Source organism: Nyctereutes procyonoides, unplaced genomic scaffold (genome assembly GCF_905146905.1).
Source record: "Nyctereutes procyonoides isolate TBG_1078 unplaced genomic scaffold, NYPRO_anot_genome, whole genome shotgun sequence".
In the NCBI taxonomy this organism is placed as follows: domain Eukaryota; kingdom Metazoa; phylum Chordata; class Mammalia; order Carnivora; family Canidae; genus Nyctereutes; species Nyctereutes procyonoides.
The window spans coordinates 6,125,970-6,198,058 of NW_026575035.1; the positions used below are offsets into that span (position 1 = coordinate 6,125,970).

At 35.7% G+C, this 72,089-nt stretch overlaps 1 protein-coding gene across 2 annotated transcripts; it reads right to left on the minus strand.

The window, feature by feature from the left end:
• Window positions 1-10,118: 10,118 nt before the first annotated feature.
• On the minus strand, window positions 10,119-42,400 carry PI15 (peptidase inhibitor 15). Of its 2 annotated transcripts, none has more exons than XM_055318417.1 (6): window positions 42,230-42,400; window positions 41,352-41,664; window positions 21,589-21,707; window positions 20,480-20,612; window positions 20,244-20,359; window positions 10,119-16,017 (listed from the first exon to the last, which is right to left on the minus strand). In XM_055318417.1, exons 2-6 carry the CDS (start codon window positions 41,622-41,624, stop codon window positions 15,882-15,884), a joined length of 777 nt encoding a protein of 258 aa, XP_055174392.1. In that variant the 5' UTR covers window positions 41,625-41,664; window positions 42,230-42,400; the 3' UTR covers window positions 10,119-15,881. The 2 variants fall into 2 exon arrangements, with proteins under 2 accessions (XP_055174392.1, XP_055174393.1); XM_055318418.1 differs by having other exon boundaries at window positions 41,352-41,692.
• Window positions 42,401-72,089: the final 29,689 nt, after the last annotated feature.

The following is a 72,089-nucleotide window of genomic DNA, read 5'->3' on the forward strand; positions in this document are numbered from 1 at the left end:
TAAACCCCACTCTATCATTGTTGAATTGTCTACTTTTTATCTTAATTCTATCATCTCTTGATATTGAAGCTATGTCATTTGGTACGTAAAATTTATAATTCTTATATATTCCTGTAGAATCAAGGAATACTGAGTCTTTAATGTGATTACAGACTGATATAGCTGGATTTTAAACTAACTGCCAGCTATTTATCTCACATTTGTCCACCTCTTCTCTGTTTCTTAAATCTTCCTTTCTTGACTTATTTCAATTAATAAATTCCTTTTCATTTTCCTGTTCTATTAGACTCTTTTTCCTACATGTTTTATCATTCCTTAAATGACTGCTCTGGAGATTAAAATATGATTTCTTTCTTTTTTTAAAAAAAAAGATTTATTTGTTTATTTATTTATTTATTTATTTGAGAGAGTGAGCATGCAAGGTGGGGAGAGGGACAAAAGGCGAGGGAGAAACTTCAGCTTACTCCAGACTCCACACTGAGTGCAGAGCCCAATGTGGGCTCAATCTCAGGACCCTAAGATCAGGATCTGAGCTGAAACCTGAAACCAAGGATTGAACACTTAACCACCTGAGCCATCCAAGCATACTAAGGTATGATTTCTTAAATCGTTAAATTAATACTGCTACTATTCCTCATCAATGTAAGAAACTTATAACAGTTTAATTCCATTTATCCCTGAAAGAGAGGAAGATATGCCATATCCAAGTATATTGGCATATTGATTATTTTGAATTAAAGTTACTTGAGAAAAATCCAGGGCAAGAAGGACACTATGACCCTCCTTTTTCTTCCTGAAAGCGGTAAGTAAATCTCCCATGTAAAATGTATCTTCCCTCTACCAAGAGGAAGAGAGACACCCTTATAATTAGGGTAGGGAATTTAGGGCTAAGAAGGCTTTATAAACAAACCTTGTTACTTCTTCATTAACTTATTACCTAAATTTCTTTGTCTTGTCAATTCTTCACAAATTTATTGCTTGTCCGAAAGGTGTAAAAGCTGCCTGCTTTGGTCACTTTTTTGAGTTCCATATTTTTTTGGACTCCCATATGTACAAAGTGAAATTTGTTTTTCTCTTGTCAATCTGTCTTATGTCAATCAAAGAACCTAGAATGAAAGAAAGGAAAACTTTTCCTTCCCTGGACTATTTGCATTATTGCATTATTGTTGCAGTATTTTTGCATGTGTATTATTGGATATTTTATAAACTGTAAGAAACATCATTATTATTGTTAAATAGCTAATATTCATTTATATTTAATCATATGTTCACCTTTCTGATGCTTTTCATTTCTTTCTATAGTTTTATTTTTCCAGCTAGGATCACTTTCTTGATCTGAAGATATCCTATTAATATTAATTAATCCCATTAATATTTCTGACAACGTAGGTACTTAGCAATAATTCTCTCAACTTTGTTTTCTTTTAATCTGCAGTTATGTTGATATCGTCTTCATTTTTGTTTTAAATCTTATTTATTTATTCATGAGAGACATAGAGAGGCAGAGACAGAGGCAGAGATAGGAGAAGCAGGCTACATGCAAGGAGCCCAATGTGGGTCTTGATCCCGGAACTCTGGGATCATACCTTGAGCCCAAGGCAGACGCTCAACCACTGAGCCACCCAGGCGTTCCTCATCTTTATTTTTGAAAGACTGTTTCTATTGGTATGGACTTCTAGGTTGGAGGTTTTCTACCTCTAATACAATACTTTAAAGACGTTATTCCTTTGCATTCCATCGTCTAGAATTTCTATTGAAAAGTCACCCATCAGTCATTGTTTTATTACTGACGATGGGCTTTTAGTTCCTATTGCTTTTAAGATCTTTCTTTGACTTTTAGCAATTTGACTATGATGTACTTAGGGTAGTTTATTATATATATATATATATATATATATATATATATATATATATATATGATAATTGGGGTTATAGAGCTTTTTAAATCCTTGGCAAATGTCTCACAACACTTGGAGGAAAATTTCAGTAAATCAGAGGAATGTAAAACTCGCACTATCATTATGGATCACGAAAAAGTGGCAAAGGGAGAGAGGACTTAGTTCAGATGGTAGATCCTTCAGAAAGTTTTTGAAGAGCCCATACCTACACACAGACCCTAGGTTTCTCCTAGGGTCCTCTCCTAGAACATTGCATTATAGCACATTTAATGATATACTATAGCTGTTTATCTTTTTCACTAGTGGAATGAGTAGACCGCAAATAATATGGACCCTTTGTTCCCAATATGTGCAGATGTGTATATATGTGAAACATATGAAAAATAATTTTCATTAATTGTATGATCATATTAATAAAAATGACTTTATTATGCTATTATATATTTTTATTTTGTTTGTGTATTTTGCTCATTTAAAAATTAAGAAACTAGACAATTGAATAAGTGCTTTAAAATTCTCTGAGGGATCCCTGGGTGGCGCAGCGGTTTGGCGCCTGCCTTTGGCCCAGGGCGCGATCCTGGAGACCCGGGATCAAATCCCACGTCAGGCTCCCGGTGCATGGAGCCTGCTTCTCCCTCTGCCTGTGTCTCTGCCTCTCTCTCTCTGTGTGTGACTATCATAAATAAATAAAAAAATTAAAAAAAAATTAAAAAATTCTCTGAATAGTATTTGCTTCTTGCAGTCAATTAAGAATTAGTTATTTGAATTATAAAGTTATATTTTCTCCCAAATCAATAGATTTACTGAATAAAGGGATCAGCTCTTACATTGTAATTGATTCCTAAATTTTTATTAAATATAAAATACCTATATTAGATTAACCTTTGAAAATGCTTTTAATTAAGCATAAAGTATAACACTAAACAATTATTTAATATTTACAACCCTATATAAATTACTCAAACTCTTAATTAGTCAATTTTTCTCTTCAACCACATTCTCAGATATCTTCAAGAAAATCACATCCACCTGCCTGTCTAACTAAAGGATGAATTACATTATTTTGTCAAAGGTTGGGGAACTTAAAATTATTTGCATATTCTTGACATAGATTTTGTTAACATGTATTGGTTATTGCTTCTATATTTAACATAAATAATGCAAAAGAAATACTAAATGTTCCTATGATGAGATTGTTTTAATAAGTTCCTATGAGTTTTTTTTTAGCAGAAGCATGCTACTACAGATAGTTACAAGAGTGGCATCTGTTGGTCACTCATGTATCTGCGAATATGTGAACATAGCACAAATAATGTGGCAGCTTGACCACATAGAAGCAATTATTTCAGTGGTGAAAGGCTATTCTGTGCTAATACTTTGTAATACAAAGATGACTCTGGCATAGACCTTGCAGCATAATGAAATAAGATTTTTGGAATATTTTTGAATATGCAATAAGGGAGGCTAAGAGGTAAATGCAATAATTTAGACAGTGTTATTGGTGCTTAAAGAAAAGCTTAAAGAACAAGCTTGAAGCCAAAGATTGCCAGAGGAGGTAAAATAAAGCTATGTGAAAAAGATGTACATTGAGGAGGACACACACATATGCATACACACATGTAAGCATCTGGACAATGTAAACTACACAGGAAGAGATAGAGATGTTGGGAAGTTTAGGTTAGTTCCTCTGCAGAAAATGTGTGTGAGGCATAGCCAGAAAAAGCTATCAACAAAACCTCTTACCTCAGCATAGGGGAGGCTTAAATGTAAGGAAATGTTATTTGCTCTTATTCTGTGCAGACAAGAAGCAAAGGAAAGTATTTGAATAGGGAAGATACATGTCAGGGTTGGCCTCACAAAGACTGAATCAGGAGTGCCTTGGTGGCTCAGTTGGTCATGATCCTGGGGTCCTGGAATTGAGCCCCTTGGTCTGGCTCCATGCTCAGCAGGGAGTCTGCTTCTCTCTCTCTCTCTCTCTCTCTCTCTCTCTCTGCCTCTTTCCAGGCTTGTGTGCACTCTATCTCAAATAAATAAATAAAATATTTTTAAAAAGAGACTAATTTAACAATTGGGTATACCATAAATAAAGTTTCACAATCATATTTAAGAACCAACTTGAACCACTGAAATGTCCCAGAGATAATAGACCTCAAGGAGAGTATAGAACCCAAAGAGAAGAATTAAAAACAAATGAACAAACAAAGCAGAATGAAGACTGCCTTGAAAGCAACAGAAAGACTGAAGAAAATAAGAAGTGCTACTAGTTTTCAGTAAATAGATCACAGAAATGCTCCCAGGCTGTTTCATTTGATGAAGAACAAACATCATTCTAGTATTTGCTCAAATTTCACCTCCTCAGTGAACCCCTTTTTGACTACCACCATCGAAAGTACCCTTTATCCACTATCTCCTTTCCCTGCTTTATTTTTATAACAATTACTTCCCCTGGACATTTTATTAGGTATTTATTTGTTTATTTCCTCCCTCTCCAGTGCAATGTAAGCTTCTGATAAGCAGTTACTTTGTCTGATTTTTATCTTGAATACTAGCTGATATGTAAATATGCTCAATGAATACTTATAGAATAAATGAATGAATTGAAAAGCATCAAAGACAAAAGGGGTAACCAGGATCTGAAATCAGTGAGTACAGATGGTATGAGTCGATAAACAGTAGGGAATTGAAAAGTGGATAAGCCAGTGTATAGACTCGGTTCAAGGGCTATTGGTTCTTAAAAAGGAAAGAGAACAAGCTGAGTAATGAGAGATTGAAAAGCAGATAAGACAGTGACTTTTGTGCTATTCTGGGCTTGGAGGAAGAGTAAAAATATAAGAGAAAGAAAAAGTGATTGACAGAACAAAGTCATAATAAAGATAGCCTCTAGACAAACCGTAAGAGACTCTTAATCATAGGAAACAAACTGAGGGTCTCTGGAGAAAAGGGAGGTTGGGGACAGGGAAAAAAATTAAATGTCTGCATTTCTTTAAAAAAAAAAATTCCAACTGATTAAAATAGAAAAAAAAAAAAGCCTCCCTGACTCTATAGAGAGTAGATGGCCAGAGAGATCCTTCTAATGTGTCAGATTATGATGCTTTTCTGCTCAAAACTCTCAATGATTTTCCATTTCACTTAGAATAAAAGCCAAACCCCTTAAATACTCTATGGGATATACAACCTGGTCTGGAATCTCTGCGACTTCATTCTACCATTGTTTTCTTCCCTCATTTTGCTGCAAGTCTGTGACGCAGCCATCCTCTGCCTAGAAACTTCTTCCCCAGAGATCCACATTGTATGTACCTTGGTATATTGTCCACATAGCTGTCTCTTTCAAATTTTTCATATCTTTGCTGATATGTTACTCTAGTTAGGCCTTTTCCCAACCCTTCATGTAAAATTGAGTACACTTCCTTCTTGTACTTCCCACTCTTCATCTACTTTATTTTTATTCCATCACATTTGTGACTCTGTGACATAATCCATGTCTTGCTTTCTTGCTTTGTTTATTGTCAATGTCCCCACCTCCAGAATGTAAATTCCATGGAAGCATGGATTTTTATGGTTTGTTCACTGCAGAGCTCCCAAACCTAGAATAGAATCTGACACATAGTTGGGACTCAAAAAATATGAGAAAAATGAGGGCTTATGTGCATAATTACAATGAAATATGGGAATGAGCACCCCAAAGAGGAATTTAAGGCATTCATCAGAATAATTTGGTTTTGATATGCTTACTCATGAATGCCTCTATCATGACTCTAAATCAAGGATATTATGCACCCTTCCCCCTCTAAGGGCACTTAAAAATGTATACAGGTAATTTTGGTTGTCATCATTCTGTAGAAACTGAAGACATTTCTATAGGCATTTAGCATTCAGAGGAGCCAGGGATGATAAATGCCTTTCAGGCCATGGCTGGTCCCCGGCAATAAAATATTTTCCTATCTCAAATGTCAACAACATTCTTATTGAGAAACCCTACTAAAAAATAGTCCTTCCTTATCTGTAAAAACACAGAATGGCTACCTATAATGAGTCTGTTTATTAATAAACAGGAAAGTATTAAAAAGAAATGGACATTATTTTTTACTTCAGGAAAATTTTTTAATTTTTTGAAAACTTATTAATTATAATTTTAGATAGTTGTTCTATTATATAGTATGATTTATCATTTTATTTTCTATCTCTAAAAAGGTATTTCATGTTCTTAGACTTTGTTTTTTTTTTTCCTACTTGAATATGTTCCCCTTCACTTTGGTTTGATGGTTTCAGTTCATGAATCCAGTCAAAATAGATTTCTCATCGTCTCAGTGTTCTGTGTACAAGAACTCACTAGATGCTATAGGGAAAGACCCAGGTTGTACACATGATAATTAATTATGTTATTTCCAGTTTGTCCTATTTGATTCACAAGGAATTACTGAGCAAATGCAAACCTTGACATACTTCGTTTTACTTATTTCTTCTTTCTTTGTGGCCTACTCTCATTTTTAAGTACAAATAGTGCAGGAAAAAGCTGAAGAATTTGGTGCTGTTCTCTCAGAACTAGCATTCTTTTCTTCATTCTTTCCCATATAAGGGTGAAATCAGGGGTCAATATAAAAATGTCTCTCTAGGCAATCTCTATCATAAGCTGACCATTCAGATTACATGGACCTGTTCCCAAGAGGATATTAATTAAATTCTGATTTCAGCTACAGATTAAAAAATAAAAGTAACTTAGATGAGAGATATTGGTTTTCTGGAAAAACAGGCTTGGTTAACTGCTTCTGTGGCAAATTGATTCTGTTACCAGAAACTCTCTAAGGCCTAGTTATTTTTTCAGAACATCATGAAAAAATAATAGTGATTGTAAAAATATTTTTATTTATTCCTTACTAATTGCTGTATGCAAGGAATTCTTTACATCATTACTCATTTAATCTTTGCATCTCCATTCATTTATTGATCTACCTCACAAATATTTACTGGGCACCTACAAAGTTCTAAGTATATTCTGGGGCCCTGGAAATACGGTAATAAATAAGATAAAGTGCCTGCCTTTATGAGGCTTACATTCTACTGGGAGAGATAGAGATTAGACCAATACATGTAATGCAATTAGCAGCATGCACACAAGCAGGTCTTAGCTCAGTTATCATAGTGGTAGCTCTATGGAAGCAAAAAATGCAAAGAGAGATAGAGAGTGATAAGGGCGGGAAAACTATCTATGGGGTCGGGGGCAGATTGAAGGGAGAGAGAGAGAGAGAGAGAGAGAGGTCACGTGACTGTCTAGGAGGAGGATATGCCAGTCAGAAGGAAGAACAAGTGCAAAAGCCCAAATACAGGGTGAATTTGGCAGAAAGCAAGCAAGAGCGGTCTGCGGGAGAGGAGAGTAGGATGGAAAATGAAGCAGAAGCTAGCCCAATAGAAGTTACATATTAAGTAATGATAGTGCACTGGATGCACTGAGTGCATTGGATGACGTTGGAAGATTTTGTGCAGAAAGTTATTGAATGTAGTTGACTTTCAAAAAGATCAATACAGAAACTGTGTAGTGGTGGACTATCAAAGAGCGAAAGTGGAAACAGAAATCCATAGCAAACAGTCACATGAGAAGCTGCCTTGGACAGTCCACCAATCCTTCAGGACACCCCACTTGCCTCTGGAGACATGCAGCCTCACATATGTGGATCTGGGAGGGGGAGGGGGTCAACCTTTTAACCTATAGAAAATCTTGGTAACCTTTTTTCTTTTTTTTTCCTTAGATAAAATTAAGTAGAAGTAGGAGTTCTTGTGTTTTTTAAGCACTTTTCTTAATGGTTCTTCTTGTGCATTCTGTGGGAGCACAAACGCCACATTGGACATCATTAATCTGTGAGGAACAATGGCGGCTTGGATTAGGCTGTTGGCAGCTGAGGTGAGTGATGTCAAGCATTACTTTGAGTGGTGAATGTTGTCAGAGATACAATCTGGGCAATAAATGTACTTATGGTTATTGGACTGCCACAGACCCTGGGGCTCTTTACCATTCAAAGCTAAAAATATTAATTTTCAAAAAGAAGATCTCTTGAGGTAATAATTCATATTTAATATTTGAGGTTCATTTTAATATTTTAGTGTTACTTACCTTTTTTGGAAATTATGTTTCTTTTTTTCTTACATCAAAAACTTTGATTCCTAAAAAGAGTACCCTAATTACCGAGTTGCAGTATTTTCCCTCCTCCTTTCTCTACTCATACTACTACAGAGAGCCAGTAAAGTGTTTCTTTGTAGCTCTGTCTTTACAATATATTCCACTAAGGATATATACTCATTATATTTCAAAGTTATTTGAGATATTGTTGTCTCCATCCTATTCTCTTCTTACTCTCATAGGTAATCATATTTATGCTTTCAAATTTATGATTCTACTTTTTGCAAATAAAAACAAACATATATTATAACTGCATGTGTGTATATGTGTATTATTTCCACGAATATTTACCAGGAGAACATTCTAGTTATATACTTGTGTATCATGCTTTTTCATTTAGTATGATATGCTGGGACACTACTCTCTACCAGGGTATAGAGGTTTTTCTCATTCTGTTTTCCATTTGCATAGTATTTCCTTATGTGGACATACCATTCAGCCAATCCACTTTGTAACCTTCCAGACATGTGGATAGGAAACTAGAGGCTTGAAAGATGAGGGAGTGACATGAAAAGAGAACTAGCAGGAGAAAGAGAAGCAATTAACAGAGAGACACGGGGCTCCGGGGGAGACCCTCTGAAAAGACTCAGGTTAGTAAGGTTTTCTTATCTTGGGTGAAATATAGTAAATTGGTTGTGGTAGCAATTCCAGTGTGTGTGTGTGTGTGTGTGTGTGTGTGTGTGTGTGTGTGTGTGAGGGGGTAGGGGACTTCCCACACAGCAAGCAATTCTTAGACACTGGCAGGATGTTCAGGAATTCAACTCAATTCTGACACTATCTACTTAGAGCTAGCATCAGATCTCACAAGTCAAGGTCCAGTCCTACAACACTGCTCCCCACCTCAGATGCCAGCCACATGCCCAGGTATTACTGATGCTTCCAAGCTACCAGCTATAGATTGGGGTTCATGTGACTCTTTCCTTAGAGTTCAGATGCAAGTCTAGGTTTTACCTGTACTTCTGACCAACTGGCTATAAATCAGAGGTTCCCAGCACTTCTTTCTTGGGCTCAAGTAATTTGTCAGAGTCGCTCAAAGAACTCAGAAAAACATTTTACTTACTAGATTACCAGTTTATTATAGAAGGAACAGACAGATGAGTTTATTATAACTCAGGAACAGACAGATGGAAGAGGTGCATAAAGCAAGGTATGTGGGAAGGGCAAGAACTTCCATGCCCTCTTCTGGTGCATCATTATCCTGCACCTCCAAGTGTTCACCAACCCAAAAGCTCTCAGAACCCTGTGGTTTTTGTGTTTTTATAGAGGCTGGCAATAGATAGGGTTGATTGATTATATCACTGACCACTGGCTGTTGATTCAACCTCTAGCCCATCTCGTCTATGAGATCAGGAGGTAGGATTGAAAATTCCAAGCCTCTGTTTACATGGTTGCCTCCCTTGCCAACCAGTGGCCATTCTTAAGTACTTTCCAAAAGTCACCTCATTAACACAACAAAACACACCTTTCTAACTCTCTGTCAAAACTTAGAAATTCCAAGTGTTTGGGGAGCTGTGAGCCAGAAACCAGAGGAGGGCCAAATATGTATTTCTTATAATAAATCACGGTATCACATATGGTAAGGAGAAATTTTAAGTCCTAGATTCAGATCCTTGACTTAATCCTTTCTCCTTGGCCAGTTAGTGGCCTGAGGTGTGCCTCTCCCCCAGGAACATCAATGGTTTCTCTTTAGGCTCTCTATGTAGGGAAGCATAAAAACATTAATGTTCAAATGGCTGCAATTTTCCTCAGCCAGCACTTCTTGATGCATTGATCTTTTTCTCTTCCTCCATAGAAATTCCTTTTATATTTGCACAACATATTTATTGGAATTGAGTAGAAAAAGAAGGGAAGAAGGAAAGAATGAGGCAAAGAAGGGAAGAAAAAAGGGGAAAAAAGGAAAATAGAAGATTTTTGGTGTGTTTCAGTGATGCATTAAAGATAGAATCATTGTTGTTTTGGAAAAGTAGTTCATCATAGCTTATCAAAATTATCATGCCTTCTAGTTCTATTTTAAAACTCTATCAAAAAGAAAACAGACATACTTTTAAAACAAAACAATTATAATATTTTATTGAAAGAAAGAAAATACAGCAGAGCTCAAAAAGCTACACTTGCTATGCTTTATAAGGAGAGGTTTACACAGGTTTTATGTATATACACATTCATGACATTATATCACAACATCAAAGCACCTTTTACTGCCACAGTGTTAGGTAATGAATAAAACTTATCCAAATTAATCTTTAAAAAAATCTAAAATGATATAGTGTATTTTAGGATTATGTACATATTTGAAATATTTAGATACTGTAAAAATGCATTATTTTCATATGTGCACCACAATGATCTCCAATTCTCAAACTACTATGGTACCAAAATTCTGTTTGTCAAATAACAAAACACAGGATCCTGCAATCTATCTCCAAGCACCAGTTAAAGTCAGTATTTAATACTTCATCAAACCTGAAGCTTCTAAACATATGTAAAGTGAAGTGGGTATTGAAATGATTCAGTGTCTCATTTTTTTCTTGCTTTAATTACCTGATTTTAGAGAAAAATTGGGGGAATTAGATGTTTTAGATCAATGTTTTTCTGCTTGATAGAATCCTATGGCTCTCAGATGAAACTTCCCAGGCACTGGGGAAGGTTTGGGTTAGAACCAGATCCATTTTGTGTGTAGTATACGTTAGAGCTTTTATATATAATTGAGATCATAAAAAGTGTTCTCTTGCTTTAAAATAAGTTTGAAAATACTAATGTGGAAAACTGCTTCAAAATATATTTCATTTGGTTATGCTAACATAGCTTAAGAAACATTTCTGTTAAAACAGATTATCACAATTATGTGATACATACACATAATGTCAATAACATACCTCAACTGGAAGTTTACCTAAAAATTTTGTTTTCATTAACTATATCCGGTGATATAATTCTAAGTTTGTATGTACATTTGTTAGGGTAGAAGGACTTTGAATGGAATATGATTTTATCATTAGCTAAATAGTATGAGCAAAGAATATTATCAAATTTTAGACCAATGGATAATCCCTTTTTATGAAATTCATTTTTTTGACATATCTCCTCTTAATCTTATGTATTATATTAAATAAAAATAATCACTTCTGAAAATGAGACACACTTATAATTCTGTTTGCTAATTTTAACTCTAATTATATTTATGATTTAAACCAAATGAGAATATACTTTAGCAATATCTAGTTCAAAAAAACCCACTTCAATAAGCACCTTAGAACTAAAATATCATAAAAAAATTATTATTTAGGAAAGTGGATGCCAAGATAAATTCTTATTCTCTTCAAAACTTATGTCAATAGTGCCAAGCATCTTCAAATGTTGTCAGATTTAAAGAGTATTCAAGAATTCCAATACTGAAAATCTTAAATTTTTTTGAACCAAAGAAATGGCCTTTTTTGCAGGCCAAGCAGCTATCAAAAATGTATCTTCACAATCACCAGAGGGCGCCAGTGCCTGCAGCATGGTTGGTGTAGGTGCACTCTACCCTTCAGGTGATACTTGAATTTGGACATTGCCAAGCAAAAAATGCCTTAAAAAAGAAAATGGATGACTTCTAAAGAAGCATATTTACATTCTGTAACATCTAAATAATGTTGGGCAGTTAGACATAAAGAGAGTTCACTGGCCTCTTTCTGGGTAAGATTAATTTAACAGGATTTTATTAATATTTCTGAATCAGAAATTGAATGGATACCACTTTTAACAATGAATAAAAAGAGCATCACTAAAGCTATTAATGCTAACGATTCATTTAGCACCACGTGTTTAGCACCAGAATCAATAATGATAGTTCACACTTAATAAAAACCTTAACTGAAAAGAAACCTCAAAATCGTAGCAAAGATATGGTCGTTGTAACGCATTTTCAGCACCATTAATGAGTGAATTGTTAAACTTTCTAAGTTTTTGATTGACCTCTCATAATTCAAAATTATATCATGGCATAAATCTTAAAAATAATTTTGCATGTGTTTAAATATGCTTTCCCCCACACATATAATGACAATGAAAGTCATGTGTGTGTGTGTGTGTGTGTGTGTGTGTGTTTATGGCAGAAATCTAACTTCACTCTCCATAAACACTTCAGTAGGTAAAAGCTTCCATTTATGTCAAAATTTGCATCCTGTGATACTGAGGAACAAGGGAATGTTGTACGAGAGGTGAACATTGACCATAGGCTGAGTTCCTGGATGCATTCAAATGATCTGTTTAGCTTATATACTCATTTAATAAGCAGGGTATGAACACAAAACACTTCAGCTGGTCTAAATGTATCAACTCTGCTTCCATCGATGTTATAAGTTGATTTAACGCAAGCACGTATTAATGAGAAAAATGCGTGCTGCTTCAATTTAAATAGTCTGAATGAATTGTATCAGGTGAACTTGCCTCAGTGTTTGGTCAGCCCTGTGCTGAAGCAGCACAGAGCTTTCAAATGCATGTTTCCACAAAGGTTTCAAGTGTACATGATGGTGCTGCCAAATGAAGCTGGTAGGGAAACCCTGACAGACCGCAGAAATCACACTGCTTAGGCTATCAAACAGCGGCAACAATGATCATCACAGAAATCATATCCATTACATTTTAAAAGCAAGCTTATCTGCCATAATCAGTAACATCAACACTGTGCCTCCACAACACCAGTACAATTCTATAAAGAAACCCATCAGTTTCACAGCTAAGATTGTAATTTTTCCAGTCTTCTGATGACACAGAAGCCAAAAAGAAAAACCATATTGTGATAGAAGTTTTCTTACTCTTTTTCTGAATCAGAGGGTGATTTGAAAAATCCATGCCATAGAGAGGATCAGTGCTGTAGAATGTAGAATATGTAAAATGCTCTTTTTTTTTTTTTTGAGTGATAGGTTTTGAAATGAAAGCCTCAACATTGACTATTGGAAGCAGCTCTTAAGAAATATCTGATGCCCACTCTTTCTGCCCCTGGAAATTACAGTGAGAAGTAGCTATCCTAGCACCATGGTTGAATACTGTGAAAAACAGGACACACTGTTGACACCAGCAAATTTTCATTTGCCTTAGCCCGGAAAATAAAACATTTCACATGCCCACTTTATATTACTAACTTTAAGAAGTACACATAGCATAACAAAAATACCCGTTATATTTTCAGCTGAGTTGTTAAATTATAAATAAATCTATAGCTCTCGTTGTGATTTGGAAAGGGCTATGGTATAAGTCATACACACCTTGACCCTAGTCTTAATCTGGTATGTTTGATGATTTATCTGGATTTTTTATGTGTTCAGAGCTTTATAGTTAAGAATTTTTTGTCTTAATAAAATATAGAAAGGTGGGACTCCTCTGAATTGTTGCAATTCTAGACTTTTTAGTTAATTCTAAACATATACCCATAGACACATCTATTAGATACTTATTACATTACAGCCAGTATATAAGAAACTGGGATGAATACAAAGAATCAGACAGAGTTTCTGCCAAAGAGAAGCTCATAAACTTAATTTATCCCAAATAAGTTTCACACTCATGATGCTTTTAATATTCATAAATTACTACTAATAGCATAACTTTAGCCTCAGGGGAACCTCTGTGAAATATGTAGCAAATATCATTATCCTTTTTCAGAAGTGAGAAATCAAGCCACACAAGCAATCCAGCAACAGGACTGGAACTGAGAATAGTCATCTTTGTTTAATAGCACTTTTGCTCCTTCTGTAGAACAAGTATAGGAAAATGAAAGCTGAAAATACTTTCTAGATAAATCAAGTAAACATCCCACTAACTAGCCTCCTCTCCAATTGCCCATAGTTAGATAAAAGTTAGACTGGGGCCTGAATCTTACAACTATTCCTCTTCTCCATTCAGTCTCCAAAAATATTTGTTTTTAATAAAGTCTATATATGTGCCCACAAAAGCAGAGTAGTATAATATCAAAATATTTGGTCACCACATTCAATTTGTAAAAGAAATCCGGCCAATTGTTTGTCATCATGTAAACCTAAACTCCAGATGGTGGATTTTTCCCTCATTGACTGGATTTAATTAACTGCCATTTTTCAGTGCATCCGCCCTAAGAAATTGCAAATGTGTAGAGAATTTTAAACAAGTAGCTTCCTTCTGTTATTTGCACTCTGGAACTAACTTGTTTGCTTATCTGTAATTCTACAAAAGCTTTACATAACTTGAATCTCTCTCACACAATTCTCCCTTTCTTTCATTCTCTCTCTCACACACACAACTCCCCCCCACACACACACACACTCCACATAATGTAAGTGTCTTGACCCAGATGTTAAATTTTCTTCTCTAATAGTACATTGCAGTTCCAAAATCACATGAGTGAAAATTTTATTGTGACTTTGATTTAACTTCCACAATCAAACTCAGTGGGGAACTGAAAATTATTCTTCGACATAGACATGGAAATAAGATTTGCTAATTAGTCCTTAACAAATCCTCTGAAGAAGGCCACTTTGCCCATCCATAACTGCGGTGTGCCTGCAGGATCTTTAATGTGATATCCAGAGGCTCGTGGTTATTGGACTGATGCTGGCCAGGTAATGACACGAAAAGATGGAGATGTCCTTGGCCTCTAACATGTTTCTGGCACCCTTTACCCTATGCTGACAGGCCTCAAGATATCTTGGACTCAGGAAAGACCCTTCTGAAGGTCTCGTCTATAATGAGTAACCCTACTTCTGTGACTTTTCATACCTATCTCCTAAATCTTAATTGTCCTGGGCCATGTCAGATTTTTTAGTGTGTCCTTCCAAACTCACAACTATTTATTCTAATACAGTAATCCCTGGGCAATTAATTCTTCTCTGCCTCTCTTAGTTCCAAGTGGTGTAGCTACATTTTCATGCTAACCAAAAGCTGTACAGATTACACAGTGAGCCTCATCACCTAACCCATCTAGAGGTGACCATTGTGGCATCTACTTCCTCAAACATACACTAAAATCAATTTGTCAAAAAAAATGTAATTTTGCAGCAAAATCTTAAACTGCATTATTTCCTGAATATTTTTGTGAGCTTCTTGAAGGCAGGAACCATATCTCACTCTCTTTACATTACCAGAAAATAACTAGCAGAGTGCCTTGCACTCAACACATGATTACTAATTCAGTAAAAGAGATTAAGCAAAAGGCATGACTTGAAACATATAAGTTGAGCATATCCTTTGGTGAACCAAAATAAGACAAAATACCTCCAGAATGAAATCCTTGGTGGCTCAATTAAATTATTTTGTCCAGAAAGCACAGAGTGTTATTTTGCAAATAACCCGTTATAAAATGGGTGCTGAAGATGTCCCACCACCTCATATATATTTCAGAATTGTATGTTTTTAAATTCACCATAATTTAAAATTTTAAATTTCCCATTGTTGCCTATGTTACATCATCTATTATATGTTTGTGCATGTATATATACACACACACATATGTGTACATGTATCTACATACACACATATAAACTACAGGTCAAATATATTTTTTTTCCTCACAAATCTAACATAATTCCTTCAGAAAGCAATTTTTAGAATTGGATGTATTGACAGTGTCAATACTACATATACAACATTTTAACTTGGTTTGAGAGGTCAGAAGATAGAAATGGATGTTTTGATTACCTCATAGATGAAACAAACATACTAGACAAACACTAATTTATACAATGAATAATAAAAGGGAAAAAGATTATTATAAAATATGTATAATATGTGCAAAACTCAATATATATATATGCCTATGATTCTCAGAAACCATTCTATTTCCTGGAGGAAATACAAGCTTACTTAAACCAGTATAGGTAGTTTGACGTTACTCCTGGAAAACAAAGATTGTCAGTACAAGAGCCTCCATAACTTGGAGGGCAAGCTGAACATGGTACCCCTACTTTATATGGTGCTTCTCCAATCCAATTTCCCCTAGAAAGAAGAAAAGAAAGTACAAAGATAACATTAGTGCCCATTAAAAAACATATGATTGTCCTTATGCACATGACCATGTGGCTTGATATGTAATGATCTTTTTGAGACATTTGTCAGTTTAGAAAGGCAATGAGAATTATATCCACTTCTTAAAAAAAAGAAAAGATTTTATTTATTTATTTGAGAGAGAGTGTGTGTATGCATGAGAGAGCACGAACTAGTGAGTGGGGAGGTAGAGGCAGAGGGAGAAGCAGAGTCCCCATGGAGCAGAGACCAGGGAACCTAGGTTCGATCCCAGGACCGGGATCCTAGAACCCTGGGACAATGACCTGAGCCAAAGGCAGACACTTAACGCACCCAGGCGTGCCTCCATTTCTTATTTATACAGTAACTTATTATTCTAGATATCTTACTTTTTAAATATTTCTCTCTGGAACACCTAATATTATCTTAATTTGGAGATAAGAAGAGAAGCACTACAATGAATGGCGACATAATTAGTTGTCTGATGCCAGGCTCAAGGCTTATTCAGTCACCGGATCTGTCTCTACCTTAAAACTGCCATCTAGAGCACATTGGCAAGACATATTCCCATATTTATTTATTTATTTATTTATTTATTTATTTATTTATTTATTTTTCATATTCCCATTTTTAAAACTCCTGCTAATGCTAAGGATGTTAATATATACATACACTTAGTATTTTCTGGGAGGCTTAGAAATGATGAAATGAGCAAGTTGTCATAAGTTGTCATTGATAAGAGACTAAGGGCTCAGGGATGCAATTAAAGGTTATTTCAAAACCTTTACACATGTGTAAACTCACAGTTTTTGTTTTTAGTGATACTATTTGTTTTTTGATAATGCTAAACACATGAAACTTAATTATTTTGTGTAGTCAGTATTGTTACCTGTATTTATGGCCCTGATCACATTCATCATTTATGATAGTTGGAAACAGCCACAATGCCTAACTGGTCAATTATGAAGGAAAAAGTAATAAATGTATTTTCAATGGCATGGTGATTAGTACCTGGAGTACTGAGAAATAGCAACAGCCAGCAATTTGAAGGCAACTGAATGGTCAGGAGGAGATTTCATAGTCAGTAGTAAAAATTCAGAGTTGAAGATAAAACCATATCTGAGGGCATCACAATGCCAGATTTCAGGTTGTACTACAAAGCTGTGTTCATCAAGACAGTGTGGTACTGGCACAAAAACAGACATATAGATCAATGGAACAGAACAGAGAACCCAGAAGTGGACCCTGAACTTTATGCTCAACTAATATACAATAAAGGAGGAAAGACGATCCACTGGAAGAAAGACAGTCTCTTCAATAAATGGTGCTGGGAAAATTGGACATCCACATGCAGAAGAATGAAACTGGACCACTCTCTTGCACCATACACAAAGATAAACTCAAAATAGATGAAAGATCTAAATGTGAGACAAGATTCCATCAAAATCCCAGATGAGAACTCGGGCAACACCCTTTTTGAACTTGGCCACAGTAACCGGAGAAGGACAAACAGTGTATGTCCTCATTCATTTGGGGAATATGAATAATAGTGAAAGGGAATATAAGGGAAGGGAGAAGAAATGTGTGAGAAATATCAGAAAGGGAGACAGAACATAAAGACTTCTAACTCTGGGAAATGAACTAGGGGTGGTGGAGGGGGAGGAGGGCGGGGGGTGGGGGTGAATGGGTGAGGGGCACTGAGGGGTACACTTGACGGGATGAGCACTGGGTGTTATTCTGTATGTGGGCAAATTGAACACCAATAAAAATTAATTTATAAAAAAAAAAAGACAACAGTAGGTAAGAGGCTAAAATAAGAAGCAAGTGGTTCTCATCTTCTTTAAGATCTGAGGAAACTCAAGTAGTGACTCTTAAAGTGTATCTACATAAAATATCTGCTTAAATCAGCCAGTTAAAAATTGAGCCATTTAAAAAATCTATAAAATATTTATAGAGAAAAATTTATCTATCTATAAAAATAGTAAACATGCTGATTGGCGTTTCATATTTCAAGAGCATCCATCTCTAGCTAGTTTATTCTATACTCTGCCCTCTGAATAAGCTTCCTTGAGCATAATTTGGATAATGATGCCTGCTTACTCCAAAACATTCAGGGAGGCCCATTCTCTTATGAGTGTAGCTCACTCCTTTAACCTAATCTCTTCTATTTTATATTCACAATATTATTTCTCTCTGTATCTTTACCCAAAACTATAAGTGTATATGGGCCCAGCCAATGCTATTTTAATATTTTTCTATTTATTCTACACAACTTTCTGAAATTATATAGCACATATTTTTGGTAACATAAACTTAGAAATACAATTTTATTATACATAAAAAGTATTACATATTACATTACAAACTCTTACATAAATCACAGATTTTTACTCAATAGAGGATAATTATATTCAAAACTAAATCAGTCAACTAATAAACATGTTATTCATCCTTCTATTTTTTTGTCCTATTCCATCTAAATTTTCCTTCTGTATTTCCTTCTCTCTCTCCACCTCTCTCTTTATTCCCCCTAAAAAACAGGCTTGAGATAACTTTATACTGGCATTGGAAAATTCATACTCAAATATCAGGCAGGATTTTAAAACTTCTTTCATTGCCTAGGTTTCAAAATAATGGTTCTTTTTACAACAAATAAAGCATATTAAAACAGTATCTTAATCTCCTGTACTTATAAAAGAATCAAATATCTCATCAATAATATTAGAAAATTTGAATCAGGGTTTAAAAACAGAATAACTAAAGAAATGAAATAAAAATCTCTTTCACTATTTGAGTCCTACTTGGCCTATTTATGTCAGGAAGAAGGGTAAAGACTTAATAGGAAAATATAAAGTGTGAAACTGAAAATATCAAACAAATGCGCAATTTTAATGCTTTTTGTAATGCAGACACATTCTACTTTCCAAATCTTATTATTCTAATAATTGTGAAGGGGGACCATGGGGAAAATTGCTATTTTTCTAACTTTGCAAAAACACTGCCACTGGCATACTACCATATAAATGAGTAATGTGGTTATTTGTGAAACGTTTTCTCATTCCCTCCCCATATTGGCAAAGCTGGAGAAAATCTTTGCTTGGGACTTACTTTGGAAGACACCGAGAGTGTCATAAATCCTTTGCACATTTTGCTATTTACTCCAAATGGGAACAGACTCATGTATAAATACTGGAACATTTTATCATCTGAAGAGTCATTGTTATCAAGAAGGCATTTTATCAAATGTTAACCAATGCTTATTTATCTTTATCTTATAAAGAATATTTATAAATATGGCTATATTTTATAATCTTTGATCAATTTTCACAATACATTTTTATGTATACCATAAAATGGAACTAATGAAAAATTTAATGTTTTGTTTTTATTTTTTTAAGATTTATTTATTTGAGAGAGAGATAGAGCGTGCACACATGCATGCACACTTGAGGGGGTGGGGCACAGGTAGAGGCACACAGCTAATTTCAAGCAGACTCCCTGCTGAGCGGAGCCCCACCCTGAGATCATGAAATCAAGAGTGGGACTCAATCATTTGAGCTATGCAGGCTCCCCTAATGAAAAATTTTTAAATTTTCAATACTGAAATTTAAATCATGGCAAAGCTTTAATTTAAAAAGAAGTCATAAAAAAATTAAAAAAATAAAATAAAGAAATAAAATAAAAAGAAGTCATAGCATTTTAATTTTCCTTTCTGGCAATGAATGACTCCTTAGCTGTAAAATTAGTAAACTATAACTTTAAGCTTTACTCTTAAAAGCAAGAAGAAAGGACCGTTTTGCTTTTCCAGTGAAAAAAGTATGCCAACATTCCAGTACTGATAGAAGAAAATATTGTCAGTGTTGATAAATTCCTACAAGATTCTTTTCTGATAACTTTCATAGAACTATCAAAAGCCTGAGAGTACAGTGTTTGTTTTACAATGATCATGACTAAAATAAGTTAGTGAAGAGAATTTAGTGAATCTCTGTATCTCAAATTGTTTTGCCTACAATTTTTGCCTCAAATCCCTGTCTCTGTGAAAAATAACTGCTCATCTCATTATTTTTATTGGGATGATGGGAGAATTGAGAATTGGAGGCTATTGTAATTAAATCTTATTCACATTAAAATAACTACCAGACTGGAGATATTTAATATCATAAAAGGTTCCAGGAAGTAGAATCCAGCCCTGTACTTACTTTGGGGCATAGTTGCATACCAGGTAAACTGCACGTCGCCACACAGCTCCCCAGACATTCATGTTTTGGCAAGTATGAATTGCACAACCTATCCGATTGGAGGTGGCCCAAACCATCTGCAAAAATAAACCAATACATCATAATTGAAGTAAAAGCTAAGTAAATGCATGTTCCCCAAAATAGTAAGAGCATTTTTAAAACTATGAATCAAAAATTAACAAGACAATTGAAATAACCTGCGTATAATGTGTGCACATAGGACCGAAACATCTCATAGGACATCTGGGATTGCAATCCTGAGGATATGGAAAAGCATAATCTTTCACTTCATCATACCATGGCTTGACCAACTGGAGAATAGAGCGATATCTAGATACCAAGAAAAACAATGAGAACTTAGAGTGTAGCAGGGGTAATTTATAGTGGACTCAAGTTAAATTGTAAGTTAATAGTTCTTTTTTGCAGATTATTCATGATGAATCAAGAGCAAATCCAAGCCTCACAATTACCATCATCACCTATTCTTCCAAGTAGGGCCAAGCATGAAAATGCTCGGGACTAACATAAGTGAGCCTACATTTGTTTAAGTACATGTCTGGTTGTTTCAAAAAGAGAAATACAAATATTTCAGGAATCTTCATATTTTTCTTGTTTTATCAATGTCAAAATCTCTCCCACCAGAATCATATATGCAATTAAAAATTAGATATATAAAAGTAGTTGTGATACTAGAACTCAGTGTGTTTTTTCCTTAAACTTGAATCACTTTAATTTTAACAATAGCATACCTGATTTTTCTCCTGTATATGGAAGAGAATAGGTTTTTGGAATGTTGGATGATGACATTCCACAGTGGTGGAAAAATTATCCTATTACTGGGTATGGCCTTTCTCATAGTTGCACATACTTGCCTATACATGTGTGTGTGTGTGTGTAAGTGTGTGTATTCATATATATGTAAATATATAACACACACAGACATACAGATAGATGTAACCACGGGAAAGCTGAATAAACACAAGAATGGCTTCTGCTACATTCAAAATTTTTTCCTGAGGTGGGAAAATCAGGGTTCAAGATATAGCATACGCTTGATCTTTTCAAAGATTCTGGGAGGACATGGACTAAGAAAAGGTGTTCCAAAAGTGAAAGGGGAGATTGGTCTTTTTAGGCCTTTTTAACAAATTAAATACTCCTTGAAACAGTCACAGGCCAAGTATCATTGCCTGACACAGAGTGAGCACTCACTATCTGCTGATATTACTTGAAAGTGGTGTCACTCCCCCTTGGGATCCATAAGTAACAAAGTGTGTGAATGAACAGTATCAATGAAACTGATCCCTACCTTCCAGTTCGTACAGATAGATTTTGGCCCAAAAATCTCAGTAAGTAAGAAGGTCCATGATCCCAAATGCAAGTAGCTGCCCAAGCCTCTGCAGATTTTGCAAGATTTTCATCCCAAACCTGTGAAGGGGAAAAAAAAAAAACCTTCAGCTTTACAAGTTTTGCTAGTAACTGACAAAAAGATAGAAGAAATGGTATTACTATTTCCTAAAGTTATTTCACTTCTGGTTCCTTACACTATTTTCATTAAAGAAATCAAGTTCAGACCATTGATATAAAAAATTCTATAATATGATTGTATCACAGAAAACATTATTTTTACAGTGTCTGAAGTCCAAACATCAGTTTTATAAAGGATAGGATAACAAAAATACGACATCTAGATGTAGCCAGGGGAACACCTCATAATGACCACTGAATTTTTAATCCACTAAAGTCCATTGATGTTCCTAGAGGTCATCTTCATAGCAGTGAGGAGGCATGCTATTAACATATCTTAAAAATTAATATCATCAAATTATTTATTCAAATCAATTTACCAAAATTAATAATGCTTAATATTATACTGCAATTTTTCAAGGTCAAACTATATTGTAGTATAATAATTCCCAAGGAGCCTTCATATTTTATACCATTTGAATCTTTAGTAATAATAATAATAATAATTAAATTTTAGTTGGTATGAGTTAGAAAAAATTATAATAAAAAATTTGTGCTACATAAGACTGCTATGAAAATGTAGCATATTACAGTTCAATTATTTTTTTAAGATTTTATTTACTTATTCATGAGAGACAAAGAGAGAGACAGACACACAGGCAGAGGGAGAAGCAGGCTCCATGCAGGGAGCCCGATGTGGGACTCGATCCTGGGTATCCAGGATCACGCCCTGGGCCATAGGCAGGCGCTAAACCACTGAGCCACCCAGGCATCCCTGCAGTTCAATTAAATAATGAAAAATAGTAATTGTTCTAAAAAAAAAAGAAGGTGTTTAAATTGATTGTCCATATAAAAAGATACATCACTTAAGGAGCTATAGAAAGACATGCTTGCCTTAGTTATCCAGAATATCATCTGCCAACTCTGAGGATTAAATTTTTAAAAGATTTTATTTATTTAGTCATGAGAAACACACAGAGAGAGGCAGAGACATAGAAGGAGAAGCAGGATCCTGGTGGGCAGCCTGATATGGGACTCAATCCCAGGACCCTGATATCACGACCTCAGTCAAAGGCAGACTCTTAACCACTGAGCCACCGAGGTGCCCCGAGGATTAAATTAAATATACAAAACATTACACAATGCCTTTTTAATCAGTAAGTAATCAATGTTAAATATAGTATCAAAAATGGAAAATACTCTATCATAGTAGATTTTGTAATATGGCTTTCTCAGTTGCTTAGGTCAGACATAAATTTTATGAATTATTGCTTCATACTTGTCCTTTGTTTTATCTATAAAAATCTAGGCAAAGTGTATCAAACAGTACAAAATAAGTTTATAATGAAAGGCATAGTATCCTAGGATTGGAATTAACTTTTAAAAGCATTCGGGTGCCTGGGTAGCTCAGTCAGTTGAGCATGGGACTCTAGATTTCAGCTCAGATCATGATCTCAGGGTCCTGAGATCAAGCCCTAAATCAGGTTCTGCACTCAGTGAGGAGTTTGCTTGTCCCTCTCCCTCCCCCTCTACCCCTCCCTCTCTCATAAATAAATAAATAAATAAACAAATAAATAAAATCTTTTTTAAAAAAAGTTTGTTTGGCTGATAATAGATTTATCTGATATTTACTCTTTTTACATTTTTAATGAAATATGGATTTATGAAATATGGGTTACAGTTCATTGAGGGACAAAATAGCTCCATTGATTCACAAAGGAATTCCAGATGGAATGGCATCAAAAGTTATGTCCACTGATGGGTTCCAAATTAATTGTGATCACTTGGGGGAAAAATGCATCTAAGTATTATTTAAATATTGAACTACAATATACACTCAGATCGATAACTGCTAAAAACACTTCATTATAGTCTTTCCTAAAATATCAGCACAGCATGGCACAGATAACATTGACCTGAAAATAAAAATTTTGTGTTCTAACCCTAGTTCTACTGCTGAGATTGTCTATAATTCAAGACATGTCAATTATTCTTTCTCCCATTTAACTTATCTGTAAAATAAGATTGGATGAGGTCATTTCTAGGGTATCTTTCATCTTCACTTCTCATGATTTAATATACCTGAGCAGCACCAGCATCCAAGCCAGTGCAATGTATGTAATATTGGCCTACAACTTGCTCAATTCTAGCCCTTTCCATTCCATCAAGAGAATAAAACTAGATTCTTTTCAAAATAATAATATTTAAAGCTGTTAAGAATTTACAAATAATTTAGCATATATAATTCTATCTTTATACTCATTCTTATATCTTAAAACCTAATATTGTATATGTCAAAAAGATAAGGCACAAAGTTCATGCCTGAAAAATATCTTACGTGAGTGTATTTTGTTAACCATAAGGGATTTTGATAAGAAGACAATGTATTTAGCATTACTAGTGTCTACATTTTTAGGCATGAGTTTGTATGTATAAATACTACAATAAAAGTTTTGGAGATGGTTAGGGAGGAGAAGGGATAATCAATTTCTCTCTCTATGATTATTTTTAGGGAACTGATGGGAGGGATTTCTGTGTCCCTGTGTTCCTGGAAGAAGATATGAGAGAGCTTAATGGGCATTGGCTAGATCCCCCAAGGAAAAGCTAATCATTTTGACTTCCTGTGGGAGACATGGTCTACTATACTTTAATACCCACTGCAGGGGAAGTCAAAGGTGCTATACTCTTTCTTGACTCTTTGACCTCAAGCAAGACTCACACTTATCCTGTAGACAGGGGGAAATCCAGCTTGAGTAGGCAGCTCTGAAATTTAGGAATTATGTCAATCACATCTACTAGTAAAGTTAAGATCTGGGATCCCTGGGTGGCGCAGCGGTTTGGCGCGTGCCTTTGGCCCAGGGCACGATCCTGGAGGCCCCGGATCGAATCCCACGTCGGGCTCCCGGTGCATGGAGCCTGTTTCTCCCTCTGCCTGTGTCTCTGCCTCTCTCTCCCTCTGTATGACTATCATAAATTAAAAAAAAAAAAAGTTAAGATCTACATTTGCTATCTTTCTCCATTGGTTATAACTTTCAGGAGAAAATGGGTGTATTATTTATCCTCTAATATCCAGTGGTATTTAAATTCTCTAATATGATGAGAAATCTTTGAAGTTTGAAAATAGCAAGCAATGATAACTTTATTTAATAACAACAGGAAATTAAAAAAAATGGGAACTGTAGGGAGTGGTCCAATATGATCTATATCTTCCTATCCAGAAGCTCTAAACTGAAATGAATGTGGCCAGTACAACTATGCAAAATAATTTTAGCAACTTACAAAGTTCAGGAAATGAAGATATAAATTGCTTAAGCATTTAACTTAGCATATACATTTCTGGATGCTTGATGAGCAATCTGCTGAATTTTTCTGAGTATGTGTAGCATTTATTTGAAATAATTTTATATTGGATCCTACAAATACAGCAACATAAAAGGGCACACATGTGCACTTATTTAACATCTTATGAAATGCCTAGTAAATATGCAACATACTATTTATTACCTTTTGTTGGAAATACTAAATACCTGATACTTACTTAGCTTTTATTCAACCAGCTTGAACATTCTTATTTTTGGGTTTTGCCCTTCTAAATAGGTAATACGAGTTCACAAAAAATTTAGTTATAAGCACTTAAAATTTGATCTTGCCTCCTAAAACGGAGGCAAAAATTAGAAATATTATGCATGGATACCCAAAAATATTTACCAGACCCACTAGAACTTAGGTATTATGATTAAATTAGATAGTGCACAAAATAAAGATGGTTTAAAACAGTGTCAGAGCAATCATATGCTTGTAGGTATGCCCTACTGCTCCAAAGTTTTCTTTCATTCCTTGTTGTTAGAGACATTTAGTTGGTCAGCTTATAAAATTATTGATTTATCTTTGGACTAAAATGTTCACCATGAACTATTCTACTTGTAAATAAAGTTAGCATCTTGTCTGTAGAAACCGCATGGCTGCACTAAGCCATGAGCAATATCCAAAATTTAAACTGATGTCATTTGAATATCTAGAAGAGTTGTAGCTCCAAGAAATAGGAAGGGTATGAAAAGAATGTAGATTCTCATCAAGTTTAGTAGTCTTTAGAGCTTGAGCCAAAGAAATACCAAATCAAATCAAAGAATGTTGCAGTATGGGAGAAGTTCGCTGACTTTCATAAGCAGACAGAAGAATTGGATAGTGATATGATCCAGCCCAGGGATGAGGTTGTTTTGCCAGCCATCTGTAAGTTTTGGTATCCACAACACAGTGACAGCCAGAATCACGAAGCACATTGACATCTGAAGTGCCCATCTTAAATCCCAGTCAACATCTTGGACAAGAAATGTAGTCAGACTGGAAGGCAATCCTAAAAATTACTTGGAAATACATCCTCAACATTGTCTGGAATGAAATAGTGTTCCTTTAAAAATGGTATCATATTTTAATTCTACACATAAGATTTAAATGTAGGAATGTTTGAAAGAATCAAATTTGAGGTATTAGCAAAGAATTTCTGGCTAAGGAACCTGTGTGCACTTGATATTAAAATTCATAATGATTAGTAAAAGTTAAGAAAATGTGCCCATTAAAGCAACAGGTTACCCATGTAATTACAAAAGTAAATCACTGAGTAATTATTTAGCTTGTGATTTTAAGCTGAAAATTACAAGAAAATCTTAAATTTTTAAAATAGTATTTCAAAATTTAGAACTTAAGAGTCACTGTATTTCTTAGACTTTTAAGACACTTCAACATATGAAAATTATTTCCAATAAATCAATTGAAATACTTTTAGAACTCAAATATATTAAGTGTATAAATGGCAGTTTAGGAAATTTTGTTAAATCTGCTGGTAATAAATATTAAACAAATGTGTTTGTCAGAATCCTAGATTTATGAATAGACCAAAAGATACATGAATTGCATCTAAATTAAGGAAGAACCAGGAATATCAATTTGACCTCTTGGGAAATCTGTTCTGCTGGTGAATACCATCTTCAAAGACATAAAATGCTAAAAAGAGACACATTTCTAAATCAGTTATTGTCATAGACGCTATGGTAACAATGCCATTGGAGCCATGTTTTTTGTGTTTTTTTGACATTTATGTTGTCACTTCTTGTATATTCTGATAAAAACTAAGTCAATTTAGATAGACAAGCTTTGAGGTTTTAAAGAAATAAGTCTTCTAAGACTGATCTTTTCCTGGGTTAGTCAAATTGGAAAAAGAATACTGATTTATAAAAGTGAGAAAGAACGATTACAAAGAAATTAAGTGATGACAAAATTACTTCCTCTGAAGGCAGCCAAAAACTTTTAAAATGCTTCACAGGCATGATTGTGGTTCAATTTGAAATAGATTCGTTTGTCCCCATTAGGTAGAAATGCCTGTGCCATGATCGGTAAAGGACACTAAGAGCTGAATACACCAGACCCAGTGTTAAACAAGACAGGAGGGTAGGAAGGAGCTTTGGTGAGGCTAGACAGGTATAGGGTGAGGTCACGTGGGGTAGGGAAGAGGAAAAGAAAAAGCCTTCATATGGGAAATTCTGGACATTGATTAGACTCATGAAACTGATTCTACTTTATAGGAGAAGTAGAGAGTTAAAGGAACTTGATTAAAAAAAAATTTCCTCAAGCCTCAAAAATAACTACAAAATATGGGAACACATTATATCATAAAAATACCAATGTAGGATCCTAAGCATTTTTTAAATGCTTAAAAGAAGATAATGACTGTCCTCAGGTACGATGAGTACTACTTTTCATGTAGGTGGGAAAGAAAAATTTCTATAAAGAGATGATGTAAAGTAGACTTTTCTTTAGAGGGGATCATTGCTAATGACATAAATTTCTTAACAACAAACAAAAAAAGGCCTCTCTTGATCCCTTTTCATCTTCCAATTACTGCATTATTCTCTCCTTTCTCTTACAATGAAATTCCCTGAGAGTTGTCTTAACTGAGAGTTTCCAGTTTTTCTTCTTCTCTTCTCTGTTGAGTCCACACTGGCAGACTCCTCACCCCACCTCCACTCCACCTAAACTGCTCTTATCAATGCCATCACTGGCCATTTCCTGGTCACCATCTCAGTTGTTCTATTGGCAATGTGTGGCATGCCTGTCCACCTGCTCTTTCTGGACACCCCCTGCCCCCATCTCTTGGTTTCATAACCCTACACTTGCCTTGATTTCTTCTGGTTGCTGCTTCTCCATATGCTTGCTGATTCTTCCTCATTGTTCCAACTTCTATGTGCTAGGGGGTTCTCAGGACACAGGCCACATCCATATTTCCCCCCCCCCCCACCGTTGTTTCATCCATATTCACTGCCTAGGTAATCTCATCCAGTCTCATAGACTGAAATACTATTTATATGCTGGTGGTTTTGTTCCCAATTTTATCTCTAGCCCACTCAGTCGAATTCCAGACTAATTTACCTACCTACCTACCTATCTACTTTAAGCCTACATTTAGCATACCCAAATTGAGCTCCAGATATTCACAGTCCCATCCCACTCTTTATCCCCTCACCAGCTACTCCTTAGTGTTTCTTCCACCAGTCAATGGCATTTCCCATCTTCTCATTCAGTCCCTGTGCCTGTTAAATATTGTCTATGGCTGCTGCTGTGCTACAAAAGCAGAATTGAGTAGGTACAACATATGCCATACTTATATTTGATCCTTTACAGAAGAAATTTACCAAATGCTGTTATAGTTGCTCAGGCCAAAAATATAAATGGTCCTCTTTATGCTTTCTTTGCTTCAAAATCCTGGTCTGCTCCATCACATATCTTGTTGATCCTACCCTCAAAATACTGTACCTTCAGAATACAACCACTGATCAACACCACTATTGCCACCACCTTGGTCAAAACCATTATCTGTCATCTAGTCATTGCAAGAGACACCTAACTGAGGGAGTGCTTCATATATATGAGGCCTTAATATATGTTACTGAGGGCATGTATAAAAGATAATACATTCAGAATTTGAAATAAGAGTATTTAAATACAATTACTGTTTAGGAAAGAAAGTTCCAGCTCTTTAAATCTATGCATGACTAAATTTGCACTAAGAAACTGTATTGGACTCAAGTGCTTTGAAAATATTAGAGTACTGTATAAATATAGTTGCACTCAAATCACTATGTTGAGGGGATGGTTTGTAAGGAAAATGAATAAAGTAGGATTGGGTGTAAGATGGCAAAGTGCAACTGCTCCTTGACCTACAGTTACATAGAGAAAAAAAAAAGAGAACCAGAAATGAGCAAATTTTCCCCATCCAAAGAAGCTACTCCTCTCTAACCAATTGTTTTTTTTTAAGATTTTATTTATTTATTCATGAGAGACAGAGAGAGAGAGAGAGAGAGAGAGGCAGAGACACAGGCAGAGGACTCTAGGATCACGACCTTGAGCCACAGGCAGACACTCAACCACTGAGCCACCCAGGTGCCCCTCTAACCAACTGTTAACAAGTAGGAAGTAGGCTCAATGTCTCTAGAACTTTCCACTCTTCAGGATAATCTGGAAATCCTGATGAATATATGAAATGTATCAACTTTAACATTTGGCAAATAAATTTAAAAAATGCAAAATTCCGTACCGTTCAATATCCTGCAGAGAAAATTAAACATGCTCACTAATTAGAATGTTTGATGGACCTACTTATGAACTCTGATGTAAGATATCATTATCACCAATATGCTGACATAGATGTGACATCTTCCCTCCTAATATCCATGGGTGGTGGCAGGTAAGAGTGTCCCTGGAGCACCCTGGAGCACTTTGTCCCAAACCTCCTACAACAGACTTACCACACACGGACTGCTGTTTTGTCCTCAACAGTGGAGAATGCAAGAAATACACATTTCCAGATTAACCAATAGGACCTTAGGTAATGCATTCATCTACACAGCCAGTAAATGAATATTCACTGGGAGGCAATGGATACTCTGAATTCAACAGCCAGCAGGTGGACACAGACTCTATCTCAAAGTTTAGGGAAGAGACAGATAACAAAAACATACCAAACGAATAAATGAACTGCGAACTGTAAATATCATATAAATGTATTATTATACAACATGTTATACATAATGTATATAATGCATTACATTAAAAAAATCCAAAAGAATCATGTGCTACTTAAATCATGTGCTACTTAGTCTGCTTATTTTAGTTTCCTTTGTCAGTCAAGTATATTCCTAAATAAGCAGCATTTCATGGTCCAGACCCACAGTGCCCACATGATATTTTGTAAAAGGAGGTGCTGAATAATTTCAAGTGAAATTTTTTGATAATATAGTATTATCACTGAGACAATTCTTCCTTTGGCTTAACCAATTAATTCTTTCAATATATAGTCTTTTAACAAACAAGTGGATATTTAAACCAGATAATATTTTCCTCAGCTCAGTTTTGTGTCCTAAACCATGATTTAAGAAATTTCTCACCTGAGAAATTACTCCAAGATCTCCTGGGGAACTTTCAAGAAGATAGATGCCTAGCCCAATCCTGGACCTATCAAATCAAAATGTTAAGATTGGGGATTTTGAATATGTGCTTACAAAGTAGTTCCACTTTCTTCTGGTTAGAAATTATTGGCTAAAGCTTTATTTGGTGGAGAGTCATTTTGGTTGCAGAGAACTTTGGGCCTCTCCTCTCTTCTTCCAACCCTATTCGCCCCCTGCCACACCACAGGGGATGCTTAAGAAGGGGACATTTCTAAAGGTTAACATGTGGTAGTTTTCACATATAAGCATTAACATTGGTATCCTCCTCTAAACTCTAGTATAATTTTATTGCTTAAAATTTAAATAAAAATTAAAAATAGCTTTTTATCACAAAAATGTCTCACTGTCGAGATGCCTGATTGGCTCAGTGGTTGAGTGTCTGCCTTTAGCTCAGGGCATGATCTTCGAGTCCCGGGATCGAGTCCCACATAGGGCTTCCTGCATGGAGCCTGCTTCTCCCTCTGCCTATGTCTTTGCCTTTCTCTCCCTGTGTCTCTCATGAATAAATAAATAAAATCTAAAAAAAAAGAAAGCCTCACTGTCACAAATGCTGGGTGCTAAACTCTATGATGATATTTGTTCTGTGTATTCTTGGAAGACAGAATTATTGGTGAAAGAGGTAGAGAGATCGTTGTATTTGTTGCTATATAAATCAGCCAACATCATTCACTCTGACACTGACAATTTCAGTAGAAAGGAACATGTATTCTGTGTTTACATAGATATGAATATAGAAATAACAGATGGATTTACAGTGTTTATTTAGATATCATGGGAATTATACATGACTTTATTAAATAAAATATTACAAATAACACATGGCAGAAACATACAAAACATTCTGAAAATCCAGAGTCTTGAAAAAAAGATACAAAATTTAAGAAGCACTTTTCACTCAAATGACACTGCACTTGCATTTAAAGTATACATGTGACCAATATGCAACTCATAAGAATATGAGAATCTGATCCAAATCAGCAGGAGAAGGTGCCCACTGACTCTGCAAACCTAACTTTAGGATGCAGCCATAGAAGTAGAATTAACGGAGAATAAGTTGGTCATTGTTACTCTGCACTTGTCAGATCATATATATTATAGGCACCTTTCTGTAAGAAGAGCACACACATATTGGAATGCAACTGGGGATGACAACAGGACAAAAGGCATTCCTTGATCAGAGCCACCCTGCTTCCATTTCCCACGATAATGCGCACCATTCATGTGTGTATGTGTGGTAAAAAGTGTGGGGTAGTACACTGATTTCCTATTTACTTAATAGTACAACTTCTTATCTTTCCAGTATTTGCAGAAGGCAAATATCTTGTGCAACTTTTCCTGATAGGTTATGTTGGCCATACTCTGCAAGAGGTGCTTAATATAGATACTTAACCCAAAAGGGCTGAACGCTAAGAAGGTCAGGGGTCAGGGGTCCAAGGCATCAATGTTTACACCTTTCAAAGACTTGAAGCAGGGCAGCCTGGGTGGCTCAGAGGGTTAGCGCGGCCTGCGGCCCAGGGAGTGATCCTGGAGACCTGGGATCGAGTCCCACGTCGGGCTCCCTGCATGGAGCCTGCTTCTCCCTCTGCCTGTGTCTCTGCCTCTCTCTCTCTCTCTCTCTCTCTCTCTCTCTCTCTCGTGTGTGTGTGTCTTTCATGCATAAATAAATTAAAAAATTAAAAAAAAAGACTTGAAGCACTATTACAATGCAGAGTTTTCCTGTATGGTTATGAAGAGTAGAAAGAATACTGGGAGCAAGATTTGATTCCATGTGAAGAAATACTTTCTAATATTCAATGAGGTCTTCAGAGAAAATGCGTATAGAGAAATACCTTAGCCACTGGTCTCAAGAGCAGGAGATGCACACATGAAGGGGAGCATGTAGTATACGGTCTTTCAAGGCAGGGGCTTTGTTGTCATTTAGAACTATATTCTCATCATTTTGATTTACCTGCTGTGTGACCTTGGGGAAGTTATTTATGCTCTCCAAGCCCCGAGTTTCCTGTTTCTAAATGAGAAAAATTGTCCTCATCTCTCAAGACTTTTCTGAGAGTTAGACCAGATTGTGACTGAAGAGTATTTAGCACAGCCCTAAGAAGACAAGGGTATACTTAATGGTAGACATTATTATAAGAGTGAATGCAGGCACTGGAATGGTGGTGATGACAAGTGAACTAGAAAGTCGCCTAAAATGGGAAGCAGTGTGAGGTGCACTTTTGATCATGTTATCTGGCAGCCTAAAGTTTAAGAGACATCAAGCTTTAATCTCAACAAAGCAGGCAATCAGATAAAGTAAAAACAGATAAACCCTGAAGCAACTAAATAATCAAAACCGGAATTGTATATAGATAATAAGGAGCTTGCTTCCAGGGGAAATAACATCAGACAGTGAAAGATAAAATTAGAGAACATTTTAGATGTCTTAAAACATCAATTCCCCTCCTTAAATCCCTCTTTAATATAGGTTTTATCTTTAAATTTTAAGATCATTTGTTGATGGATTCTAGCAAGAATTCTCCTTTCCACGGATATATAATACCCTTCACCTACAATGTAATAATGGAATCATGAGCAAGGAAGACATTTTCATTTGTGGTTAAGTTTTTTCACCAACTCAGTGTTCTAATAATCTAAAACCTGATTTCCTGACTGTTAAACTATCCTATGATACACATGCAAACCCTAAACCTTACCATTGCCCACGTGGTCAGAAGAATTCAAATGCCTTTCCGCCTACCTACTGCCTGCTGAAAACATGATCTCTCTGGAATGCAGAGAGACCGATTTGGTAGAATGTTCATATTTAATGAAATTATAAAACATGAATTTGATGCACTTTTTAGGAGAAAAAAATATTGTGTCCTTAAGCAACATTCCCCAACTGTTTCAATTTGGAGTATGTGGTGTGAAATTTTAAGTCATGAAAAATTTAGTATAAAGACACAACTTGTTGGGCATTGTTCCATATTCACGTCAAAAAAAAATGCTTGGTACCTGATTTAGACAATACAGATTGGAAGAATTTGAATCTCATCCTTCCAAACCTCAGTCTATGATGCATTTTATGCCAAACATTTTCCTTGACCAGTTTAAGCTGTTAGTCTTGATTTTCTCTAACCCCTTCGCACACCATTCTTCAGAAATTCTCATAGACTATTAAACATCTCAAGTTCATAACTATTTAATGGCCACTGACTAGTACATGCTTTCCATGTGCTAAGTTCAGGACACCATACCAGAATAGTCAACTTCTATTATTCTGAAGTCCTTTGATTAGTTTCCAGGAAAACTTTATCCTGAGCATGTTAAAAGAACTAGGTGGGCCTGGTACTACGTAGGCCCCTGAAACAGATTTGGATTTGTGTTGATTTAAGCCTCAGCACACTCTTTTTTTTTTTTAAAGATACACGAAACTTCCTTGCAAAAATTCTTGAGTAGATTCCCAGACATAAAATCATCCATCCATGCTGTCTCCATGACACTACCATACTCCTATTATGCAGAGCGGTACATGTTGATTAAAAAGCATACTCCTATCCAAAAATTTTTATAGTTGAAGAATGTTCCCTCCCACATACTAGCTACTTTTTTCAACCTTTGTAGATGTGTACCCTGGATAATAGACCTACAGCCACTCAATGACTACCTGAAACCTGCCTTTGATTTTGTGTTCTCTAACTCTGAGAAACCCAGCAGTCCTAGTCAAAAGCAGAGGTGTCCTCCTTGACTGCTTCATCGTATAAATCTTTATTTAATAATGTAGCTCATTCACTTCTATTTTTTAAAGATTTATTTATTTATTTTAGAGAGTGAGCAGTGTAGGTGGGGGGCAGAGGGAAAGAGAGAGAATCTCAAGCAGATTCCATGCTCAGCACAGAGCCGGACATGAGGCTCCATCTCACAACACTGAGATCATGACCTGAGCTGAAACAAAGTGTCATATGCTTAACCAACTATGCCACCTAGGTGCCTTCAAATAACTTATTCTTACTGATTTGATCCCTAACTTCATTTTGTTACAAAGCAATGGGTTTCAGTGTCAGAGTATTCAGTTGTCTCACCTACACCAGAACAGCCTCTAGGGTGCACATCCGGCCTTTATTTCTACCCTATCAAATCCCTTCCTCTTCCCCTTGTAGCCAGAATGACCTTTCTGAAATGCAAATTATTTTTTTCTGAAATGCAAATTAATCATATAACTTCCCTGCTTAAAACCTTCCCTTGATTTTATAATAAAACTAAACAAGTTTTGATTTTATAATAAAACTAAACAAGCTTTTGCATGCCTTTTCCAGTCTCATCAAGTACCACTTTTTCTTTTATATACTATCCGAGTCATATTGAACTGTTATCCTTGCTTCCAGTGTACCACTTACCTTCTAAGAGCACCCTAGCATACCTACTACACCTTCCCTATCTCTAGACCTTGAGTCCACGTCTGGCCTAAATATGTCTCATGTAATCCCAAAGCACCCTGTATTTTTTCTACTTTAGCACTCAACTCACTGTTTTTGCACTTACTTGTCTGCTCACAGTTCTTTCTATAAGAGTGCCTCTTTGCTCCCCATTGAATACCCCAACACAAGTCATTGGAGTCATTGGAGTTGTGCCAAGCACATGAGTAAATATTATGAGATGACTGACTGAACAATGCATTCACTGACTCTTACCCATGGACTCTTGCCCATCAGACCATTAGAGCCTCAGTTCTTTACATCAAAGTTCTTTACATTAAAAGACTTCATTCAGGTGTTCCACAAATATTTATTGTCTTCTCTGTGGAACAGATATGATGCTAGGTTCTACAAATACTTAGCAGGAAATATAATAGACTTATTTTTCTACACTGTTGTATGTGATCAAATATCATTTGCCATCAAAAAATCAGTGTTGTAATACTAGGAAATATAGTCACCAAGTATATATGGCTTGCATGTGATTCACAGCTTTTCTGCCTACCACCTCATGGTGAGGTTCTGAATCATACGGTGTTAATATTTCCATTTGCACTTTAGAGCCTGTATTCAAAATGGTCACAAAGAAAATGTTCTCAACCTTCAGCTGGCTCCATACATGAAGAGTTGAACATTCATATATAAGTAACACTAAGTAAGTAATATTAAGCAACGTGCGCCTTGGAAGAAAATTCCTACAAAATGTGCCCAGTCTCTGATGGAAGCCAAGACACTTAAAAGGCTCTACATCTATGAGAACAGGAATGTGGAGTTCCAAAAGCACTGGAGAAATGCCTTCCTGTCAGCAGTCTTTCTCAGTTCACCGCTGGCTGGCAACGGGTCTCACGAGGGTTTCTAGTAGTCATAAAAGCATTCATTGAAAAGATTTAGGTTAGACACATCAAATTTCTCTTGTTTATAACAAGAAAATTGAGTTATCCTTCCCAAATGAGAGGAAATGTGCCATCTGGGACAATATATGGTTTCATTAAAAAAAAAAGACAACGATAGACATCACAAGAGTTTGGTCAATTACTGAATAAAGAAAAAAAGGAGTTTAACACCATCTACATCCTCTTCCACATGAAGCCCAAATGAACAAAATAAGCTTTTTCATCCTTCCTGAGCCATAAATTACCGTAGGCAAATAGTTTATTGGCTATTTCCAAGGATGCATTAATCTATTCTCCACTCATTCATTGGAGTCATGATTTCTGTTACTTTACTACCTGCTGTGACTGGTAACTAGTATTTTTCTCTTTTCCAAAGAAGTCTAGGAAGCCTTATCCTCTTAGTTCTGTATAGAATTTTTGCAGACACCAAACCAATGAAATGGGCCATATTATCAGCATACTGAAATTATATTACAGTCTTTTAGCTTTAAGTTGTTCAGCTCATCTCCACATTATATTTTCACTGTCCTTCACCTGCCTTTCCATCACTGTATACTGACTACAAAGACTGCTATCTCATGGATCATGCTTTAGGTAGTTCTTCATACCTGCTGCTGTGTAGGCACAGGTGTCCAACACCTTAGGACTGGCACTACCAACTCAGTGATTGCCACTTCCCAGTCAACTCCACCAGGAATCTAAACTGCATCAATTGTTAGGGCCATCTTTCTAAAATGCAGCTTTGATGCTGTTCTAAAACTTCTACAGTCTCCCTAGTTACTTTTGTATGAAGTGATCCTCAGTACTTTTTCAAACTCCTCGAAAACATGACTAAAGCATTATGCTCTTTGTTTCCTGGTGGTTTTGCATTATTTTATCTGCTCTAACAGCCAACCCTGCCCCTCTTGAACATCTACCTCAAATGTCCTTCCTCCAAAGAGCCTTTCATGATACTGCCAACAAAAGATTATCACTTTTTTCTTTGATTTCTCCATGATTTATCTGTACATCATTGATTGCATCAAACTTATGCAGCAGTGTATTATGCTGAATTATATGCTTAGGTTTATCTTTCTTATTTGTTTTATATTTTTTTAGTTTTGTTTATACTCTAAAGACAAAGATTACTGTTATAATGGATCTCATTCTCTTATACAGAGTTCTCAACATTTTTAAAATCAATTTATTCAATTGACTTGAATTCAAGGAATATCTTAAAAATTTTACTCCATGTGTGAGTCTTTCAATTTCATTCTTTTGGGGATAATTCTTATTCTAAGAAACTAGTGTGGTTTGTGGTTTAGAGTCATGGTTTAAGCTGCCCTTAGAAGAATGAAAAACAGCTGGTGTCCAAGGAGCTCTGGAAATTTGTCAATAAACTAATTGTGGAACAGAGGCCAAGAGTGAAGAAGTTTGACTTGCGTATCTTAAGCCCTATCTATACTATTATTATTTTAAAATGGTACTGTGTTTAGAAAGTTAAATATTTCAAATATGTATTTTTTACTAAAATCATGAACAAAATATCCAAAGAAAATATTATACAACTATAACATGGATGTCAACACTCCGTGTTCAAAGTGCTTCTACTTTATTTAGTCAAGAGTACACTGACATAACCTAGTACTTAAAAGAAGATAAAATCACTTAATTTTAAGGGGCTTTTTTAGATTTTGGGAAAAATTTTTTTTTTTAAATTTTTTTATTTATTTATGATAGTCACAGAGAGAGGCAGAGACACAGGCAGAGGGAGAAGCAGGCTCCATGCACCGGGAGCCCGACGTGGGACCCGATCCCGGGTCTCCAGGATCGCGCCCTGGGCCAAAGGCAGGCGACAAACCACTGCGCCACCCAGGGATCCCGGGGAAAAAATTTTTGTTTAAACTTTAGGTGCATGTGATAAAATATCATACATGATAATAAAAATTTCCATTAAAATATATATTAAAATTTATGGTACTTATAAAGATATAACAATTTATAGAGACTTCAACTAAATCATCAAACAAAGCTTGATCATTGTCTATACTCAAGAATTGTCTCAAAAAATAGAGATACAAAGGTGAATACACATAGATTTAGCATCCTGAAAGCTTAAAATTAGAAGGCTTGCAAGAACTATACAAATAAGTATAGATTGAGTTTGATATTGATTGATGAGAGAAGAATAGCAGATATGAAGGGTTATTTTGTAGCAGTTAAAAGAAGGAGAAATTAATGGGGTGCCTGTGTGGCTCAGTCAGTTAAGCAACGCTCTTGATTTTGGCTCAGGTCGTGATCTCAGGCTTCGGAGATTGAGCTGTGATTGGGGCTTTGCTTGGGGGTGTGGAGCCTGCTTAAGATTCTCTCTCTCCCCCTCTGCCTTCTCCCTCCCCCCAAAAAGAAGAAATCGAATATGCTTGTAAGGATAAAAAAAATATATCAACAAATAGCATTCGGATACAAAACCTGATTTACAAGGTTTGCCTTGTAAATCATGGAATAAGCTAAGGAAGAGACTGATGGAGAGAGACTGCAAGGGAAAAAGGTTTAGAGAGAAAACTGTGGGTGAAAGGGACCCAAATCAGGCCAGCATGGTCAACAAAAGCCCTGAACTAAAGACCATCTTCGATGAGGCTCCTGTGGCTGATATCTCTCACTGATGAGGATTTGTACATGCAGCTAGTGGTCCTAGTGAGGCAAGGGTCCTCAGGGTTTGAGGTACAGAGTAAAGGTTAGGGATGGAGTTCACTTGTAGACTGCTCACAATCCAAATCAACATTGAACAAGTCAAAATAAAGATGAGCGGTAAGGTGAGATCTATATTTTTCACCTGGCCCAAAGATTAGTCATTTACAGTTTCTACTCCAACCTCCAAGCAGTCTATTATGCTTACTTCCCTGTTTCTCTGAGTCTTCATGAGGGATCCATGTGAATTATTTCATGAGGGATCCATGTGAATTATTTCAAAGGCTCCATTGATTCAGTCCTTCTGATTTACAATTTCATTAAATTGACCATGTTTTTCTAATTGAACTAATCACTTTTGTCACTTCTCATGGCCTTTCCTTTGCTCTTCCCTCCATCTAGGAAGTTCTTACCTCATCTACCAATGTGGTAGACTGCCTCACCTCCCTCCAGGACACTGCTAGTGAGGCCTTTCCTGACCACCCTATCAAATTGCACAATCTAACCACAACCTACTTAATTTTTCTCACCACAACCTTACACCTTCTAATGTACTATGTACTTTATTTATCTTATTTATTGTGAGGTTTCCCACCCAGGGGGGTCAAGGATTCTATTTTATTCATGAATATATCCCCAGTGTTTAGAATAGTGCCTGACATATAGTAAATGCTCAACAAATATTAAATAAATAAATACATGTGCAAATGAATTATATGCAGTATTCGTATATACATGACAACTTGAGATAGTCATATTTTATTTTATAGAACTTACTGATCTAATTACTGCTTCTCATTAACTTTACTGAATGAAGGAGGATCTATTAAGCATCTACTGACATAACCAGCACTGTATCTGGTTCTTACAAAAGAAATCATATCATAGATCCTATATTTGAGAAATAAGAATAGAATAGAATATGAATACTATAGGGTTTCAGCCGGCATTTTAAAGGAGGAAACAAAGATATCCTGACACCTCCAGGGGTTTCCCCCAATGGAGAATTTAATAAACCTAGCAAATGGAAAGATGCTTCCTAACACAAACATTGGCTTTGAAATTACATAGACTTAAATTCTAACTCCATTAATACCATTCACTGTCCATACCACCTTGGCCTAGTCATTAGCTTTTCTAGGTCTAAGTGATTTCACTTGTAAAATGAAGATCACAATCTTAACCTTGTAGGAAGAATATGAGCTATCAAATGAGATCATCTATGGAAACAATTAGCCAAGTCATTGGCACATAGAAAAAATTAAATAAATGCATGCAAAATGAATGAATTCTTGATCAGTGGGGAAAAAAATAACCAGAAAAGTGTGGGCTTTTTTCAACCATTTCTATTGTGTTTTATCCCACCTTTACTCATGATGATCCCTCTGCCTTCAATATCATTAAAATAGTGGATTGTATTCTATATTGGCTGGTTATTATCTATATTATTATTCCCATTTTGCAGATAAGGAAATTGCACACAATTTCACACAATTGCAAACAATTTCACACACATGAAGTAACTTGCATGAAGTCACAAAGTAACCAGCAGTCTAAGGTTTGAACTCAGAGGAGCTCGCTTCTAAAACACTTTAGCTATCTTAACCCTACTTTTGTCTGCATACTGATGTGATTAGAGCCAGGAAGTATTTCCTAACCCCATAGTCGATACACTATACTTTTCTGATCTCACATGGAATCTTATGCATAAAAAAACCCCTTATTTGTTTTTCTTTCTACGTCGAAATATCACCTTCTAGAAAGTGCTAATGTTTATTGAAGGTCTATTTTGATCTAGGCTCTGGTCTAATTGCTCAACCCCTCAACTCATACTTTCCTGATTACAACCCTATGTGGTAGGTAAGACATTTATCTCATATAAGAAATGATGAAAATGAAATAAGAAATTCATGCATGTTATGTTTAAGGACTGAGGTTTGAATACAAGCATTTAGATTCCAAAGCCCATATTCTTAATCATAAGACTATATTGATATTCCTACACCAGGACTGATTATATTTCCTTTTCCTCTTTCTTTAGAAAAATCCTGGGGAAGTGAATTTTCATAGAGTCTAAATTGTACTTCTATGAACTATGACTCTCTTATATTTGGCAAGTCTTTATTTTTCCTGTAACTCTGACATCTGCAATTAGTCAAACTTAAAAAGCTTATTTAAATAAAAGAGATGAATTTAGAATCTGATAGAAACACCAAATTTTAGGCCAGCACTTGTAAGAAGTTGTTAGTGGCACCACCTCCCTCCCCCAACTTAGAAAAACCGTACTGGTGATCTTCATTGCCTTAAACGGGCTCCAAGCTGTGCTCTTAGAAGATGCTGTACTCTAAGCCATAAACTCGCATAAATATAAAACAGAAAATAGAATAACTTTAAAAACACAGCTATCCTTTCAATACCAAACCAAGGATTTTGTTTTGTTTTTTACTTCCTAAGTAGACTGATTTAAACATAGAGTGCCTATTTTTAAAAGAGCAAAAGAATGTGTTCATGGCAAGTTGGAACAGTGTGCAAGTGTGCTGGCCTCACTGTTATCTGAACGACAAAGCAGTAAATCACAAAGAGGAAAAAGTCAGCATGTTCTCTGAGAACACAAATAGATTAGCATTAGGAAGAGTTTTGTCCAAGAAAGGGAAGAGACACCTACCCAGAGAATAAATCATGTACACAAAACCTATAATTTCAAAAAAAATATATATTTTCAAGCAATGCTTTAGTTGATAAATATGACTATTAGGTAAACAGAGCACAGAGAAAGTTCCATGTGAATATTTTTTAAAAACATGTACCTTTCAAATGTGGTCAGTCAACACACCCCGTTCTTTATGTCTGTTTCTTATATAAGACCTGATTCATCAGTGGTTATGGAAGTCCCAAAAGAAAATGAGAACCTCCCCCTCTCTTTTAATCCCATGATGGAACAAAATTTAAGCTTACTAGACACAGAAAGAACCTTTCCTTAGCTCAAATGTGTCCAGAGCCCCATACCCCTTAACACAGAGTCACTCTAGGTTCTTCGACGAACAACTTAAATCCAGCGTCCTCGCTCAGAACTCAAAGAAAACAAATTCCTCTTACCATATATTCCATGTTTGCTGCTGGTGGGAACACTTTGCCGCGAACTTGATTATGATAATCAAGAATGGCGATCATGTCATTCTGCGAAATGTAGCGCTTCCGCCTGGCTTTGGGGAGATCCGCAGAATCTGGTTGTGCTTTTAGTGCTGCTTCAATATCAGTGAAATTATTGGTTGGCGGGGATGAGTCAGTGGAATTGAGTAAGACGACGGCACTTGCTTCACAGAGAAGGGAGAACAGGAGTGCACTGCTGACTGCAGAGATTGCTATCATTTTGAGGGGTGGAGGAGGAGAGGCCACCGGGTTTACTTTGCTTTAAAGCAGAAAGGTAGAGTTAGGGTCTATGAGAAAAGAAAAAGGGAGGGGGGGCAGTGGGTATGGATTTACAAAGTCATCATCTGGGAGCATCACCTGATTTGATTTTCTCTGAAAAATTCAAACAGATGTTGAACTCAAGCCTAGGAAACAACCTATTGGTAGTTGTTACACATTTTACTTGGTGTTATGAGGCAGATTCCTGAAGGAAACTTACTATAGCTAGAGACAAATAAACAACATGAGTACTAACCCTAAAATGAATGTGAACCACTTGCCCCAAATGCCTGCACCACATAATGCATTGCTGCATATTTTCAGAGGGAAATCTTTAGGAATTGAAATTAATTTTGAGAGTGAGAAGGAAAAATGCATCGCAGGTAACAACAGAGAATGTGCTGAAAATGTGTCCTAGACATATATGGACACCAAGTGATAAAATACACACAAAAAATAGTTATAATAAGTCAATCTCATTTTTTAAAAATATAAAATAAAATAAAAATGTGAGCTAGTATAAAACGAATGCATGCAAAATAAACTTGTTGAGCTAAAGAGCTTACCTCTGCAGAATGCCAAAATGAATATATTGTTCTTCCAAAAATTTAAAGTTCTTTGCTAGGTTGTAGCATGAACTCTTTTAAGAGTGTGTCTTATTACAAGCTCTCAGAGAGCAAAACTCTGCGAGGTTTGAATGCTGCTGGCTGCAGGAGCAGCTAACAGCTTTTATATGTCACAGGCTGCAACTTCCAGAAAGGGCAGTCTTTCTTAGGGTCTCTCCTAGCCAAAATCAAAGGGGAGGGGTTTTGGATAGAAAAAAACAGTGATTGGGTGGCAACCTTTTTATGTGGGTGGTGAGGAAATTGAGTCACACCCACAGCTTACAAAATATAAACCATAAAAGACAAACCCCTTTTCTCTGGGCTTTCACCTTTTCTGTGAGTGGTTAATTTTCCTCATTTAATGCTTTCTAGTTCCTGGTTCCCATACAAAAAAGGAGGAAAAAAAAAAAAGACTGAGTTCTTGAAAACACAGACGGCTGAGTAACAAGCAGTACATTTTTTTAAGACAGTAAATGACATGGGAGCTGAATAGAGCAAGCTGATATTAAATCAAGAGATCAGCTCACATCATTAATCTGGGTGGCCACAAATATGATTCAAGAGGGATGCCAGGCAAATCAGTAGTAGCCAAACTATAGCATATGATATCAGGATAATAAATGTTCAAGTGGTTGTACTCTCTGTCTCCATGTGGCTTAATTCTTCTAGTTTCTGTGTCTATTCTCTCCCTCTGTCCTGTTTCACCCTCTCTCCCTTTCTTCTTTCTCCACAGAGTGAGGCAGCAAATCACCTGCCTTTTACCTGCCTTGTATAAAATGCAAATAGAGAAGCTCAGGACAAATGACAGCAGCCAAGATAACATCTGTTTCAGGTTTAAAGGCGTATAGTTGAAATCTCAGCAGAGAGTGGTTCAGCCTCTCAGGAAGCTTATTGGAGGGCATGGTACACATGCAACACAGCCACAGCCAGTTGCCAACAGTTAGGAGTGCCTTTTCAGAAAGACGGAGGAAAATCCGTGTCCAGAAAGATAAGGAGCCAAGAATATTAGGAATATTAAGGCAATCTATAATGAAAGGACCCTCAAAAATGCCGTGTGTCATGATATCACTAGTAAAATGTGGACCATTCACAGTCAATGACAACAGGAATCCTGGAGAATACACACTATTCAGTTAACGGACTTCCTTAGCATGCATTGACGTGTCCAGTTTACCAACCTGACTGTCTCCTGCATATCTCAGCAGGAAGAGTACTATGTGAATTTACAGTCTTCAGAAATGATGGTCATGTGGTTAGAAACACACCAGACTGGGAGCCAAGTTTCCTGGGCTATATTCCCAGTTGGGTCTTCAGCACTATGTGTGGCCTAATGCATATTGTTTAATTCTTCAATGGTGTGGCCAAAACTGGGAGGAAAAAGGTACGTATCCCATGGTTAGATCGACATCATCAAATTCCTTAAGAGAGCAGTAAGGCATTTGAAACCAGAAGTTTCTCTGAATTTCAAAGTACAGTGATGAGATGTAGTCTTAGATGTTAACGTGTCAAAGTTCAGGTTTCACTATATTTTAACGAAAACTAAGATCCTAACTAAAGTGATTTTAGGAGTACTTATGGTACAATACTGAAAGCTGTAAACAGGAATTAATTAACACTATAGAACTGAAAAGGCAAGAACATAAAATCCCAGGAGGTGAGCAGGAATAGTATAAAACCTTAGAGCAGCTGGAGAGAATGCATGTGGCTGCTCACAGTTACAGATGTTTAACAACTGGAGCTGTCCAGCTAGGGTCTCAGCCCTTCAGAAGGTACTCATGGCACCTTGAATGAATTTCAAGGACACAGTGTTAAGGATTCTTGAATCGAATAAGAAGTTAAGCAACATACTCTTTGTGGCCACCCTATTCAAGGATCCCAGGACCTTTGAGAGTTTAGTGCTTGCACTGATTAGCCTATACCTTTCAACGTATCTCATGTATTCAGCATAAATGGGACTAAAGACTTTTTGCCTAACCATCAGGGATGAGCCTTTCTCTCTCCAGAGTGGCTGAGCTCTTAGAGTCTCATAAAAATCAACCATTGCTTTCAAGATTACCTCTTTTATACTAAGAGTTAGTGTCCATTTTTTGAGGTTTGAATTAAGGGACTTCCCTGGGGATAAAAGTACATTACGGGAGAAATGTATCTGAACCATAAATGGGTTTCCTCTAAGAGGAAATATAGGGATAGAGGAGAAAGAGAAAGAAGGAATGTGTAAGCTGGATGTAAATGGAAGATTACCTCTTTGAGTTCAATTACATGAGGACAGAGCTGATAGTTGCTTAATCCTGAGACCCTGAGGCATGTCAATGATTTCAGATGTCTTTCAACACACATGGTTTATATTGTGGAATTTCAAACTATTAAGGAAACCCACAAGGCTATGGAATCATAAAAGAAAAGACCTGTGGGAGGAGAATTAAAAATTCTGCTTCCAAGTGGACCTTATTGCCAGGAGTATTTGAAATGCTTTGGAAGTAATTTTAATTTTAAAATACTTGCAATATTAAGAGGCATACATCCAAGTTGCCAGTAAGAGAACTATTAATGAACAACTAACAATGAGGTAGTTATGAGTTGTCTTCTTGAAAGAGACCACTAACATGCTTAGAAACCTTAGGGGAATGCTTACCAAGAGTGACAGAAATGGAATGTAGCTATATTACTGAAGAAAAACAAAAACCCACATATTACATACACATTTGGTAGCAGCTATTGTCTACTTTGAAATCTGTGAGGAAATGGTTGTGATTTTTAAAATGAAATAAGATATAAATATCCCAGAATGACACACCTGCTTAACCAGGGGTGTGTGTGTGTGTGTGTGTGTGTGTATCTATTCAAATGTATGTGTAGCTTTGGTATAAATCCTTTCTAATCAAAATTTGTTCTATGGACTACTAACACTGACGTTGCCAGGCAGCGTGTTAAAAATTCAGAGTTTCAGGCCCTACCACTGAATTAGTGTGCATTTTATTAGGATTCTCTGATTATTCTCATTCTTTTTTAAGGTTTGAGAAATACTAACTAAATCACTTTTTTGGAGACAGAGACACAACCGTATGACCATTAAATAAACTATTGTAAAAATCCATTTATCTGGTAACATGGGGAGAAGCAAAGACAATATAGCTGTATAGGTATTTTTGATATAAGGAACACAAGTTGACTGCTTTATAAGGAAGAAAGGTCACTGGAGAAAGTACCTACATATAGTATCTCTCAAAGAAATTACTTGGTAGCAGTCCAAGCCTTATTAAGATTGTTATTTAATTCATACTAATTTATCACAGGTTATCGAAACAATGGAATGCAGTATACATGAAAGTGCTTTGTAAATTGTGACATGCTATAGTAATAGAAACTATAATTGTATTCTCTTATGCCCAGGACAGAAGCCCCAATCATTCTTTGTTCCTCACTCTTTCTCCCCTTGTTTCAGGCATCCACAAGGTCTATAAAACGTGTGGATTTATTTTTATTTATTTTTATTTGAGCATTGTTGACACACATGTTACATTAGTTTCAGGTGTACAACCTAGTGATTTGATGAATTTATACATTTTGCTACATTCACCACAAGTGTAGCTACCATCTGCCCCATTATGTCATCACTCTTACAATATCACTTACTGTATTCATTATGCTGTACCTTTAATTACCATGATTTATTCATCTCATAACTGGAAGCCTATATCTCTCACTCCCTTTGCTTTATTTTACCCAAACTCTCACACCATCTCCCCTGGCAACCAACAGTTATGGATTTTATCTCTGAAAAGTCTCAGAATCTACCCTCTTTTTAATAGCATTGTTATGTCTTCTTTTTTTAATTTCTCTATTTTTCATTTATTTAATTTATTTATTCAACTAGTTTTAAGTTTAATTCCAATTAGTTAACATACAATACTATATAGTAGTTTCAGGTGTACAGTAGAGTGATCCAGCAATTCCATACATTACCTGGTGCTCATCATGACAAGTACATTCCTTAATTCTCATCACCTATTTCATGCATCCCCCATCCATCTCCCCTCTGGCAGCCATCAGTTTGTCCTCTACAACTAAGAGTCTGTTTCTTGGTTTCTCTTCCTCTCTCTCTCTAAATCATTATTCTGACGTCTCAAATTAATCTCATTTTTTTTCTAGGATTACTCTAGTGTCTCTCATTCATTTGTCTGTCACATTGCTTTTGGTTACCTTTTTTAAACAAACAATCATTTCACTCACCTACATGTGACACTCTTGGCTGCCCATTGTCTATAGGATCAAGTTCAAGTGCCTGGACCTCCTTACAAGGGCCTTGAGAATATAAATCAACTTACTTTGTGAGCCTTATTTGCTGCAATTACCCCTTTCTATTTCTATACCCCAGCTATGATTTATACCCCAACTACACTTAACCACTTTCTTTTTCCTGTTAGCTTCAGTAAGATTGCAAACCTATGTGTGTTGTTAATCATTTTTGTCTCTGATAAAGAAATTATTACAGATAATTTTATATGTTATAAAAAAAGCTCAGTAAACTGTAACATTCCATAAACTGTATTAAATTCTCTTTTATAACATTTTTTCTTAATTACAAGTCTCAGTAGCATTCTAGACTCATCAACATTTACAGATGTCTAAGTGAACTTTGCAAACTTTTTCACCAATTTAACCATTAATAATTACAAATCCATCTAAAATACATTTAGAAGATAACTGATGAAGAGTGGGGGTTGTGTAAGAATGATAGAGTTTTGGTGTCTAGTCTGTATTTCCATTTATAATGTTATAGAGAATCATGAATTTATTGGATTCAGAAAATGTGCAGCATAAATGTACAATAAACCTACAAAATATGCTCAAATTTTGAGCTTCCTGTCTAATTAATACTATATATAGATATATAGTTTATAGTTTATATATTATGTAATAAATATATATAATTATGATACCAAAATACCACATTTTAAAAATATTTGAGAAATTATAAAATATATATATATACTATCTATATATAGTATAATTTATTTTACTATATTATGCAGTATTGTGAAACTAGATTCAAGTATCTGCATTTTAATTCCTCATTATATCTTTTTAAAATCATTTTTACAAGAAAATGATTAGGAACTAAATATCACATTGAGTGATTATTCCAACTTCTGTGTTTATTTTTCTTTAACTAAAAAAAAAAACTTTTCGGTTTTCTGTATTTTAAAAGCATAAAAATTAACAATTTTAAGTTTGACCAAATAAGCTTTCTCATTGGAAATAGTAGTGAAAATCATAGTTCCAAAGCAGCCTTTAAGTCCTTGACAAAACTTGATTTTAAAATAGACACAAAACAATAAAGAACAATTGTTAAATAAATATTTAATGTAAGAGTAGAAAAAATTGTTTTATATTCATATAAGATTTTTAGAACTTACCCTTCATCCAAAAAAGGGGAAGCTATTGAAGAATTTCCTTCAACTAAACAAAGCAATAAATATAGATAAGTAATCCAAAAAACAAATTCTATAGAATTTTTATTTATTTTATTTTTACATTTATTTTATCTTTTTTATTTTTTTAAAGATTTTATTTATTTATTCATGAGAGACACAGAGAGAGAGGAAGAGACACAAGCAGAGGAAGAAGCAGACAGGGAGCCTTGCGGGGAGCCCGATGCAGGACTTGATCCCAGATCCCAGGATCATGATCTGAGCCAAAGCAGATGCTCAACTGCTGAGCCACCCAGGGGTCCCTACATGCGATTTTTTAAAGGGAATTTCAATGATGATGGTTGTGAAGGGAATTATTAGAATAAAAGCTTTGTGTAGCTTGGAGAGCAGCCTGTCTAGGTTGGAAAAGAAGCAGAAAGAGTCCGAATATAGTGTTTCTAGAGGAAAAAATTACTGAAATTGATGGATTTTATAATGCTTTTTAGACATGCTGAGAGTATATTTATAAAGCACTGTAGGAGGAAAGAAGTATAATTACAGAATACTATATGATTATGCTGTGAATATTTATAAATGCATAATAATATAAACAATGAATAGTGCTATAACCCCAAAATATGAAATTACTCTATGGTAAGATGAAGACAGGAGAAGTGTGAATTTGTATATTAATTGGGAAGGGGGTGGGCTTGAAAGAGAGCTTAATACTCACCTTCTATTATAGGCAATGTTTAACCTAACAATTATTGCAGAACAAATTGTCCCAAAAATTATAGGTTAAAACAACAATAAATATTTATTATCTCACATAGTTTCTGTGGGTTAGGAATTAGGGAATAGCTTAGGGTCTCTTGTAAGGTTGTAGTCAAGATGTTGGCTGTAACTCAGATGGGGCTAGAGAATTCGCTTTCATGATGGCTTACTCACTTGGCTGGCAAGTTGGGCTATTAGCAAGAGGTCAGTACATATAGATTTCACCACATGGACCTCTCCAAAGAGCTGCTTGGGCATCCTCACAACACTGTAACTGACTTCTCCAGTGAATGAGCCAAGTGGAAGATTCAATGTGTCTTATGCCCTGCATGTGGAAGTGGCATATCAGCATTTCCACAATATCTTGTTGGTTGGCTATGTGAGCTGCTCAAACCTACTCAATACAGGAGGAGACTACACAAGGACATAAACCAGTAGAAGGGAGTCACTAAGTGTCATCTTGAAGACTGGCTACCACAGAGTGTTTTTGGAAGATAACTAATTCTTTTAAAATCAAAGTTTGAATATTATTCAGAAATACGGTGTTGACTACCAAAAGAAACCATTAAAAAAGGTGAAAGCAAATGCTTCTAGGGAGGTGAAAAGTAGGTGGAAAGGAGGACATGGTACTAATGTATTTTTTAGTTTAATTTTATCAAATTATAATAAAAGTAAATTACTTTATTGATAAAATTAATTTGGCAAATTAAATGTTCATTGAACAAATAAACAGATGACAAAACCAGAGATGTAGATAAAAGTGAAACCACATTGGAGTTTGCTTAGGATCTCTCTCATTGGGTTTGATTCTGTTACAGGAGCTTCTCACAGACTAGAACCTCTTATCTTAATAATTCAATAGCCACACTCCTAAAATAACCCTACCTTTTCGAAGGGTCCTTGTTTACCTTTTTCATCCTATTGAATTTGAAGCTATGCTTTTATCTTTCTGTAATTCACAGAGGAAATGGGGTCCTGAATAAACATGGATATAGTAGGGTGCTACTGTGGATATTTCATGGCCCTGAATAAGAAGGTTAGCTTTAACTCATCTCAGGGTTTGTCTTAATGCTTTAAAATAAAGTGTATTGTCTATGTTTTCTTTAAAGTCAGTAAAAGAAAAAGGTACTCTTTCAGTTTTCTAATCAATCCTTAATACAGGCACATACTTTTCTCTGCCTCTCCTAGACATCCTTCAAAAATCTTGGGTAATAATCTCAAGGCTCTTAAGACCAATGGGTCTGGTGGATAAAGAAGAATCTCATAGGTCAACTAGACTTCATAAATTTATGGACTTTGACAGCCCCGAAGGAGGACAAGCATGAAGGAACTCTTCAAACAGCCAGTGTGTTTCTGTTGGTGTCTGCAAATAGCCAGCTGGAGAGCTATGTTATTCTCCACTAAGAGGCTTGTAGATACATTAGACTTTAATGGGTATGAAAGATTGCATAATTGAATTTGTAACTATCTGGCTCCAGGAGGTATACAAAATCACATTCATGGTGAATAGATAAAAGATATAGCGGCAAATTCTGGCATGAAAGACTAGTTATATCTGGTGAAACACATGAAGAATCCAAAGTACTTTAAAGGCAGATGGAGTTAGGATATACATGTTGGTCATTTAGTGAAGAGAAAAAGACCTCAGATGTTAGGATCATACAGAAATTGTATGGTTATCCTACAGAGATGAAAAGCCCTAAAGTTCTATTCTAGTCAATTACATATACATATATACAATTGGAATATATATATATATGAATATATATATTCTTGGAATATATGTATAATTGGAATATATATAAGAATATATATAATTCTTAACGTTTAGGAAGTTGATGCTAGAAAAGAACAACAGCACAATGACCCAAAGATAAGATATTTATTTTCCATGTGCCAAGAATATATCAAATAAAATCCAAGAGGCTCATTTTGTGGTCAAGTAGACTGAGAGATTTTAATGCACTTATTCATGGCATAATTTCAGACTTTGCCTATAGTGGGCATCCAAAAGATGTTTGTTAAATTTGATAAATAAACAAATGCTATATCAGCATGGCCTTTTCCTAATCCAAGACCTCAGCACACAGCCAGAAAAAACTTGGGCTTTCCAAAAGGCATCTGCACTCCAGCCAGAGTCATCAATTCTCCTTGGTCCTTTCACTCACCATGAAGAAGGTCTGGATAAACTTTGTGGGAAAGTGTTGTTAGCTGCCCAGTAAAAATGGAACATATGGGATGATTACATTAGGCTGTGTGGAGCCGTTTATCAGATTATATATCACAAAGTCCATCATTTATCATTCACATAGACCATGATTAGAGGTGTGTAATCAGGCAGCTCGAGTGAAGGGTGATGGAAAGAGAATTAAATATGTGTCATTCCAGACATTTGATTGTAACCTTAGACTATCTGGTAAACCACAATTATGACAGATCTTCTGAGTATAATTATACATAATGGGTTAATATTCCAAAAATAATCAGCTGAAATAATTATTATTCTTCCCTTAAATCACATTCCTACAAAGTCTGCCTGCCACTGTGGCCCCAAGGAAGAGAATGGGTTAATGATATCTCAAGGATGAGGAAGCAATCACATAAAAGAAGTCTTTTCTAGACAGAAGAAGAATAAAAAGAAAGCATTTCTTGTTCTGGGGAACATAAGAAGAAAAACAAGAAGATAAATGCTATAGCTATAACTCCAGGTTCCATTCCTGGAAGATGAAGTGTGGATGGCAAAAAGGTAGATACTTGATATACACAGAGCAGAAGACCAGCGGTAGAAAAACTTTGACTCACTCTAATTTGAGCCTTTAGGAGGAAAGCACATTGAAGAGTGCCCCATACCAGTATGCAATTCCCACTGAATGGAGTAGTGGCATTGATAGCATGGCATATTTGAGCAGAGAGAAGAGCAAATGTGGTATATGCCAAATCTCCCTCTGATCACAAGTATCACAGAGAGCAATTTTCAGTATGCTCTAGTGGTGGAGAGAATGAAGCACAGAAGAAGGACAACAGTGAAGAATGAGGTAACCTTGTAACAAGAGGCTGCCGGCCGGAAATGAAGAACCCAAACCAAGAGTGGGAAAGAACAACCTGATTGAAATCCTGAGGAGCTGTAGTGCCAGTGTGGGCAAATCAGCAAGGGAGGACCACTGGACTCTGTCCTAGTGATAGACTCAAGTTTTGTCTACTACAATTTTAAGAGCAGATATTAATGTAATGTGCTCAACCTCCAGGGAACTTTGACACTTAAACTTATTAGCATCCAAGGGACATAAAGACTGATGCAGAATTTAAAAATTCTATCATCGAGGCTCGTGGGTGGCTCAGTCAGTTGTCTCTGCCTTCAGCTCTCATCATGATCCTGGGGGTCCTTGTATTGCCCCCAGTTGGGCTCCCTGCTCAGCAGGGAGTCTGCTTGCTTCTCCCTCTCCCTCTGTGCCTCCCCTGGTTTGTGCTCTCTCTTTCTCTTAAATAAATAAATAAGTAAATAAATAAATAAATAAAATCTTAAAAAAAAAGTCCTATCATCATGAAATTATCTAAGAGTTCCTCTATCCCTAGTGTCTTCATGGGTAGGACGGAGGAGAAACCCTGAACTACTGAGTATTTACTCAAAAGAGATTGAGTTAATCTGTGAGAGTCTGAAATTCCTTTTTTTTGGCAAACTGAGGGATATATTTGATCCCAAATACAACTACCTAGCAGTGAGGGCTTTCAGAAAAGATTAGGCAAAAGAGAAGAGCTAAACTGTTTTTACAACAATCTTGAGTTGTGACACGTAAACTCTGAAATATTCTGCAGATGTTTACATAGGACTGTTTGGAGGACCCATCTAGACTGTCTAGATGTTATCTCTGGACTAAGCCAAATGTTAACAGAGAGCCACACTTTTGGAGCACATTTCTTTCAACCTGCTGCAATAATGCTTTATCTGACTTGAGCATTGATACTATGACTCAGGTGTAAGAGTGCTAACTGAAAGGGGAATGGTGATCTCAATAATTCCAGGGATATTGTCAAGTGTGCTGTCAACCACATCATCTAGTGTTTCCATCAGAAGTCTCAGTATGAAAGCTTATTTCTTATAGATAATAGGAAAAAACTTTATTTCTCTACCAGAATTTGTATATTTTTACTTTATGACCATTTCAAACCTTGTAATTCATTGTGTTTCCTTCCTATTTTGGTTAACAGAACCAGACAGTCTATTTCAGTGTCTGCCGTTGCCTCTAGGTTTGCATACCCACTGGCTTTTTATTCCTGGTCTATTTGTATTTTTTCCAGCCATGATTTAAAATTTTTACCTTATTTTAATATTATTATTATTTATTTTTTTAAATAAATTCCTTATTAGGGGGCAGCCCTGGTGGCTCAGAGGTTTAGCGCCGCCTTTAGCCCAGGGTGTGATCCTGGAGACCGGGGATCGAGTCCGACGTCGGACTCCCTGCATGGAGCCTGCTTCTCCCTCTGCCTGTGTCTCTGCCTCCTCTCTCTCTCTCTCTCTCTCTCTCTCTCTCTCTCTCTGTGTGTGTGTTTCTGATGAACAAATAAATAAAACCTTTAAAAAATTCCTTATAAGTATGCCTTAATAACAAATATTCCTTAATAATATTCATTAATAATAGCAAATAATAATTTCCACGACATATTGAGACTTTTTATAATAGGAACTCTTATAAGTTTAATCCTCACAACAATCTGTAACCTATAAGATAGTTTCCATACATCTTTATTTTACTGCTAAGAAAACAGGTTTAATGAGATTAGGCAATTTACTTATTTTCAGAGACCTATAAATTGCTTGAGCTGGTTCCATTAAAAAAAAAGAAAAGAAAATGTTCAAGCTAGGATACAAACCTATATCTTTCTGAGGGCAGAGTCTGATCTCTTAGTTGTTATAGTATGCCATCATTTTGGAACAAAGTGAGGTTTACATAAATAAGCCATCAATTATTAAACAACTACGAATTGTTTACTCAACTTTCAAGCCTCTGTTAAGTACTAAAGATCACAACAGAAATAATAATAAAGAAATCAGTCATCATGCATTCTTAGGGTCTTATATATAAGTTTTGGAAAAAGATATAGAAGAGAATTTGTAATTAAATGTGTTCATGTACTAAGTAATAGAAGAAAGTCATCTGGAAATGTTTAAATAGAGGGAAACCAGCCAATATTAAGTTAATTGGGGATTTCTTATCAAGAAATGGAAAATTAAGCTGAATATAGAGGATGGTTAAGAATAAAATTGATGGAGGTGAAGACAGAGCCTTCACATAAGGGAAATAGGTAGAAATTAGGCAGAGGGGGCAGCCCGGGTGGCTCAGCGGTTTAGCGCCGCTTTTCTGCCCGGGGCCTGATCCTGGACACCCGGGATCGAGTCCCGCGTTGGGCTCCCTGCCTGGGGCCTGCTTCTCCCTCTGCCTGTGTCTCTGCCTCTCTCTCTCTCTCTCTCTCTGTGTCTCATGAATAAATAAATAAAATTTTAAAAAAAGAAATAAATTAGGCAGAGGGACAAAATACAACAGCAATTTTATGAGACAAAGTGATTAGATGCAGTCAAGGAATACAGTTTCATTAATAAGTCTTCATTATTAACTTTTAAATGTCTCAAAAAGTTCTAAGCCTCAAAGGTTGGGGAAAAAATATGACTAACAATTTGGGAAGAAAATCCCATTTGGAGAAATAAAATGGGAAGCTTACTTTACATGTGCTGAGTTTGAAATGATATCCACTTGGAAATATCAAGTTGTGGGGAAATCAGGTAATGGTCAGGATTTATCACACTGGGACAGATGAGCACAGGACACAGAATATACTGCAGGTCAGGTTCTGTTCAGAAATCTATCAACACTAGAGAATTTGTTAATATGTGAATAAGTATCTTATCTTAGTCCAAGCAAGGGAGGGGTGTAAGGTTTGAGAAGGTTATATAAATAAGAAAAAGAGGTGGAAAAATCTAGAGGTTGGGGGGAGTAAAACCAGAATATACAGTCTCTCATTTGAGGCCTAAACTAAATGTTGCTAGGTATGGATGGGTGGTTAGACAAGATCGTGTGCATCTGGAAGTAAACAAAGACTAAATTCGATAAAATTTAGTAGATCGTCATTACAAAAAACTGCACTAGACTTTCAAAAATATTCTAAGACTAGAAGTAAATATCATCTTCAAAATAGAGATGCAATCGAAATCCTTGAAATTGCACTAGTTACTTAAAGTAGTGTTGGTAGACAGAGAAGTCAGAGAACAGTCCTTGGAAAATGATACGTGTTAGAAGCAAAAAGAAGAAAATAGAAGGAGAGACATGATGGAATGATTAAGACAAGGAGGAGAAGCAGGAATTGTGCTGGCTTTCTTTCAACTATGATCATACACCATGTTTCACCCTGGTTCATCTTCATTTAAAGATTATTTAAAAATAGATAAGTATAAGCTCTATGACCTAGTATTATAGAAAATAAAAGCTTTGATATATTTGAAGGTGTCATTTTGTAGAGCTGGTGTTCCATGCACATGTAAGTTACTGATAATAATGTGTTTTGAAGAAATTTGAGGACTCTACTTATCACTGAATATTTACCACTATTTACTATGGCAGAGCCCCATATCCCTTTTCTTTTAAAAGATTTTATTTATTTATTTATTTATTTATTTATTTATTTATTTATTTATTTATTTATGAGAGAGAGAGAGAGAGAGGCAGAGACACAGGCAGAGGGAGAAGCAGGCTCCATGCAGGGAGCCTGACGTAGGACTCGATCCCGGGTCTCCAGGATCATGCCCTGGGCTGAAGGCAGCGCTAACCGCTGAGCTCCCAGGCTGCCCCCCCATATCCCTTTTCTGATGTGAATGCCCACATTAGAGTCTCTAATGAAATGGGCAACAAATACAAGGCAAATGTGTACAAAAGGTATTTATGATACCTAAAAGCAACTTTTAATCTTTTATCCCTATCAGCACACTGATATCATAAGCTGATTTTGCCATATATCCCTTGAAAGTCAGAGGTGACCTGCCCAAGGACCTCCGAAACCCCACCCAACCCACTCCCAGCTTCTAATTCACCTTACCTTCCTAATCCTCTTAGAGTGGAAGCTCTCAAACCTTAGCATGATAGAATCATGTGGAGGTCAGATTAAAACATAGATTGCTGGGCCGTGATCAAAGCAGGCTCAAGAATTTGTTTTTCTAATATAGTCTCAGGTCATGGTAATACTGCTGGTCTGGGAACTCTGAAGGCTATAACTTAGAAGAAGATTGTAATTACTTGTGTTGTTAAAGAGTTGGTGGTTAAGTTCATACTTATCTCCTTCAGAAAGTAATAAGGTAAGAGATGACCTTCTCTTGTTGCCCCCATTTCTGTCTCTCAAAGCGTTGTTTTCCTATGTGTATGCTTAACCTCTAATTTAGTATCCCCTACTGTACCTCCTACTTAGAATTAAGAACTACCTCCTCTCTTGAAAGTTAAATCTTCAAACTTGTGACCTTAATTTCCTCCATTTCTGGGAGGGATAATTGTAGAAGTGAGACATTTCTGCAATTATTCCTTCCCTTTCCAGGATTTTAGTATTTTGTCTCTACTTGTTTACCATTCCCTGACTCTAAATTTATACATATCCTGCTTATTCTACAACAGTTTTTGAATATTGTTTTCCAACACTTTAGCCCACTCATTTTCCCTCCACATTTATCTCATAACTTTGGTATACCTTTAGTCCCCCAGTCCTTTATTACTTCACAGTACCTCATCAAGAAGGCTGTCTTGAGGTCTTTACCTTCAGACTGCACCTCTCACTCAAGTCACAGCTTCATACTCTACACTGCTTTCTATTAGATAACTCCAAACTCAACAATAGTAGAATGATTATTATATACTTAACAGAACGATTTCTGTCAACTTTTCTGTCTCCATTCATGTCACTATTGGTTGCCTATTCCTAGTACATAATGTAGCCCAAACTGCATATTCATTTTTCTTTCTCCATTTGAACTTTGATCACCCTGTCTTAGGCAACCATGAGATGAGATGCTCAAACACATGCTCAACTGACTACTTGACTTTAGTTTTTTCCTAATGCCTACATAACTAACCTATTATTTACTGGAGTTTCATAAATATCCTACATCTTATTATTCCTCTGTTTGAAGTTCCAAAAGATTCTTACTCCACAAATATAAATTCTTCTTTCTCTGTCATACTATCTCTCCCTATTCCCAATTAATTCTAGGCTTATAAGGTCAGTTGCCTCCATATGAGACAATGCCTATCATGATGTTCGTGGGTTTGTTTAGGATGTGTCCTCAGTTCCTCTTTACCTCTGCATATCTTCTCTATAGGCTTTCTAGATCATTTCTACAAATTGTCTCAAATCCTTTATCTCAAATCCTTTACTCACTTTGGAGTTCATACCAACATGTACTCACCTGTTACTGATACCATTTTATTCTGTATGTGATTATATGATTTATTACTCCTTCTCTGTCATGTGTAGAATTAATCTATCACACACTCATAAATTCCCTTTGGAATTCCCTGTATCATCTATAGCCTCACACTACCTATAGAAGTTAGAAAAGTAGTTAGTACATAATATGAACTCAAAACTACTTTTTGGCTACTATTTACATACCTAAAAGTTTAAAAGAACACATCTTACCTTAGTGAAAAGTACAGATCATACTATGAATGGAAGAAAACTAAAAAAAAAAAAAAAAACAAAAAAAAACAACAAAAACTAAAAAGTTTGAATTGTGATTCGTATAAACCTTTAAACACTTAAAAGTTACCTTTATAAAAATGACTGCCCTTTAACATTTGAAGTGAAATTGTCTTACACAAACCACCACATGCAATCTTTATCTCTGACTAATAGTAACTAAAGCAAAGAGAACAATTTCCCAACATTGTGGTGGGAAATTATCCTGTAATACCCACTATTCCTGCAATTTTCAGTTGTTTATTAAACAATGTTTTGATGTGTAGATACTCCCACTATGGTGTAACGTCAGCCATGTAGTCTTTTAACTCCTCCAAGTTTGTGTTCTTGGCAGAAAGCCACATCTTCCAGTCAACTTCTCAAGGACCTGAAAAGTAACAAAGTGGTACCAAAAAGTTGAAAAACCCTGTAAACACAAAAAACTATGGTTTTCTTTTCCAGAAAATAGTGAGTATTAATCCATCAGACATGCAGTGAGTCTTCTTTCTTTTCTCTTCCTAGCCCTAAAATACCCCATGTTTGTATAAGCACAAGCCACACATTTACCATAAGATTTTCATACACTGCAGGGATTAAAGTGAGAAATTATATAGCAAGGTAGCTGAGAGCACCTACTCTGGAAACACACAGCCACCCTCCAGTACACATACTACACTACTACCCAGCACTCAGATTGTCAGCAAATTACCCAACCTTTCTTAAGCCCAAATTTTTTTCTCATTAAAAAAGGGACAATCACCTACCTCACACAGTTGTGAGAATTAAAAGAAGTAACATACGCAAAATATTTAACACACAAATTCATACACACATACATACACTTTGCACAGCACATTTAGGATGTCTCTGCCTATGTCCAAAGACCCTGGGAAATGGAAGGAAATTATGGGACTGGGGAGGTAGACAACAGAGAAAAGGAAAGAGAATATCTAGATTGTTGATAAAAGGGAAAACACATTCTTACAATATTCTAATTTTCTATAAGTGGTACACAGTTGAGAAGATAATCATAAAGAGAGTAATAGAATTTAAATTTTAACTGAATATATATGAATTTATTTATTTATTTAAAATATTTTACTTATTTATTCATGAGAGACAGAGAGGGCAGGGGCAGAGACACAGGCAGAGGAAGAAGCAGTCTCCATGCAGGGAGCCAGACAAGGGACTCGATCCCAGGTCTCCAGGATCAGGCCCTGGGCTGAAGGTGGCACTAAACTGCTGAGGCATCCGGGCTGCCCAATATATATGAATTTAAAGTGTGAATTTAATGTTAATGAAAGACAGAAGAAAGAGGGTTAAAGGAAACAAGTATAACTTAGGGACACAGTTTCCCACACTGCTTGTGTCATTCTCAGTCTCAGTGTGAGGCGCTTAGACTAGCTGCTATAGATGCTTATGCCAAACCCTGAAGAAGGTTCAGATGGAGAAAAGTGGAGGAAGGAACAGAGGAAGAGGGCAGACAGGAATGTGTAGAACACATGGACTGTAACCAGCAGCAAAGTGATTCAGCCAGAATGTCTGGGAAAACCCAGATGGCTGGACCACCAATAAGGTCTTGGTGTCACACCGTCCTAGCACATTGAGTAACATTTAGAATGGAACAGATTCACATGTCCTTTGGTCTTTCTCCTTGTTCCATTTTCCCACCAATACTGATGACCTCTGTGCTCACAGAATATCTGTGCATCATCTGAACTACATGAGTCCATTGAATGATGCACTTGTTCAGAAAGAGATACATATGACTATCCAAATGTTCGAGCCAACTCCAGAGGGTGCCAAGCAAGATCCACTTCAACAGATCATAATTTATACTGGCAGCTGGACAAACAAAAGCAGAGTGACGCATGAACCAGCTTAAGAAAATTGCCAATCCTCCACCAACTGCTTGTTATATTACTCTTAAGTGTTTCTAAATAGGTCAGTTAGAATAACATCATGTGGGCCATAGTAAGTCAGAAGAAAATAAATGTCACTTTTAGAAAGCTGAATTCTTCCTTTAAGTGCCTTCTCTTTGGTCCTTTCAGTTAACCATCATCTGGTGAAGGATAAAAAATAAAATTGTCATAGTTTTGTAGTGATCAGCAGTTTCAGTGATTCACATTTCAATGTGGCCCTGTGACAACTGTGGGTCTTTTCCAGGTGGTTTTTGGCATTACCTACATAGCTGGTCATACGATGTATTTTGCCTTGGAGACTGGAAGAATAATAACAATGACCCCATCTCTCAAAGAACCACAACTTCACTCTGGCAGAGGTTCTGAGCCAAAAACTCTGAGATCGTGAGCTCTAGGATGGTAAGGAGTTCCAGAGTCTTGGGTCACCCAGCCTCTCCTTCCTCAATATTCAAATGACAAGATAATCCCTGGAAGTATCCCAAATCAGTTCTTCTGGCTGAGGTTGGATCGCATGGCAAAGTGATCTCTAATAAGATTTTAGCCAGATGAGGTTGTGTTCATGGTTATGCACATCTGGAAATGCAACCAGAGAAACTTTGTCAGCAATGATAACTATAAAATGCTGTTGACTTCTTTTTGCTTGTATATACTGTTCTATCTATAAATGTTTTGAGGGAGGAAGTTGTCAAAGGTCTAGTTTTGAAAAAAGGAAATAGCAAAACTAAAGAGGAGAGGGGACTTAAAGTGGTATTTTTTTCTTTTAGTATAATAAGATGATATATGATAGTCATACTCTTTTCAATGTGAGAAAACAGAATCTTTAACCATTCCTATATACCACTATTTTGGAAGTTTTACTAACAATTATTGTGTCCAATTCTTAGAGTGTAAATATTTTTATTCTGCATTTTACATTTTTGTATTAGAAACTATTAGGAAAATGTATGAGGTTAGACAAAAAAGAAAGAAAGAGATAAAATTAGTCCAGACCATAATGAGTTTAGGAAGACAGTGATCTCAAAACAATGACTGCTTAGCTGATGGTATTGAGTTTACTTGCACGAAAATAAAAATATTAAATTATTATACTTTCAGAGAAAAAGAGAGGAAACCTGCTTTGCAGTCACCTTAAACAATTATATGTGAAAGCTGGAAATTGTCTTAGAAATTATTCCATCTCATTTCACTTGGCAAAACAGACAAATGAACATCTCTACTCAATTAAGTTTAAACCTGTCTCTATGAAAAAAGCTGCATGAAATGCATTCTTAATAATGTGAATAAATGGGGAAATATCAACAACATGACATTTGTTCCATTTTTATCTATGGATGGAGCATGAATAAGAATAAGGGCACATGTTGGATGATAAAGAGATAGAAGACAACTTCGAGTCATGCATGTTAAAGAAATAGTAGCTTTAGGCAAAACAGTGTGACCTGAGAAAATGGGAGACCAAGGTGCTAAGACGAAACTAGATGAATTTGAGTGATCAGAATTTATTTGATGTCATATGATGCTGAAGTTTAGTCCCCAAATATTTTAAGAAGGATATTAATTTGCATATAATTAAGGTTAAGGAATTAGAGAAGATTTAGTGATAATTAAGGAAAATATATTTATGACCCAGATGGATGGAAAAGAAATGATGACTAGTGGACAATAAATTGCTAATAATTCTAGTTTAGAGTGTTGGAATGGGATTCTATCAGATAAAAAGAAATGGTTGTTAAGTGTCAGTGTATAGAAAGTACTAAGCAGATCCCTGGGTTAGAATTGGATATGAATGTCACACATAAATTCTCAGCAGATCCATGCTATTTAATATGAAATCATATTAAAATTGCATCTCTGCTAGGTATAGAAGACAAGGGAATCACTATAGGACAAAGGAAATGGCCTACAGAAGGAGGCAAAAATACGAGAGTAGATCACTCTCAAAGGATTTCCAAGAAATACTTTGAATAAATCAATTAATAAAGAAGTTGTTGAAAACTAGTGATGAAAGTCTTTTTGATTCAAAAAACAAAAAAATACTTGGCTTATCCCTTCATCACTGTCATGTTCTGACCTCTTGGTAACTCATCCTCAGTCACTGAGAATTTGCTACTTGATGTATTGCCTTTCTTTCTGTTCAAATTTCTGATATCATCCTAGGGGAGTTTATCATTTCACAGAAGAGTTTTCCTAGAGTTTTTACTTTGTAAAGTATCTTCACTAAATTTAGTATCTCTACTCTGGGACCTTAGCAGCTTTCACCTTCATTCCGTATCTTACAACCCCCTATTCCCAGAGTTACATTTTGAGTCTGGTTAATTGCATGTCAAAAATCTTAATCTACAACATCTCATTTTGTGGCAACGGTTTATATAGTAAAGACTTCAAAATGTGTGAAGCAAAAGTGTTGCTGGGAAAATAAAGCTAATAACCTTGGATTGGGTTGTGAATGGCATGGTGTCCAGTCTAAGAAATATTAAGTCCTACCTATTCAGTAACTTAAAATTATTATTAGTTTCATTGTCACTTTTATTTGTTGATATTAAACTAGTTTTGTGGCTAATTCTTGAATACGTTTTTCAACTAACAACACCCTACTGATTATCCAAAGGAGGCGACCCAACTGGTGAGAATGTGAACTTGAACTTCAGCCTCAAAGAACCCCGAGAAAGATCACTATAAACAGAACCAACCACACATAGTCACACCATTAACTGATGAAAACCAAAGACAGAGAGATGAATCTTAAACGCAGCCAGGGAGGAAAAAAAGACATTACTTAAAGGGGAAAACAACAATATTAACAGACTGAAAGAAAAAAAAATGACATCTTTAAAGTGCTGGAAATAAAAGCTTATCAACCTAGAATTTTACATCTAATATAATCATCCTTCAAATATAAAAAAGGAAATAAATATGCCTCAGATCAAAGAAAGATGAGAAAAATCTAACACTAGTGAACCCATGCTATGAGCAATACTAAATGAAGTTCTGTAAGATAAAGAGAAATGTACCAAATGGAATCTAGGATCCACACGAAGGGATTAAAAAGCACTGGATATGTTTGATACAGTTCTGTAGTTAAAATTTTGTAACAAACAAGCATTTTCAAGTAATTTTCCTTGTAGTTCCTGGAGGTGGGAAGATTTCTGTTATGAATATATATGTAACCAGTAAATCTGATACGCAGATGTTCCACAAAATAAGTGTGAAGTTTTAAAATAGAGATTACAAAGTGGATGAACATTCTTTCTATGCAGATTGGGACAAAGCTGACCAAAATGATTCAGAAGCCAAAGGGATCTGACTGCCTTCTTAAGTTTAGTATAGATGATATTCAAAGTTTCCAGGATTCAGGCAACCAAAGGAAAAAATTCATGCATTATGTAGATATTAAAAATGGTAAGATATTTTACTTTGCAATTTGGAGGTAATAAGCTTAACCTAAATGCCTGTCAAGAGTCTATAGGAAAAGCCCAGGCCTTTTACAAGGACAACAGCAACTATTTATACTTTGAAGTGAGTACAAAAGATGCCAGCAATGTTACAGTGACCATTAAGGAAGCAATTCAAATAGCTCTTGATACTTAGAATATATAGGTCATGCCACTTATTTACTGTTAATCTCTACTCAATCCAAACCTACTACATTTTACTGATAACTACAATCTATTCTAAACTCATACCTACCCACATAGTTACAAAGAAGGATTGTATGTTCTATGTATGTTGGAATGTCCTATGTACTGATGCAGAAATGTAATTTATATCACTGCTTCATTAATGGGTGGGAAAAGGAAAACCTGTGCACTGAATAGTCTATTTACTAAATCACAGAACCTTATATTTATAAATTTTGAAGGGTGTCTAATGACAATAGTTCCTTAATTATCAAACTAGAGACCTAATAGTAATAGAGATAACCAAAAATATTATTGTTTTTTTTTTACTATTTCATTTATTTATTTGTTTATTTATTTATTTATTTATTTAGAACCTGAGTGGGGAGAGGGGTAAGGGATGGGGGAGAGAGAGAATCTCAAGCACACTCTGCGCCAAGTGTGGAGCCAGACTCGAGGCTCCATTGCACAACTCTGCGATCATGACCTGAGCCAAAATCAAAAGTTGGATGCTTAACTGACTAAGCTACCCAGGCACCCCGATATTAATTATTATTAAAACAAAAGACGAATATCCTACAAAAAAAACTTTAATAAGCCACAACACACACTTTTAACAGAGAAAGGTTATGTTTGAATATGTGTAGATGGCTTAGTAGAAAGGTCTTTGTTTAGTGCAAAGGCCCATCTAGATTTCAGCAAGCCTAACAAGGCAGGTGGTTTTCATGATGCAGTAATTACCCAAGCAACTCAAGTTCACTTGCTAATTATCTTCTTCAAATTAAATAGGAAATCTCAGCCTAGCCTCACAAGCCTAATCAGTAGAGGGATTTCATGGTCATTTTTTCTGCATTGTTTATACTTCTGATTCATCTTATAAAACTGTTTATTTAGAAAAGTTTTAGGATATAATATATAGGATACGCATTTCTGATGTCTCCCATCAGTTAGGAATATGTATATCATATAGTACTCTATTTCATCTGGACACCCTGGAGAGAAAGCAGAATGCATAAGGTATGCAGTTGTTTTTCCCACCTTTCTTCTCTCTTTCATTTACTAACTAAATCCCAGATGTGGATATTTAGTCTTGCTCTCCCTCCACTGGGAAATTACCTCATGCCTTCCCTGACTCATGAGCTATATACACAGATACTGTAGGTCATTTCCCGCTAAAGTATTATATTTTGGGAGCAGAATACTAAAAAGTTTAAAATAACACAAGTACCACAGTCCAAAAGTCTGAAATTATCTTTGGAAAAAGTCTGTGATATTTTATATTGAAAAAGTAGAGTGAGCATTTTTACCAGTTAATCAAGACTTTTAATATTTATGTGTATTATTAAGTATAATACATAGCCACTGCATTTGAGAGAGGCAAAGCTAACAAACGTGAAATAATAATGTACTAATACATAAGAATATGTGACCAAGTGCTAAGTATACACACACACACACACACAAACATACTATTGGTTTTGTTTCTCTGAAGAATCCTAATAAATACACATGGTTATTTGAGTAATATGTCTCAATTTCCTATCAACTAAACAAACTGATAAAACTGCATATTCTTAATCTTGTCTCTGACACTACCTAGCATGGTAGTAATAGCAAATGATTCAGTCAGTTTTGGGAAAAGACTAAACCAGTGAAGATGCAAAGTTGATTGACTTACAGAATAGACATAAGTGAAAATAAGAGAGAATATGAAAGAAGCATAATCTGTAAAAGTCAGTGCAGTGTAGAAAGTTCTGGACATTACTGAAACATTAGAGAAAATAGGAAATTAGCAAAAGGGAGGAGGGGAGAGAACAGAGTGAACGATATTTGGAGGTGGTTAATTGGCTTCCTTATAATTATCCTTCTTTAAGTAAAAAGAAATGATATTAAAATTTTTGAGATAAAGAAGGAGTAACAGGGAGAAACGTGTAAAGAGGAAAATACAAATATTTGAATAGATAACCAGTTAATAAAATTTTCTACTTGCTTCTTGGGTAGACCTGGAACTATGGCCTTTTAAAATGGCTATTCCTGGGATGCATGGGTGGCTCAGTTGGTTAAGAATCTGCCTTTGACTCTGGTTTGGGCCATGATCCCAGCTCTGTATCAGGCTCCTTGCTCAGTGGGGCATCTGCTTCTCCTTCTGCCCCACCCTGCTTGTGCTCAAGTTCTCTCTTTCAAATAAATAAATAAATAAATAAATAAATAAATAAATGAATGAATAAATAAATAAATAAATAAATAAAATCTTTAAAATAAAATAAAATGGCTATTCCTTCTTTTCAGTCTCAGTAAATAAAACTGCCCAAATGCTATCAGGTATTAGCAATGTGATAAATCATGATTCTCACTTTATGATCTCATATAATTATCTTATTAATAATACTGGTCCATTTTTTTCTGTCAACAGCATAGACGTAAGAAACAAAAATTACTTAGAAGTTTCCAGAATTCTGGGAAAGGTAATGGAATGATTTAAAACAATAGAGGTAATTAGTCATCTATCTGAAACCCATGGATTTAGATAAAGATCAAACCAATGTTGACTATCCTTAATTCTACAAATCAGACATGAATAATGTTAATTTTGGAATAAAAATTATCTGAAGTCTGTTTATTTTTATGAAATTTAATATTTCAGATGACTCAAAGTAAAGAACCATAGTACATAAAAAATGAGATTGCTTATTATCAGTCTTACTGGATATTTCCATTGTGTCAAATTAGCATCAGACTAAAATCGATCTACTTACTATATATTGAGTATCTAATACAGACTAGGCTTATACAAGGAACAGTCTGAAAATCACACTTTAAGGTAAGTATTATTATCCTCAATTTACACTCCAATATACTAAGGTTTCAAAAGGTAAATTAACTTGTCAAAGATTAAATAAACTAATAAATTCAAAGCTGGGATTCCAGCCAAATTCTTTTGACTCCAAGTCTAGTGCTTTTTTCTGATTATACTCTGCTGGATTGAGTATAACTTCAAAACTTTTTTAGATAGCTTGGTCTTTTTTGAGGCCAAAAAGAGAGATTGTTTTGATATGTTTTAGATAAGTATGAGAACCTTGCCTGTAAATGTATTCCAAACCATCTTTAGAACTCTGGACACCGCTAATTCTAAATATCTGCTATTGGGAAGCTGCATTTCCCAACTGGGTTTTTTTGTTTCTTTGCTTGTGTTCACAATCACAGACAATGACAGGGCCACAGTATACTGGTTATCCCAGAAAACTTATTGGTTAAAAGACAATTACTCATTTGATAAATGATTATTGCCAGCTTTAAAAAATATAAATAAATTATGAAGCACTGGGAACATTTATAATTAATTTAGACCAAAAATTTCTGTGTCAGATTAACTCTGCAGAGGTTTAGAAATAAAATATGAAGGGCAAACATTTACAATTTGCAAGGAATAATTGCACCAAGTTTACAATATGGTTGAAGTGAAATATAAGGTCTTTTAAAGAATTGATGGTCATTGTAGTCAACAGAATCTATGAGAATAATGAGATCAGTATGAAAAAACAAATATAATGACCAGGCCACCAAATATACCTCAAAAATTCACTAACAAAAAAATATAAAACAATCAAGCTTATCACAGTTGTTCGGATACATCAAATGAATCAATTCATGAGTTGGTTTTTTATGGGTCCTGTTAAGAAAATCAAATTGAGTTTTTTAAAAATGATGTAAGACAGAGACTATAGGAATAAATGACTATGGGAAAATAAGTGGTTGACCAATAAATATTACTTCACTTTCAAAACCATTTTCACACCTGAATAACCAAATGATGCAACTCTTAAAGCAGAACAAAGCAAAAAACTTAATGAAATATAGGAGAGAAGTCAATGCTACACTTGCTTAAACTGATGTTCTGCTAATGTAGACCCATGTGTGATGTCATCATCATGTTCGCAAGCATTAAAATGTGTCCTGTGTCTGACTCTTCCAACCCTTTTTCCTCAATTCCTTTCCCCTCTTTTTCCCTTCAGTTGACTTTCTTTTTACACTTCTGACACAGCATTCTGAAAGCACTTGGGGGAAGGGCATACTTCTTCTTACTCCAAAGTCAACTCAGCAACATCAAGAATTCTCTAAGAAATATTTTTCTCAAATACATGTGACTCAGGAAAGAGTTTAAGATGAACATCACTTTTTCCTGAAGGGAGAATCATATATTTCCTTATTTTGAGGGTAAAGCAGAGATATAATACAATATATTTAATTCTGACATACTCCCATTATAGAAGTGAGATATAGGATAGTTAATTCAAATAGTGACTACTATAAAAATTATTTATAGTGAGATAATAATTTACCCCTGTTCTTGTTTGAGGAATTTTTTAAATAAAAGGTTTATATTCTCATTTGTATTTCTTATGCAATTATTACAATGAATATTTGCTTCCTGAATAGGATCAGCCCAAATAAGGAATTCAGATTTTCACATAGAAAAATCTACCCAGTAGGTAACTTCATGTGTCTGAGTAGAATGTGAAAATTTGGTGAAATAATGGCTGCAGAGGCTTTCAAAGAGCAAGTCTTGAAATTAGGAAAAGAATTTAGAGAAAAAAAAATAACAGAGAAGCTATAGCCTGTAAAGCATAGAGAACAGAGTCGAGAATTCCAGGAAAGTACATGAAACCTCCTAGAATCAGAGAAAATAGAGAATCAAGAAAAGCTAGGAACTGTTTAATATTTTCAAAATCTAGCTTGCTCAACTTCTGAGTTACTGAAAATGCACAAAGGATTCGTGAAGGGAGATAAATAATGTATTCCTTCAGCTCCGTCACTATCACAAATGGATTAGCAATGTATATGGGAAACTTTGACCATAGATTTTTAAAGAGTCACAATCAGAGTTTATCAACCCACAGACATCTGATGACAAGATGGGAAAGTTCTCTTGGATCTTAGATTAGTGTCCTTGCAAGCTTTTCAGTGTTGCTCAAAACCAGGAAATTACACTAGTTTTCTTTTGGTTGCTAAAATTTGGCTTTTAGTCAGAGTTAAGGGCAATGTTAGGTGTAAATCACAAGAGTACTTGGTCCAACTAAAATATTATTTTTGAACTGGGTCTTAGACTGGACCCTCATATATATCAGCTGTTCCCAGGCAGAGTAGCAAAAACATCTGTTCAAAAAACATTGTTTATTTTATTCTATCTCCTAATATTGTGCTTAAAAATGATCATAACAATACTAGAGGAAAGACCTGGCTTTTCTGTTTGCCTTCATAGCAAGGAATATTTTATTTAAATAATAAAACAAAGGTATGTAGGATCAACAGCACTTCTGTAACTGCTTAGTTTCTTGAAGTTGTGGACTTTTAGTTTTAGGTGAGAGGAATCTGTTACACATGTTTCCTTATCTTTGATCTTCCTAAGACTGCCCTTCTTCACTCCCTTCTCTTCATTGCTTGCCCCCAGTGTGTTTCCTTTCTTTTTGCCTAGCCAGCTCCCCTCAGTAGGCATGCTTTTCAGTTCTGTCTATGGACTTAGATGCATTCTAGACTGGAGCATTACATATAAAAGTACTCACATTCTGTATCCAATATGTCTTGAAATTAGATCTTTTTGCCCGTGATGATGAATTTTAATTGCCAGCTCTATCTATCCCTAGGTCTCAGGATTCTGGATGACTTCTCTCTATGCCACTTGTGACAGGGAACAGTTCCTGTCTTGTGGTCCTGACTACCAAGCTCATTCCCTTTAGGGAATGAAGATACTTTGAACCCTGGTAGTTCTTGGGTTTGCTACCCTCCTACCCCAGCAGACTAGGGTCTGTGTCAATTTTGGCTCCTTGGTAAGTGGTAAAGATACATTAAAACCTTCCATCAGAATGAATTTATCAGTTTTTCCTCATACTTCAGGTTCAGAAATACTACGTGCCACAAAGGAAAATGTATATTGTTAAGGAATTCCAGAGAAAGGAAAGACTAATCTGGGTTTCTTTTTTTTCTTTTTTAAAGATTTTATTGATTCATGAGAGACACAGAGAGAGGGGCAGAGACTTAGGCAGAGGGGGAAGCAGTCTCCTTGTGGGGAACCTGATGTGGGACTCAATCCCAGACCCCAGGATCATGCCCTGAACCAAAAGCAGACATTCAACCGCTAAGCCGCAAAGGCATCCCTAATCTGGCTTTCAAGGATCAGGGAATTCTTTGTGCTAGTGTCTCAGCTGGACCTTGAAGGATGGACAAGTTTTTAGACATATGGAGATGAAGGCAAAGAATAATATGGGAAAAGGAGATAGTTTAATACAGATATGGGTAATATATAGGTAACTGTAAACATAAGTGATATACTCGGTGGAAATGTAAGCTCTGTACACAAAAATAATGAGAAATGCATTTAGAAAGGTAAATGAGAGCTTGATCATGCCATGCAAAGATAATAAAGTTTTCTGAACAGGAAAGAGAAAGAAGAAAGCTATGGAACCAATATTTATTTACTGAGTACATATTATGTACTTGGCACTCCTGCATTCTTTTATTTAATTTTTGTTCCTCTGATGACCATCCATTCACCAAATATTTATTTTGACTTTTTTTCTCTATGAAAAGCAATATTGAAGGCAGTGGGGACATAATAAGTTAAGAGTAGCAATAATCTCATTACATAGCCAGAGATGTCAATCTTACAGAGGGTAAACAGTATACCTAAGAATTCATGCCAGACTTAGCTGTATTCATCTGATTCAAAGACTGGTTTATTGCATGTTGTTTCCCACTATAAATACACATATAAATCATGCTTAGGGTTGAACTTCATGAACAGTTCATCTCATAGAACAGGGTTAATCCTGCATTTCCTGTATCTCTTCCTTATTTCACGCTCTTTTTATTGCTTTCTATACCTGTGGACATCCCACCTGTTTCTCTGAGTGCCAGCATAAGCATCACTTTCTTTTGAACATTTCCTGACCCCTCATGATCCCCAATGAAGCAGCCATATCTGAACTGCAAAATCATAGATGGGCCATTCCACTAACATGGTTCAATATTTCATAACTAGTTTCATGTTATTACCATAAATATTTAATTCTCCTACTTGATGGTAAGTCTCTGGAATCTGAGACTTTATAAACCAATGAAAATGTTTTGAGTTATGGAAACAGCAAGTGAAGTGAGCCCTCCTTTGTCTCGAATGGACCTTATCTAATAGGAAAGTCACATGTGTATTCAGAGACATAATTCTATACAGCAAAAAGAAAGAAGTGACCCCTCTGTACCTGTAATAAAGCTCATGTAAACAGGTAAATAATAACTATTTTTTGGACAAAGAGGTTAAAATATTCATTTATTTAATCATAACAATAAGATTTCTGATATGTTACTTTGCAGGTATTCATTTTTAAAATATGAAATGTGACATATTTCATTTTAAAAACATGAAAAGAGACAATACCTTACACTTTTCCTGTTGGAATGCAGGAATGTTCTTCCTACTGTACTCGGCTGTGCTTACACCTTTCTTCTTCAGAGGTCTAGATTTGAGATTATCATAAAGTTGGCCTTCATTCTGTTTGCTTTTTTCATGCCACTAGAAACAACATTTTCCTGGTATTTCTATTGAAAATACTTTTGGCTCATAGTATTTGGCTCTCTGGCCACAGGGTACATGCATGGGAAGGGGTGGTGGGGGGGGGGAGTAAAGGGGCAGCTCTACAAGCTGGCAACAGAATCCTAGAGGAGAATGTATTAAAACAAACCACACATGGTATTTTCCCAAGCCCCCAAGTGTCTGGATTTCATCTTAACTGAGGGAAAAATAAAGACAAATGTGAAGACTGCCTGCCTTTAGAAGTCAGAGTGCCTTGGTGGTCTCAATGTAAAGAATTCATTTCTAATGCTTTACAAAGCATCATCATAAGTAAATGCATTGAAGGACCCTCCTTGAATACATTTAGTGACTATGTCCATTTATTTTCAAGTAGGACTTCTGAGTGTCACTGACTGATTTCCAAGATACTGGCTTCTCTAAAAATTTGGCAGAGAAGAGGAAGACGGTACAGTCAGAAAGACCTTTGTCATCAAGCTCCACTTTGTTTACACTAAACAATGCAGAACAAAGCAGATGAAACATAGATGTCTTTTCCTTCACTATTCAGAAGTTTCTGCCATGGCTGGAGAAATATGCAAAGTCCCCCTCAACTCCTTTTCTCAGATTTAGAAACTTTTCTCCCTCCTGGGGAATGTTTTTCCATTGGCCTTGATTTGTCCTCTAATTTGACAGTTGCTCTAAGCCAACAATCTCAAATAGTTTAAATATTATTTGGTGACAAGTTGTTCCAAATTTGAAAACTTGAGGAAATCAAAAGCCAAAGATAGAAAAGATCATATGTCAAGTTAGCATCAGAGCTACAGTGTTCATCTGTCTTTAGAACACTATGCTCATAAAACAGTATGTAAAAATACTGATATTTATATGAATATATGAATATATATTCCAACAAAGCAGATCAAGGGAGTGTAATTTGTATGAGATGATCTAGTATTGAGTCTTATCTCAATTACTTACTAAAATTGACCTTGGGAAAGCTATTTAACCTTCTTAGCCTTACCTTTCTTATTTGTAAAATTTGGGTAATGGTGCTCACCTAACTTATTTTCAGAATAAAACTTTATATAAATCACCTGGCAAGAAACTTAGCTCAAAGCAGGAACTCAACATTAGTATTGATGTTCTTTTTGTTAAATGTCCCAGATTTATCCGAGAAAATAACTGCAGACGTTGTCCTAGTTAAAACAAACCAAAAGGATACAAAGACTTTCTTGGCAGGTTCCACATGAGCATTTTTATTTCTTTCCTTTCCCTGTCATTATTTCAGTGTGCTCACCCCTAGTATCATTTCAAAGCAAACAATGGTTGGTCAGCTGGATACCAAGAGAGTAAGCATTATTTCATTGGTTAAGTGGGTTTTTTCTTAATATTGTTCCTTGTGTCTCCCTGTATCATAGTCTTTGGTTTTATAAACCATTCTCACAATGAAAAAGAAAAAAGTTCATTTAGTTAATCCAGTTAATGAGCAAGTCAATTCCATTTTTAAAACCACCAGCTCTATTGTTTTGAGGAATTGGCTTTTTTCTCTCACAGTGGACCGATCAATTAAGTTATAATAATGCAATTTGTGTGGCTGAATTACAGTGAATTTCTCTGCTATTTGCTGTCAAAACAAAAACTGTGTTCTTTTATTTAATAAGTAGGAAGAACTATTTTCTTCGCTAATTTGGTTTCCTAGTACATGGAATCATGACTTAAGTGTTCACAATAGTAATTTGATTTTAAGCAATTATTATTATGATAATATCACCAAGCATGAGTTTTGGGTAAAGGTCATGAACTCACCACTAACTTCCAGTAGCA

What these genes read in the sequence shown, in the direction of transcription:
- PI15 (XM_055318417.1), bottom strand. Translation starts at nt 41,624, where the DNA reads ATGATAGCAATCTCTGCAGTCAGCAGTGCACTCCTGTTCTCCCTTCTC. An exon ending in CAGCAAACATGGAATATATG is followed by an intron (nt 21,708 to 41,351) that starts GTAAGAGGAATT and finishes TCCCCTTCACAG; the next exon opens with GTTTGGGATGAAAATCTTGC. An exon ending in CTATCTGTACGAACTGGAAG is followed by an intron (nt 20,613 to 21,588) that starts GTAGGGATCAGT and finishes CTTGGTATCTAG; the next exon opens with ATATCGCTCTATTCTCCAGT.